At 38.2% G+C, this 72089-nt stretch overlaps 2 protein-coding genes across 3 annotated transcripts; both read left to right on the top strand.

Moving 5' to 3' along the window:
- Positions 1-18213: 18213 nt before the first annotated feature.
- Positions 18214-23034, top strand: LOC104243647 (bifunctional bis(5'-adenosyl)-triphosphatase/adenylylsulfatase FHIT). Its single transcript, XM_070150770.1, has 5 exons — positions 18214-18467; positions 18584-18694; positions 21852-21998; positions 22444-22542; positions 22638-23034. Exons 1-5 carry the CDS (start codon positions 18315-18317, stop codon positions 22749-22751), a joined length of 624 nt encoding a protein of 207 aa, XP_070006871.1. The 5' UTR covers positions 18214-18314; the 3' UTR covers positions 22752-23034.
- A 446-nt stretch (positions 23035-23480) lies between these two features.
- On the top strand, positions 23481-50871 carry LOC104248626 (uncharacterized). 2 transcript variants are annotated; one of them, XM_070152709.1, is made up of 20 exons: positions 23481-23834; positions 24018-24130; positions 24229-24304; positions 24381-24523; positions 25422-25508; positions 33205-33288; positions 34080-34287; positions 34740-34825; positions 35013-35244; positions 35340-35463; positions 35962-36098; positions 45830-45938; positions 46716-46758; positions 46918-47089; positions 48765-48835; positions 49001-49094; positions 49574-49783; positions 49860-50066; positions 50191-50589; positions 50684-50871. In XM_070152709.1, exons 1-20 carry the CDS (start codon positions 23664-23666, stop codon positions 50807-50809), a joined length of 2892 nt encoding a protein of 963 aa, XP_070008810.1. In that variant the 5' UTR covers positions 23481-23663; the 3' UTR covers positions 50810-50871. The 2 variants fall into 2 exon arrangements, with proteins under 2 accessions (XP_070008810.1, XP_070008811.1); XM_070152710.1 differs by lacking the exon at positions 23481-23834 and having other exon boundaries at positions 24056-24130; positions 24236-24304.
- The last annotated feature ends 21218 nt before the right edge of the window (positions 50872-72089 follow it).

Raw genomic sequence — 72089 nt, 5'->3', positions numbered from 1 at the left:
GTTTAATTAATGGTGATAATTAGTATTTAGGTTTAATTAGTGTTTTGATAGGTTAATTAGATTTTAGGATTTGATTTAGATTTTAATTTAATTTTGGAAAAAAGAAGAAGAAAAGAATTTTTGGAAAATTGATTTGAAATAAGGAAAAGGAAATGAAGAGATAGAAATTTGGGTTGCTGTAAGTTAATTTACCCAGGCCCAATGACTTCCCCTCCAAAACCCAGCCAACCCAACCCATATTCCACCCTGACCCGGTCTGTTCCCCCACTAAACAAAACGACCCCGTTTAGATAGCCTAATCAGATCTCAGTCGTCTATGTTATCTGATCTAACAAACGGGAACTGGGGGGGGGTTTAATATATAAGTGTCTGAAATGTGACCCCCCCATCAAACTCGTCTCCTTCACCCCTCAGAGACTTCAAACCCTAATAGCCAGTCGCCCTGAAATCTCACCACCATCCGGTGGCGGCGCCACCCCTGTTCACCACCAAATTAACACCCTAGGACCCCTTCCCTCCCCTAATTCCGAATACTAACTCCACTTCTCTCGAATCACTCTAGAATCCCTCGAGTTTTAGATCGAAGGGATGAACCCTAATTCCCAAATAGTTCCTGATTCGAGTTTGTTTGAAGATTTGGGCCTATTTTGATGTTATTCGTGTGTTCTTATTAAGAACACACGATTAATATCATAGTTGGCCGGAAAATACGAGAAGTTGAGGATTCAGACTCCTTTCCTCATTTGCTTGAGTCTTAGTAGGTATTTTCTTTTTTTCTTTTTCAGTTTAATCTAGCTTTCATTTTTCTTTTTCTATTTCTCTGCATCTGTTTCTTCTCCTAGATTTCTTTTTCATTTTTTTGTTTTCCAGAATTTTTATATTTGTTTTTTGCTCATGTATGATTAGTCCTACATTTGTTTTAGTATTATTAGCCTGTTAATTAACTGAGTTTACCAATTTAGTTAGTTCTAGTCAGTAAACTGTTTAGCTTAGATTTTAATGGCTGCCATGTTTGCATGCTTCTGGTACTCCAAACTTTAATTGGGCCAATTGTTTGTTTGGGTTTTAGGATCTCTGACCCATTTAGAAGCGAAGGGTATCTCGTTCACCTAGTTAACTCACTAGGTTTTGAAGGGTAATAAACAGGGGTATGGGGGTAATTTGGGGTAATTAGGTAGGGGAATCTATTTGTAACTTCTTGGGAAGCTTCTAGGAAGCTGGGGAGGGGACTGTCTTGCAAAACTGAAAATTGGACTAAGGGTAGTTAAGCTAAAATGAAAATTGGAGGAGGGTAGAAGGGCAAATCTAATTTCCCTAGTGCTGCCCTATTCCCTTGCCTATAAAGGCACATTTTCTTTTTATTCAAGAGGGGTGAAGAGATAAAAATTTAGAAAATCCAAAAATGGCTAAAAAAAATTCATAAAATCTATTGTTCCATTGGTCTTTGATCTCATTCTATAAATTTGTCTTTTTCTGAAGTTGTCAATGATTCACCTGGGGTAAAAGATGGCTTAGTTTGGTTTTTCAAATACTGATTTTGAGCTGAATTTGGTGTTTGGAGTCTTGTTTCAATTCGAGTTTGGGGAAGATAAAAATTCTGGAAATCAAACGGCTAAAAAAATATTATTCTATTGCTTTCTTCTACAATTTTGAAGATATTCAATCTATGAAGAACTCCTCTTTTACCTGGGTGAAAAAATAGTTTACAGAGTGAAGTTGGTTGAATTTTTAGAGGCTGCTTGATTGAGTCTTACTGCTAATTGTTGTTGTTGTATCTACTAGATTGGTTTGGTTTTAAAATCATTCTAAAGGTCATTTATTCCGATTTGTTGTAACAGGTACATTCTCGAATCCTTGCAATGAAAATGTAAATGTTGAATGAAAGATGGTGTTTCAATGTCGAATTTCAGCTCCCTTTCCAAAGTCTGATCTTAGAATTCTTGTTAGATGTCTGCAATTTTAATTGAATTTGGTGTTGTCATGTAGTAGCTTGTAACTATAAAGTTTGGACTTTCATTTTTTCAGTAGCTTTATGTATATTGGAATGAATTTTCAGCTTTGTAGTGAGGGTCTGATGGCATGATATAGTCGTGTTTGACAATAACTTCATGTCTAAATTGCTCTTAGGGATGCTAAAATGATATTGTTTGGTGCGATTTGGGAAGTGGTGCAGAAAGTAGGATGTTTAGATAATTGATTTAAGTATGAATGTTTGAAAGCAAGCATGATTATTTGATTAGAGTTTCGGTGACTACAAATTTATAGTGTTGCAATGGTTATCATTTGGATGTGTTTGACTTAAAACGGTTTGGCTGGAGGGTCATTCTAATTCTGTAGGGCATACTGTCAGTTTTAAGAGAGGTTCATGAATTTCTTCAACCTTTTGTCTTGTTTGTGAGATTTTAATCAATCATATGGCAACATTAGTTTTTGGTTTGCAAATACGAAAATCCCCCCTCTTTTGTTTGTATTCTCATTTCTATGCCTACATCAGTTTTGTTTGCTTCTTTGGTTAATGTTTTCCTCCTCGTTGTACTCTTCTAATCAGTAATGTTATCCTGTTATCATCACATTTTGAATTCTGTTTGCTTTTTGTTATTCTATGGGTTCGATATGCGACCCATTTGATATTCGACTTGAGCTTGCCTCATGAGAGTTGGGCTTTCCGCTTGGGCTTAAATGAAATTTGTTGCGGATCCTAGCACTCTGCGCCATGGTGATTCCATTGAGTCATTGGGCCTCGTTTCAAGCCAAGTTAAATTCTGGAAGTGGTATAGAATGGACCTCACTTAGTCTTAATTTTAGACTCCCTTTTAATTAAAACTATGTCTCCTTTGGTTTTTCTAATTAGCAGGTCCTTGTAGTTAATTGAGGTGTGCTATTTAAAACAAATAATTTATGGCCCTCCGAAATTTAGTTTGAATTCCCTTTTAAGAATTGGAATTAAGGTGCGCCGCGCCAAATAAAATCTCAAATGTGTGGCCTTCATTTAATTATTTCTTTTAAAATCCTTAGAATTCGTGGCGTGCCATTTAGCAAATTTTACCTGGCCCTCGCAAAGTTAAAAACGTGTAGTTGCTTTAGGCGCATTATTTTAATAATATTACCTTCCTAAACTCGGGTGCGCATTTCATGTGATCCAAATCCAAATCTTAACAACGTCAAATAGAATATGTCTCAGACTGCGGGTGCATTTCATATGGCGCGGTCAAAAGATGTGTTTTGGGTGACGTTGAAATCTTCCTTAAAAATGAATAAAAGCGGTTATAAAGTTAAAATGCACATAGGTTCAAAATGTTCTAAAATCAGATAATAGGCCAATAATAACAGTTGAGCGACCGTGCTAGAACCATGGAACTCGGGAATGCCTAACACCTTCTCCCGGGTTAACAAAATTCCATACCCGGATTTCTGATTCGCGGGCTGTAATACAGAGTCAATCTTTTCCTCGATTCGGGATTTGAACCGGTGTCTTGGGACACCATAAATTTCCCAAGTGGTGACTCTGAATCTTTTAATAATATAACCCCATTTCGATTGCCCTTTAATTGGAAAAACTCCTTTATACCCTTTCAGGGTGTAGGAAAAAGGAGGTGTGACAGCTCTGGCGACTCTGTTGGGGATCGAACCCAGAATCTCTGGTTCAGGGTTCAAGAATTCGAGCTTAGATGAATTGTTGTAGTTGGCATTATCCATTATCTGATTTTGGTACATGTTTGGGCCTAATGTGCTAATTATTGCTTTTACTGCTTTGATATTATGTGAACTGTATATAAACTGCTACGAAACCCCTCCTCTCTCTGAGTCTTCTAAATCATGGAGAAGTGTGCACTTCGTGTGACTTCTCTTCTATTAGAGTCGTATCCTAAATTTAGAACGAGGTTCGGACAAATCGCAAAGCCGGTGAAGCTTATGTATTTCCGGTACGCTGCCCCCCCCCGGCTCGAGCTGTCCGCTCGGGTAAGCCGAGTCTAGAACAACAAACCCAGGTTTTCAAACCTAGTATAATAAGACCTCATGTCGGATCCCTAGTAGGAACGTTTGTTTGCATCACGTGCATTTGACTTTGGAGACTCAACACAGGGGTTGGGTCTGTCTAGGACAGGTGTACTGAAAATGAAAAAAACCATCATGATGCATCTTACTTGCTACTTGTGCATTCATTTGCTTCGGATTTGCATGTTGACCGGCTTATAGGGGAAAAGTTGAGAGAAGGGAAGTCAATGTGAGGGCCGAGAGAGATAATTGCCTGTTTTTGAAAAATCGATGTCCAAAATATACTGAAACTCTGACGAAATTTTGAAGAAGAATTTTTTTTGTTTTAAAGAGAAATAGTTGGTTTTTTTCAAAATTGCCCGAACTACGCCAGTTTGATTCTCACCGGATGTGAGATACATAGGCAACCCTCATCGGGTCTAACTTCCTTTTTTGCAAAAATAGCCCAAAAAGAACAAAAATTTTTATGTTTATTGAAAATAAGTAAAGTGATGTCATTCTTGTCAAAAAATAGCCGAATGTCCCTCAAAAGGGCGCCGGAAGGCTGTTTTTGCAAGAACAACCACCTTTAGTCATTTTTAAATGTTTTGGCTGGTTAGCCGACACAGCCTTAAAATCTTCGTTTTCAAAGTGCTGAAAGGCCGTATTGGCAAAGCCGGATATTTTTGTGAAAATTTTGAAAAGAAATGGTCATTTTTCTTGAGTCATAATTTTCTTTTAATGAAAATCACCCTAATAAATGTGCAGGATGAGCACAACTCAAAATGAACCTTTCTCAGTCCGTAAAGAGGTCCCTTTGGAGCTACATATGTGGTGGCATGATTTGGGGGACGACAGCAGGAAAGTTGTGACAAAAGCGTTGGGTGGTCTTATCGGGCTCTTGAAGGTTAAGCCAAGAAAGGACGTGATTGAGGCCTTGATACCATTTTGTGACCCAGCACATAATGTATTCCACTTTGCTAATTTTGAGTTAACTCCTACACTGGAAGAGATAGCAGGCTACACCGGTTTCGATGGGAATCTTAGAAATCAATACCCGGTGGCACCTAGAACAGTAACCCCTCACAAATTTTTGGATTTCTTAAGCATCACTCGGGACATCCGAGATGGAAATTTGGCCAAAGGATTTTGTACCTTCTATTTTTTGTATCGACATTACGGGAATCCCCGTGGCTTCGAGACACCAGATACCGGTCTTACTCATGCGGGAAACCAAGATAAGTGGGAAGCTCAGAGAGGATTAGCTTTTATAATGGCGTTCTTGGGTATTTTGATCTGCCCCGGAAAAGATGGGAATATAGAGTTGGGGCTCGTGGGGATAGCTGACTTTATGATGAAAAGGGCAAATGGAACTATAGTGCCGATGATTTTGGCAGAAATTTACCGACCTCTGACCCTTTGTCGAGAAGGGGAAAAGTTCTTTGAAGGGTGCAATATGTTGTTACAATTATGGATGGAGGAACACCTTTGCCACCGTCCGGGATACTTGAATTGTGGTGTGACTGGCCTCGAGTGCATTGAAAAACATGAAAAACAGGTAGAAGGTTATGAGTTGTCGGATGGTACAGAAGCATGGCATGCCCACTTGAGATCCTTGACTGCAAACAAGATCGAATGGACGTTTTGTTGGCTCTCGATCAGTGAAGTAATTTATATGTCGGCTGAGGTATGTTTTCTGATATTGATGGGTCTTCGGAGTATCCAGCCTTATGCCCCACACCGAGTCAATTAGGCCGATACCAGACCATCCCACACGATGAGGATTTGAGTCGGCAGGTTATTGAGTTGGAACCAAAAGCTGTTTTTCCAGAAGAAAAAGTGCGTCGGATTTGGCATCAGTGCAGATTCTTAGAGCGTAGAACTCAAGTACGAGATCTATCCAAAGGCGAGGTGGAGCCTAGTTACACTGCATGGTATGGTAAAATATCCTGAGTTCATCAGGAGCCCGAAAGGCCTGCAAAGAGACCCCATGTCCAACAATTTACCGATGGAGCACAAGTGCAATGGGACTGGTTGACCAAAGAAAACGAGTACAGGGCTACCATAAGCAAGTTGGAAAGGCAAGCCAGTTTGAAAATGGTTTGCAAGCCGTCGCAGATGAGGGGGGAAAGAAAAAACTAACTCAAGAAAATGAAGCCCTCAAAGCTCAAAGATGAAAATAGCTGCTAGAAACCCGGAAAGAAGTCAAGCGGATGAAAGGCTTATAAGCAGTCTAAAAAAGAAAGCCCTTGAGTGTCAAGATGACCTAGAAAAGTTTGAGGCCAGTCTGGCGAAAGTTCGGGCTCAATTGGCGGAAAATGAAAAAGGTCAGACACAGTTTGTGCAACAATTGAAGAGAAAGTATGAAGGGATAATCACCAGCCTGAAAATAAAAGTAACTACTCATGAGAATGAGGCAGCCAAGCAGGCTAAAAATTTCAAAGCTGATAGGGAACACTGTTATGATTTGATGGCTCAGATGGAGGAAGAAATACAACAGTTGCAAAATCAACACCTCCACGATACTCAGGTGTTAGAAGCCCAGAATCAACAGGTCAAGCGTCTGCTTCAGGAAAATGGTAGAATCCGAGAGCGGGTCAGAGCCATTGCCGACTACATTGTTGTGAAATGCCAAGCATGTGAAGATATGACTCGCACCACTTTCTTCGGGGTAGTAATGACATTTGTCCGCCAGATAATAAGTGACTTGGAGAGGCTTCAAAGGGATCTTGCCTATAGGCCTGTGGTGAGACTGAATGATGTCCCGCGGGCCCCAGGAGCATTTGAGGCGTTGATGTATTCATGATTTTTACTCGAGTCTGTATTTTCTTTTTGTTGGAGTTTGTTAGTTTATTTTCGAGTCTGTGTTTTCATCTTGCTATTGGAGTCTGTTACTTTCCTTTTTGAGTCTAATGGTTTTTATGGTTAAAATTCAGTAGGATGAGTCGTTGTAATCAAAACACGTTATTTTTATGAAGAATTTGAAAATCCCAAAATATTTTATTATTTATTTTTATCCCCAAGAACTATGCTCGGTCTGATTCATGCGGGGTTATGATACCTAAGCAATTTCCATAGGATTCGACCATAACCAAAAGAAAAAAAAAGATAAAAGAAGAGAAAAAGAGAGGAAAGACAAAGAAAAAAAACAAGGAAATAAAAGAGAGAAAAACAAGAAACCATGGGGAGGAAATAATGGCAAAACAAGAGAGAGAAATGAGAGGATAAAAACAAAGAGAAATCAAGCATAGAAAGGCATGAGTGAAAAGAAAGGATAAGAAGTTGCAAATAGAAATAAGGAAAAGCCGGGATGACTCAAGCAACCGATCAAATGCATAATAGAAACGGTTAACTACTTAGGTGCATTCATTCCCCAAATGTGTGGTTGCCTATCTGTTAAGCTCTAATCACTAACAAGTTTGTTGTTGACAATTCAACATAGAAATGTGGTTGGCTTGTGGTTCCCGAAGTAGTAACTCCTCTCCGCAACATAAATTCAAAAGGCAATGGCGGACAACAACAAAATTGGGTTGGTTGATACCGGTGCCCGAAAGCAGTTGGTTGAAAGGGACAATGGTTTGGCTGATGAGGTAAGGATGTTAAGACATCACATGACGGACATGTATCATGCTTGGATGACTGTGAAGGCACTACCCCCGCCACCTCCTAGCTTCCTAAATGTTACCCTTATCCAAACACTGGACATAGTGCCAGATGATCCCCCATACTCTCCAGATCCACCCCTTTATCATGGCTTTCCCAACCACCCTAATAGCTCCATCACTCATCTTCCAATTACCTTTCCCAAAAATTGCCCTCCGGTCTTATCCACCATCCCCAACAATGAACACCCACTCAAAGCTCATGATGCCCAATATTACCCCTCAGAGGTTGCCCACAAGGTTCCCAACTCATACAAGCAGGGAACGCAGGATAAGCCTCATATTGAAAATGAAAAGTTCACAGGAAGAAAAGGGCCAGATGGGATGCCTAGGAGGCTGAAAGGCATAGAACAGTCCTTAAAGAACAAGCAAGGAATGGGAGACAAGGGTAGCATGTCTTACAAAGAATTGTCTATGTCCCCCGACGTTCATTTGCCTGCGGGGTTTAAAGTGCCAAAGTTTAACTTGTATGATGGGCGTGGAGATCTGATAGCCCATTTGAGGGATTATTGCAGTGAAATGAGAAGTGTTGGCGAGAAAGATGATTTGTTGATGGCGTATTTCAGTGAGAGCCTAATTCGGGCAGCTTTGGAATGGCATAATCGTCAAGATGTTGGTAAGTGGCATACATTGGGTGACATGGCTCAAGATTTTGTTCATTTCTTTCAATACAGATCAGGTGTTACCCCAAACCGCTCCTCCCTATCTAAAATGGAAAAGAAGCCAGAGGAAAGCTTTAGGGAGTTTGGGCTCAGATTGAGGGAGCAAGTTGCTCGAGTCAATACCCCGATTGGTGAAAAAGAAATGGTTGAGCTTTTCCTACAATCCCAGGGGCCCACCTACTTCAGTCATTTAATCTCGGCCTTGGGAAAGACTTTCAATGATGTGTTAAAAATAGGGGAGCTAGTAGAAGAGGGAATCAACTCAGGCAAAATCATGAGTTGTTCGAAAGACATTCAGAACATCCCAGCAAGCTTGGGTGGAAGAAAGAGAAACAGAAAAGATGATCCGATGGGCCTTCCTGCTCAACACTCCCAGCCTCGACATCGTCCCCGTGGATATCCTTGTGCACCAGATGACCCTCCCCAATGCTACTTCTCTCCACAGAACTCCCAAAGTCGTACATCACTCTCCCAGTACCCAGCTCAACAAAATGCCTATCCACCCCTACGAGCCTACGAAACCCTCCTAGATCAGATTTCCGGCCCAATCAAGCATTTAAGAATGAGATGTTGCGGAAGAAGAAAACCTTCACTCCATGGGGAGAGTCATATGCCAGTCTGTTCCAGAGGCTAAGGAAATTGGACATGTTGAAGCCAATCCAGATAAAAAATGTCAAACCCTCTTCCAAAGAAGTTTGATTTTTCTCAAAGGTGCGCATATTGCTCAGATGCCCCGGGGCATGAAATAAAGAAGTGTTGGAATCTGAATAACGCGATTCAGAAGCTTATTGATGCAGACGACATTATCGTGCAAAATCCAGATGCAGTAGACATTAGCCAAAGTCCGTCACCTGTGCATAATGAGACGCATATAGTGGGTATGTTTTATTTTGAAAAGGAATGTGAGAATTCTTCTGGGATCCTTGGAGGTCCACATGCTATGAAGCTTTCAGCGCTATCAGAGGTTGATCCTAAGAACGAGCAGGCAAAGGGAACCCAAAGGCAATCTGTTAAGAACAATGTGATGGAGACTTGTGAAAGTCCTAGTATTGTTGATGCAGAAGTCAGTGGCTAAGATATTGAGTTTGATGATTGGAAAGACACTCTTTTCTTGGTTAGCCAGGGAGGAGTTTTGGTGGTTTATTTTGTTGTCATTTCTGCTGTCCGGGTTATATCAGGGTTGTAATCCAGATATTGTCTTGTGACTCAAACCCTTCTATCCTTTTATTTTGCCTAGTTCATTTAGTCATAGTAGCCCGTTTAGTGTTGTCTAGGTTTGTAACCCCAGTTTAGTTTGTTTGTTTTGTTGTCCAAACCTTTTCACCATCTGTCTAATGCAACTTTTCTATTTTCTATGATTTCTAGTCATTTTCGTTTAGTTCTTTTTTTTTTATGGTTCTTTTCCTATTGACTCTAGTGACATGACGTGCACGCATAATTCTCAGCCTGGTTTTAAAGTCAGTTTAATCATGAAGCAATGAAACAATGTTGAAGATGTAGGGACATTTGAGGGAAATAAGTAAAGGAATTTTGAGATCACTTTAAGCCCGAATTGTGTGAAATTAGGGTAGATAGAACATAAAGAAACCCTATCGAAATGCATCATGCCGCATCGGATTGAAGCTAAAGGCAAGTTTGCCCAAATTAACATGAGCCGTTCGTGGTAATGAGAGTGAGAGTGTTGTCCAATGGTGCTTTGTACTTAACAGATATAGAAGGCAAATGTGTGGATATGGCTATCAATTCTGATGTAGTCAAAAGATATTATGTGTGATTTCTTTGGTTTGTTTAATTGTGCCGTTTGCATCTGGCATGCTTTGAAGATTGGAATGACGAAGACATTTTGTTTTGCTACCTAAACACTTTATCATTTGTTACACCCTTTGAGTCTTATTTACTTCCTTTCGTATCCCTCTTTTGGAATCAGTAGCAAAGATCAGAAACGCAAGCGCGAAAGATAAGTAAAGAAAAAGAGAGAAAAGAAAAGATGAAAATTGGGGGGAAAAAAAGAAGAAAAAAGAGGAAAAAGAAGAAAGAAAAAACAACAAAACAACAACAAAAAGAAAAAGGAAGAAAGAAAAGAAAAGAAAAGAAAAGAGAAGGAGAAAAGAAAAATCACAACAACAGAGCAATTCCTATGACATGAACTACGTTCGACCTGATTCTTTTTAAGGATACGTAGGCAGCCTCACGGTTCGGTCCCATTAAAATAAAAATTCAAAAGTCCCCAAGCAAGAAACTGGGGCAGAAGTTGTGGTTGTTGTAAGAAATCTGATTCTGAAAGTTGTAATTTTGAACCCATGTGAATTGTTTTGAGCCTTTGATATCCTTTATTTTTAACCGTATACAAAAGCCCACATTACGATCCAAAGAAAAACCTTTTGATCAGTCTTCGAGAGATGCCGAGTCAAGCAAGGAGAGATAATTCATATCAAGGGCAACACTCTGGTCCAAGCAGAAAAATAATGAAAATGAGAGAGTCTTATTGGTGAAAACCCTCACAGGCACTGTAAGACGATGGAAGCTGAGAGAAATCAAAAATGAGAGAGTCTTATTGGTGAAAACCCTCGCGGGCACCATAAGGTGGCGGTAAGTTGAGAGAAAGAACAAAATGAGAGAGGCTTGATGGTGAAAACCCTTTCGGCACTACAAGTCGAATAAAGATTGTGAATCAGATTGGATAATCGGAGCATTGAAGCCCAGTTTCACAGTTTAGGGGTATAACAGGAGTTGAACATCAGACTTGCTCAACAGAATAGGCCACAGGTGCATGTCATGGTCATTAGAGTTGGTATCCACATCTGATAGGTTTCTACTTTGTAGTTTTCTTGTTAAGAATCATCTCTTTCCTTTGTCCTTTACTCTGTTCCTTTTGTCTTGTTTACTTCCTCTTCCTAAGTCTGTTTGGTCAAAATAAGTGAGAAATGACTTCAAAATTTGCCACCAGCTTTCCAATTGCACAAAACGGGATCTGGCCAGCACATCAAAGTGGCATAAGTTAGGAAAGAACAACATGCGCACTGAGTTAGTAATAATCAACATGCTTTGGGATTCATGTGAGACACAAAGGTTTGGTAAATGTTAGTTCATGAGCAATGCAACAGATTGAGGGTATTGGGTTTGAACGGAGAAGAGGTATTTTATGTGATAAGGATGACAGAGAAAGTGGTTAGCAAGGTCTTCGAGTGGAAGTCAAAGTTATCATGGGAAGTGGAGGAGCAATCGCCCTCAAAGTCAGGGCCACAAACCAACCACCGTATTTTAAATTGACAAGATTTTTCTTTGATTGAAACAGGGGCAGAAAATTTCGTTTGTTTCGGAGAAACCCTCCGTAAGGAAAAACAAGCACCAGACAGGTTTGACCATAAATTTTCGGGTCCCTTCTGGAAAATGAGACCTAGTTTAAAATTCAAAACAATCATGAGTAGCATAATCTAGCATAAATGTACCCCAAAGAAATATAAGTTGGCTTCAAAGTTTGCATGTTTAAGATAGGATTCAATTAGGAGTTTTCAGGACCCTCTTGGATAATGAGATGTAGTTTTAAAACTTGCTTGGATAACAAGATTTAGCATAAGACATACCTTTAGAAGACATAATTTAGCTTTAAAATTGTCATTTAAATATGAGTTGTCAGGACCCTCCTGGATAACAGGATCTAGCTTTCAAATTCTTGATAATGTTTGGTAACATGATTCAGTTTAACACTCACAGATGTGCCCAACTACCAAACTGGGGCAGAAAATTTTCTTTGTTTTGTCTATTTTTGTTGAAATTAGGCACCCACTTGGAGAACAGGGAGAAGCAGTTCGAGTTTAGCAATCAGGCGCCCACCTGGATAGCAAGGGAATACAATTCAAGTTCAGCAATCAGGAGCCCACCTGGAGAGCACGGGAATACAATTCAAGTTCAGCAGTAAGGCGCCCACTTGGAGAGCACGAGAATACAATTCAAGTTTAGCAGTCAGGCGCCCACCTGGAGAGCACGGGAATACAATTCAAGTTCAACAATAAGGTGCCCACCTGGAGAGCATGGGAATACAGTTCAAGTTCAGCAGTCAGGCGCCCACCTGGAGAGCACGAGAATATAGTTCAAGTTCAGCAGTCAGGCGCCCACCTGGAGATCACGGGAATACGATTCAAGTTCAACAGTCAGGCGCCCACCTAGAGAGCACGGTAATACGGTTCAAGTTCAGCAGTCAGGCACCCACATGGAGAGCATGAGAATACGGTTCGAGTTCAGCAGTCAGGCGCCCACCTAGAGAGCACGGGAATACAGTTCAAGTTCAGCAGTCAGGCATCCACCTGGAGAAAGGGAAAGCATCTTAGAGTACAATTCGAGTTCAGCAATCAGGTGTCCACCTGGAGAAAAGGGAAAACATCTCAGATTACAATTCAAGTCGGCAACAAAGGGATTTCGCTGGGAGAATACAAGTTAACAAGATAACAAGAACCACAAGAGCAAGTTTGAAGATATAGATAGGATTTTTGTAATACATAGATCATAGTCTAGTCTAGCTTCTTTTTATTTTGACATGGTGTAATAAGGAGTTCAGTAAGCAGCAGCAGCAACAGTAGAATCACAGCTTCATGGTAGTCTCAGCTACCAAAACTTCCTAAACTACACTAACCTGATTCCTTTATAACCAAGGATATGTAGGCAACCTCGGAAGCAGGGTGCGGTCAAATTTTTCAAAAATGCTTCCCACGGAGTATTCAACAGGCAAAAATCGCTCGTATACGCTCACTTTATCTTTGCACGAAAACTCTTCATGTTTCCGAGCAAAGAGGGGCAGCTGTGAGCACATGATTTTGCCCTATATGAATTACTTCCACAAATTCAAAACAAAAATAATTTTTCCATTTTTGTAATTTTGTGGATTTTTGTGGCATTTTCTGTTATTGTTTGCATATTGTCTGTGCATGTTTGTCTTATTTAATTAATGAAAAATACACAAAAATATGTTGCATTTGCATTTAGGATTTAACTTTACATTTTTAGGAATTAATTAGTAATTAAATTGCTTTATGAAAGGAAAATCACAAAAAGAGTTTAATTTGCGTTTTTTAATTTTAATTTTGATTTCGAGTAGTTTTCTCTTAATTTGCTTGTTTAATTAATGGTGATAATTAGTATTTAGGTTTAATTAGTGTTTTTGATAGGTTAATTAGGTTTTAGGATTTGATTTAGATTTTAATTTAATTTTGGAAAAAAGAAGAAGAAAAGAATTTTTGGAAAATTGATTTGAAATAAGGAAAAGGAAATGAAGAAATAGCAATTTGGGCTGCTTTAAGTTAATTTACCTAGGCCCAATGATTCCCCTCCAAAACCCGGCCAACCCAACCCGTATTCCACCCTGACCCGGTCCGTTCCCCCACTAAACAAAACGACCCAGTTTAGATAGCCTAATCAGATCTCAACCGTCTATGTTATCTGATCTAACAAACGGGAACTGTGGGGGGGGGGGTTTAATATATAAGTGTCTGAAATGTGACCTCCCCTATCAAACTCGTCTCCTTCACCCCTCAGAGACTTAAAACCCTAATAGCTAGCCGCCCTGAAATCCCACCACCATCCGGTGACGGCGCCACCCCCGTTCACCACCAAATTAATACCCTAGGACCTCTTCCCTCCCCTCATCCGAATACCAACTCCACTTCCCTCGAATCACTCCAGAATCCCTCAAATTTTAGATCGAATGGATGAACCCTAATTCCCAAATAGTTCCTAATTCGAGTTTGTTTGAAGATTTGGGCCTATTTTGATGTTATTCGTGTGTTCTTATTAAAAACACACAATTAATATCATAGTTGGCCAGAAAATACGAGAAATTGAGGATTCAGACTCCTTTCCTTATTTGCTTGAGTTTCAGTAGGTATTTTCTTTTCTTCTTTTCGGTTTAATCTAGCTTTCATTTTTCTTTTTCTATTTCTCTGCATCTGTTTCTTCTCCTGGATTTCTTTTTTATTTTTTAGTTTTCCAGAATTTTTGTATTTGTTTTTTGTTCATGCATGATTAATCCTACATTTTTTTAGTATCATTAGCCTGTTAATTAACTGAGTTTACCAATTTAGTTAGTTCTAGTTAATAAACTGTTTAGCTTAGATTTTAATGGCGCCATGTTTGCATGCTTCTGGTACTCCAGACTTTAATTGGGCCAATTGTTTATTTGGGTTTTAGGATCTCTGACCCATTTAGAAGAGAAGGGTAGCCTGTTCACCTAGTTAACTCACTGGGTCTTGAAGGGTAATTAACAGGGGTATGGGGGTAATTAGGTAGGGGAATCTATTTGTAACTGCTTAGGAAGCTTCTAGGAAGATGGGGAGGGGACTGTCTTGCAAAACTGAAAATTGGACTAAGGGTAGTTAAGCTAAAATAAAAATTGGAGGAGGGTAGAAAACCAAATCTAATTTCCCTAGTGCTGCCTTATTCCCTTGCCTATAAAGGCACATTTTCTTGCTATTCAAGAGGGGTGAAGATATAAAAATTTAGAAAATCCAAAAACGGCTAAAAAAATTCATAAAATCTACTGTTCCATTGGTCTTTGATCTCATTCTGCAAATTTTTCTTTTTCTGAAGTTGTCTATGATTCACCTGGGGTAAAAAATGGCTTAGTTTGGTTTTTCAAATACCGATTTTGAGCTGAATTTGGTGTTTGAAGTCTTGTTTCAATTCGAGTTTGGGGAAGATAAAAATTCTAGAAATCAAACGGCTAAAAAAAATACTGTTCTATTGCTTTCTTCTACAATTTTGAAGATTTTCAATCTATGAAGAACTCCTCTTTTACCTGGGTGAAAAAATGGTTTACAAAGTGAAGTTGGTCGAATTTTTAGAGGCTACTTGATTGAGTCTTACTGCTAATTGTTGCTGTTGTATCTACTAGATTGGTTTGGTTTTAAAATCATTCTCAAGGTCATTTATTCCTCTTTGCTGTAACATGTACATTCTCGAATCCTTGCAATGGAAATATAAATGTTGAATTAAAGATAGTGTTTCAATGTCCAATTTTAGCTCACTTTCCAAAGTTTGATCTTAGAATTCTTGTTAGATGTCTGCAATTTTAATTGAATTTGGTGTTGTCATGTAGTAGCTTGTAACTATAAAGTTTGGACTTTTATTTTTTTAGTAGCTTTATATATATTGGAATGAATTTTCAGCTTTGTAGTGAGGGTCCGATGGCATGATATAACCGTGTTTGACAATAGCTTCATGTCTAAATTGCTCTTAAGGATGCTAAAATGATATTGTTTGGTGCGATTTGGGAAGTGGTGCAGAAAGTAGGATGTTTAGATAATTGATTTAAGTATGAATGTTTGAAAGCAAGCATGATTATTTGATTAGTGTTTCGGTGACTACAAATTTATAGTGTTGCAATGGTTATCATTTGGATGTGTTTGACTTAAAACGGTTTGGCTGGAGGGTCATTCTAATTCTATAAGGCATACTGTCAATTTTAAGAGGGGTTCATGAATTTCTTCAACCTTTTGTCTTGTTTGTGAGATTTTAATCAATCATATGGCAGCATTAGTTTTTGGTTTGCAAATACGAAATCCCCCCTCTTTTGTTTGCATTCTCATTTCCATGCCTACATCAGTTTTGTTTGCTTCTTTGGTTAATGTTTTCCTCCTCGTTGTACTCTTCTAATCAGTAATGTTATCCTGTTGTCATCACATTTTGAATTCGATTTGCTTTTTGTTATTCTATGGGTTCGATACACGACCCATTTGATATTTGACTTGAGCTTGCCTCATGAGAGCTGGGCTCTCCGATTGGGCTCAAATGAAATTTGTTGCGGAGCCCAGCACTCTGTGCCATGGTGATTCCATTGAGCCATTGGGCCTCGTTTCAGGCCAAGTCAATCTGGAATTGGTATAGAATGGACCTCACTTTAGTCTTAATTTTAGACTCCCTTTTAATTAAAACTATATCTCCTTTGTTTTTTCTAATTAGCAGGTCCTTGTAGTTAATTGAGGTGTGCCATTCCAAACAAATAATTTATGGCCCTCTGAACTTTAGTTTGAATTCCTTTTTAAGAATTGGAATTGAGGTGTGCCGCGCCAAATAAAATCTCAAATGCGTGGACTTCATTTAATTATTTCTTTTAAAATCCTTAGAATTTGAGGAGTGTCATTTAGCAAATTTTCCCTGGCCCTCGCAAAGTTAAAAACGCGTAGTTGCTTTAGGCGCGTTATTTTAATAATATTACCTTCCTAAACTCGGGTGCACATTTCATGTGACCCAAATCCAAATCTTAACAATGTCAAATAGAATATGTCTCAGACTGCGGGTGCATTTCATGTGATGCGGTCAAAAGATGTATTTTGGCTGACGTTGAAATCTTCCTTAAAAATGAATAAAAGCTGTTATAAAGTTAAAATGCACATAGGTTCAAAATGTTCTAAAATCAGATAATAGTCCAATAATAACAGTTGAGCGACCGTGCTAGAACCACGGAACTCGAGAATGCCTAACACCTTCTCCCGGGTTAACAGAATTCTTTACCCGGATTTCTAGTTCGCGGACTCTAATATAGAGTTAATCTTTTCCTCAATTTCGGGATTTGAACCGGTGACTTGGGACACCATAAATTTTCCAAGTGGCGACTCTGAATCTTTTAATAATATAACCTCGTTTCGATTGTCCTTTAATTGGAAAAACTCTCTTATACCCTTTCGGAGTATAGGAAAAAGGAGGTGTGACACTTATTAGAAAGATTCAGTTCCTCCCTAGCAAGCAGATATTGGAATGGTGTTACGCATGTATTTAGATATCTTCGGGAGAACTTTAGATATGTGATTGTTTTATTCTAAGGAATTCAAGTCATAAATTATTGGCTATGTCGATGCAGGTTATTGTCTGATCCACCTAAAGTCCGATCTCAAACATGCTATTTGTTCACATAAGGAGGTATAGCTATATCATCACGCTTAATGAAACAAGCAATAACTGCCACATCTTTACATGCTGAGATAATAGCCATTCATGAAGCTAGTCGGGAATGTGTTTGGTTGAGATCAATGACTCAACATATTCATGAAATGTGTGGTTTTCTTATAAAAAAGGTAATCCAACTATACTATATGAAGACAATGCTGCTTGCATACTGAAAAGAGGATACATCAAAGGAGACGGAACAAAGCCCACTTCACCAAAGTTCTTTTTCACGCATGATCTTCAACAAAATGTTGAAATTAATGATCAACAAATTCGTTCATGTTAAAATTTGGCTGATCTGTTCACTAAGACATTACCAACTTCAACATTTTAAAAGTTGAGACAGAATATAGAAATGCGCCATCTTTGAGAAATAAAGTGATATTTTCATGAGGGGGAGTAAGATACGCCTTGTACTCTTTTTCTCTTAGTCTAGGTTTTGCCCCACTAATTTTCCTGGTAAAGTTTTTAACGAGACAACAAATAAAGCGTATTACATATATGTGTACTCTTTTTCCTTCACTAAGATTTTTCCCACATGATTTTTTTTTAATAAGGTTTTCACGAGACATATTATCTATTTTGGACATCCAAGGGGAGTGTTGTAAAACCTATAGTAATTGTGGATGTCCACTACTCCCACTACTTTCACCCATGATGTAAATAACCTCCCACTACTCATCACTATTATGGTTGTAACTCTCACACCTCCATAACCCCTCTCCATGATGTTCCCCATAATTTCAATTGTTAATGTCATGTTTAAATCAATCCTTTTATAACCTTCTATATAATAGTATAAATAGAGGCATGAACTATGACATGGGACACACTTGAGCACTTGAACACTCGATGAAATAAAAAAATTATCTCTTCTTCTCTTATTCTATTTATATTCTTATTTTATTCTTATTTTATATTGTTACATTGAGCTACATTTCTTAATAAAGATTAAATAATTCCACATTTTATTGTTTTTCATCTTGTGAATCATATCACCCTGAGAAAAAAATAAGCCATTATTCTCGGGGGACGGTGCTACTGTACTACCTGCTCCAAATTCCAGAATACAAACCTAGACATGTTAAAGCTACTGTCTTTTGTTTCATCACATAACTTCACTCCATTGTCAAATTTCATTGGAGGCATTCAATTTCAGTCCGCCTTCACACCCACTAATCATTTCTTCCACTTAGCGCGAGTCTTTTCTTCAATCAGTCATTCCCAGTCCAAGGTATGTCAAATCCTACCTTCCTCTTTTCTTTCACTCATCAATTTTACTAGCTGTTTCCCCAGGCACATATCATTGTTGCACTCATATCCTTTTTTTTTTTTCAAATTTAAACCCAGATGGAGGCTGATTCTTACATGTTTGGGCCATACAAGATTGACAAAAAAGAAGTCTTCTACTCCACTGATTTGTCCTATGCCTTGGTCAACCTCCGTCCCCTTCTTCCTGGTAATTCTTATTTATGTCTTTACCTGAAAAATTGCATATGCTAGTAAAGATCATCTTCTCTCACTTTCTTTCTCCACTGAACTGAAATTAGATTTCTGGTATTTTTTAATTTGTAATCTAGGATCTTTTTTTCCCCCTAATTTTCTTTAATTAGTAATAAGCACCTGTTATTTTTGACTGAAACTTTAACCCTTGATAGAAGGAGTGATGCATCCAGGAGCTGTACTCAATACACATAACAATTAACACCATTCATTTGGATGGTTGGAAAATTGTAGAGCAAGCTTTGACAGTAAAAGACACGAGAGAAAGTATGCATACTTAGCGCGATAGCAGAAAACTGCAATTTTATAGGGTTTTGCTTATTCATCCTAGACACATGGAATGCTTCATAGTTCAAGCACCAAACTAACTGCTGGGCAACCTTTTGTTGCTTGAAGCAAATAACCAACATTATACTAGGTAAATGGACACTGTCATATATAAGTGCTTGATCCTATATTTATCTGCTACTCTAGACTAAGGTCTGGCTTGCAGCACTTCTACTGTGTTCATCTGGTAATTAGTCAGAACCAAACTTCTTAAAATGTGGAATCTATGGAAACTCTATCCTCATTCTGCATTCTTCATACAAGATTCTTCTCCAACAAAATTTATAAACAAACACGTTCAATGTAGTACTTCCCTTTTGTGTTACTTCCTTAAGTATCAGACTATCAGTTTCGGGTTCATACTTCTGTTATTGGTATATCCTTCTTACAGTCCCTTGTATTTTGTGATCATTATTCATATTTCTCATGTATCGTAAAAGAAAATCACTTTAGTATTGGTTTGGTTTTATGTCATCATTTTCCGATGTCGCATGAGTACCATCTATTGAGCACTCTTCTTTTGCCGTGCAGGTCATATCCTTTTCCAGACTGTAATTGAATGGTTGTTGGAGATTCATTAAATATTTTCTAATGAGAATATAGTCGCTTAATTGTGATGATACAGAGGAAGCTGAAATATGGTGCTTTATCTCCTCAATATACTTTTAGTATGATCCCTCTGTGCTTAAATGTGGTTTTAACTCCAGAAGTACATGTATTTATGACTTTGGTGTATATCTTCAAATAGAGTATACCTCGGAGGTCACGGGTTTGAGCTGTGGAAACAGCCTCTTGCAGAAATGCAGGGTAAGACTGCGTACAATAGACCCTTGTGGTTCGGCCCTTCCCTGGGCCCCGCGCATAGCGGGAGCTTAGTGCACCGGACTGCCCTTTTTTTAGAGTATACCTCGGATGATCAGTTTAGAAAGTCCAGTACTCTTTTAAATGGTAATGCTAATGCAATGCTACTTGCAATCACTCAATTAATCAACCAATTAGGCTCAATCAAATCCTCAGTGTCAATTCTGTTCTATTTGATTCATTTTTTAATGCTAAGTAATCTAACTTTTAAGGCAGATAAAAAGTTTAATTTTTTAAATAAAATTATTGGTTCTCTATTTTAAAAATAAATTTCTGTAGAGATTTTTAAATCTTACACTAATCCTTGCATGAAAATACAAGTCTCCTATCATAATAACAAGAGTCATGACAAATACCGATCCTAATGTAAGTGTAACAAGTTTGGATTCTCTAAAGATGTAACATAGCAGGGAGCCTGCTTGTCATCTTTTGTACTCCTGCTGGTAGCTTCTCAGTACTATTATATCAATAAAACTACCTTACCTTATAAAAAATAAAAATAAAAATCCAAGTGTTACCGCATCTAAGAATTTTTTGCTTCTTTTGTTTTGTTCTTTGTAAGTCTGCATTGAGTCCGAGAGATCTAGATCTTTTGAGACAGCTTTCCTTGATATGATTTGAGGTCTTCCTTGTTCTCTTTTATCACTTTCAATTATTATATCATTGTACATATGGACCATTGCATGTGAAAATAAACCATGTTAAGTAACCTCTTATTTTATTTTAGTGCTACTTATAGTATATCCTCTGTGTGTGGTTTTCTAATCTTGCCATATCCTGTATATTACCATCCATCTTAACATTTGCATGTCTTGTGGATATGTTAAGGTTTAAAGGACCAACATTCACTACATATAGCATTACTAGTTTCACAACCATTATATAGTATTTGACTTTCACTTTAGTGGGTATCTTCCAATCTTTAAGCACTACCCTGTCACCCCTCCATTTCAACTATCTTTTTTATTTTTATTTTTTATGCATTACATTTTCATCTATCATGCCATCCTCCTGGAAGACTGAGCCTAAATATTTGAATTGTCTGCACTTGTATACCATAGTCCCTTCTGATCTCACTTCACTTGCATTCTTCTTGTGGAGGCTAACCCTCGTAACATTCATAGTATCTTTACTTTCGTAGATCTAATTCTACCAATATAGCTAAGGTTTCTGTCATGGATATATGAACATATGCGATTTTATCCTCATGATTTGTGTTGAGCAATTGATTGCAATATCATTTTCATCTCTCATTGATCTTGCAACTATCCATCAAATTTGTTGGCAATTATCTTAATACACTTACCTTGGTTTGGGTCTTTACCCATCTTCTCTTTTAGTTGTGCTAGCTTATAGATCACATACTCACAGATGCAGAAAAAACATCCAATTAAAGTTAGCTATGATATGCAAAAGTCTGGAGACATAATAATAAATTTGAACTTTGTTAGTTTTTAAGGACAAGTGGCATCTGGCGATTATTAATTTATGTAATACAGAAGAGTTGATTCCCATGACTGGACCATGAAAGCTTGTAACCAGACAAGATAGTGTTATTGGCTGTGGTCTGAATGATTCCTCTCACAAACTCATCCTCCAATGCAGTTAATAAACTTTTTATTGACCGTCATTATGAGGTTTATAATTCTTGAAATATATATTAATAGACAGTTAACAAAGGTGTTATGTCTGTTGGGGATGATTCTTGTTCCAATCTTTTGTTATAACTGCAATATAAGTTTTCTCCCACCAATTAATAGGTTTAATTTTGTGCTTTATTGGCCTTTGGGCATGTCTCACACTACATCTATTAGTTTCTTGAAAGTCTGCTTGTATTCTTTTGTTTTTCTTTTCCTTGGGGTATTATGGATTATGGAGTGGCATTCAAAATCTGAAGTATCATATTTGGTCTACTTAACGAGATGTACATGTGCTTGTCTGCCCAAGACGCGAAGTAAAGCGCTTTGGTGATCTTTCTGCTGATGAAACTAGCGACTTGTGGCTTACAGCACAAAAAGTGGGCAAGCAACTTGAGTCCTACCACAAGGCATCCTCTCTTACATTTGCAATCCAAGTAAGAAGGCAGAGTTGTTATCATTAATGATATTATTGTAAAACCTGATATGCTCAGATTTTTGAAAAAGACAGCTACAACAACAACAACCCAGTATAATCCCACTTAGCGGGGTCTGGGGAGGGTAGTGTGTACGCAGACCTTACCCGTACCCTGGGGTAGAGAGGCTGTTTCCAAATAGACCCCCGGCATCCTTCCCTCCAAGAACTTCTCACCTTGCTCTTGGGGAGACTCGAACTCACAACATCTTGCTGGATGCAGAATTTGATATTTATAAGTATTCTTGGCATCATTGTACAATGTAAAAAGGATAGCCAGATTTTCTTTGTGATTGAGTTATGTATACTTTCACTTATGTTCTTGTTTTATTATTATTTGTTTCCTTTGGCTTATTTTACTGGTTGAGAAGCTGGTCCTAAGTTCTTTGCTTCTGTTAATATCTCAGGATGGACCCCAGGCGGGGCAGACAGTTCCTCATGTTCATATTCACATCATCCCGCGTAAAAGTGGTGACTTTGAAAAGAATGATGAAATTTATGATGCTGTAGGATTCAAATATCTGTTACTGATTACTAGTACTTAGTTGGCTGGATTCAAAATACAAATTGCCGGTACTAATCTTTTGCATTATTCATGCAGCTGGACGTGAAGGAGAAGGAGATGAAGCAATCGCTCGATTTGGACAAAGAAAGGAAAGACAGAAGCATTGAGGAGATGGCTGAAGAGGCAGATGAATACAGAAAACTTTTCTAGTGAAGAGGCATAATATATCATCTCATTATTGTCTTTAGAATCCAGCTGTTGCCTATTGATCACTAACTATTCCGTGGATGTAACATTCGGATATTATAAACTAGTATTATATGATTACATTCTGGTGTTAGCAGTAAGATATTCCCATCTGAGAAGGGAATTTTACTGATATAATTGAAGCTGTTGTTGTTTTTTCCTGTACTCAAATTTGTTTGCTATACCACTGATATATCAATGATAGCCACTGCAGAATTGGGGTTTAGGGTTACAAGCCCTTCAATTATCCTGAGGATTCCATGATCTCATATTTTTTTTGCTTTCCCGACCAGAATTAGAATGTTGAGATACCTTGATCCTTATACTTTCAATCGCGTTATTCTAATTGGAATAGAAGGAGTCCCCATTTTATTTTTGTAACAATGTTTGATGTATGTTTTTTTAAGATGCCATTTTACACTAGAGCCATTTTTACGCTCTTATATAACTTTTTTTCTTTTTAGTTTCAAATTTTATTTATTACACAAAAGCAATGTTCACGTTTAGTTTGGTAGAGAACAAGTACACTGTGTTTGGTGTCATTTGAAGTTTTTCTATTTATTTTTATTTATGTGGATTTCTTTTAGTAAAATATCTGGTTATGGCTCTATGAATAAGTAACAAATTAGTTATTTCCCCTCCGATAAAACTACTTACTACAATTGTAGATGTATTATTCGAAGAGATTTCTTCCTATCATGACAGTTCAATAATCAAGAGTTCACAATTTTGAACCATAATATTATCAAGAGTTCATAATATTATGAGTTAATGTTTTCATTTACTCATACGTAGGAAAGGGGGATAGATTGTAATTTTGGAATGTTCCAAGACTAATTAATTAAGAGATGTGGCACTCTATAATTGCTCAAAGAAATGGCGCGAAAAGAGAAGGCCCAAGCTCACACTTCGGGGTACTTGTACCAAATATTCCCAGTTGCCCGCAAAGTAAAAAATCCCACTGAGGAAGTTGACGACGATTCGCTCCTCTTCCTCTTACGGCCTCCGACGATAACGCCAAACAAAGAAATGCATTCGACTCTTAAGGTTTTTTTCTTTTCAATTTCTCATTTTTCATCTATTTTCCCCTTCATTAGTCTATCTTTAAAATTCTGTTTGAAGTTTCGTAGTTCTACCCACAAAAATGTGTTACTTTTTAGTTTTGTTATTAGTATTAGTGCGTTTCTACGTACGTGACTTGATGGAATTTCCATTTTCCAATGGGTGTAGAAATATTTTGGGTACACAGAGTTTCGACCTTATCAGAAGGAGATTATAGAGAAAATTTTAGATGGAAAGGACTGTTTGGTGGTAATGGCCACCGGTAGTGGCAAGTCATTGTGGTATACTTCAACCTTTTGTCAATATTTAAACATCCCACGAACACACACACACGCTTACACACATGGGCTGATCTTTTTGCTTGAATTGTTGGTTTAAGCTATCAGGTTCCCCCATTGATCTCCGAAAAGACTGCTTTAGTTATAAGTCCTCTCATTTCTTTGATGCAAGATCAGGTAAAAAATCTAGTGTCGTATGCTTTTTTCTCGTAGCATAAAAAAGATGTCGTGAAGATACTCTGTCCTGGCGTAGGTGATGGCATTGAAACAAAGGGGGATTGAAGCTGATTATCTTTCAAGTGCTCAGACTGATCGTGGGGTGCAGACAAATGCTGAGTTGGGTCACTATGACGTTCTGTATATGACTCCGGAAAAGGCTTGTGCGCTCCCTAACAGGTGTGTATTCTAGAAACACGTATGTCTAAGTGAAAAAAGCTCCATGAATACCTAAAGGAAGTACTTATTTACTTCCCTCTATGCATTTTCTGGACCATCTGGGAAGAAAGGAACAATGTTTGCTTTGAGGACAAGAGGAATCACATTGCTAGAATAAAAATATTTGTCTTCAAAATTTATTTTTTTGGTGTAAGAAACGTTTAGTTGAAAGTCTAGATCAATATATGGAGTTTTTGGATGTGCTAAGCAACTTGTAACTGAAAGTATGCTATTATAGGTGTTGTCCAATCTTGGTGTAATCTTATGTACCATCTTGGTACTTTTATCAATAAAACCTTTACCTTATAAAAAAAAGAAGAAGAAAAAGGAAGTACTTATTCACTCTTACAACTTCTGTAGCATTGCCGAATCCAGTGATTCAGCTAATATCTTGCTGAAGAAGTTCATCAAAACAAAACGGGTTTTCGATATAAAACACTTGCAAGATTTTTATATATATCTCAGAGATTATTTCTGCTCCTAGCATGAGTTCTCATATCAAGTTGCGGGCAAGAGGATTGTTGTGTATAACTGGTTAGGCTCCACTATTGTTGATGGATTCCTTCAATTTCACGTTCACCTGCTGCATGTATTCTCTCTTCAGTCTTTAGATGGCCCAATTTGGCTCATGTGAAAAACACTGGAACTTTCCGTAAACAGCTAGTCTAGGTTTTACACTGACTACTGTTGACTATTTTTGTTGTTGTTTTTGTTGTTTTCTGTCATTCACTTAGCGAGGTTTTTATCCTAGCAGTAATGATGATTTTCAAGTTAAGAATCTTAAGATGTTTTTTCCAATGGGTTTAGCTTATTTTACATATGAATGAGTTCCATCCTTACTTTTGGAACGTGCTAGCAGTTTCTGGTCAAGATTGTTGAAAGCTGGGATGTGTCTCTTGGCTGTTGATGAAGCACACTGCATTTCAGAATGGGGTCACGATTTCAGGTCAGATTGCACCACATTATCCTTGCATTTTGACATTTGAATTGTTCACGGATTCTTTGGTCCATCTGGCATGGTTATTAGCAAATGTATTATTTGAGTATCCTGCCCGTGTATGCTATGCTGCTTCAAGAAAAAAAGACCAAGTTTAGAGGTACTGATAGCAGTGGCTGAAGATCAATAAATTTCAAGATTATATTTTCCGAGTTGTGCAATTCTTCCGAGCTGAAAAATGTGAAACAGTGGTAGTTGAATCGCTTGGGATCCAGTTTTGCTTCTTGGTTACATGTTCATTTAAGTGTCTCCATATGGAGAAACACTCTAGAGTGTAATGATTTTATGAGAAGCAGGAGTAAGACATAATACTGGAAGTATGGTCCCCATTTCCCAAGAGGGATGAAGGTGAAGTGAGACTGCGATTGCAGTGCCTAAATGTTGACAGTTCAAATATTCACTCAGTTTGACTGGATAATTGAATGATAGATGAAGAATGAAGTTGTAATATGTAGAATTAAAATCTTATTACTTAAATTGCAGCAGCGTTGAACTGTTGATGGGGTGCTATGCGTTAGAAAGAGATACCTAATAAAGTGAAATCTTACTACTTGGTGAAACGGGAAATTACTACGATGGGTAAAGACTAGGAGGACTGGGCATAAAAAATATGAGACTCCAAAATAGAAGCTTACTAAAGAAGTGGCTATGGAGGTTTAATAAAGAGGATGATGCCTTATGGATATGTTTGATTAAAGAGAAATATGGAAAGCAAGGAGAATGGTGGACCCAAGCACCCGCAGGAACTTATAGGTTGGGCTGCTGGAAAAATATTATGGTCATGTGGCCTGATTTTGAGAAAATAGTGGGTTTTAAAATTGGAAATGACAGAAGAATTTCCTTTTTCTTTATCAGTAAATGTAACTTCTATATAAATTACCAGCGAAAGGAAATTTCCTTGTGAATAGGTGACAGAAGATTATCCTTCTTTCATGACGACTTGATCGGGCATACCCCCATGAAGGAGCAATTTCATCAGCTTTACAATCTGGTGAATAAATACAAATTTATCTCAGTGCAATGTAAAGGATACAATGTGAGGTTCAGAAGAAACTTGAACTACTTGGAGCTAGAAAGTAGCATTTTTATCTTAGGACTCTAGAAGAGTGCAAAGAGCTACTCTGATGCAGAAGATTCTTGTGTGGAAGGCACAAGGAAAGGGGATGTTTACTGTTTAAGACGTGCTTCCTATGTCTTACAAAAAGGGATGGACGGTACAATGCAGCAAGGGGGGAGAAGTTCTGGAAATCTGAAGCACCTCTGGAAGTGACTTGTCTCTTGGATGGTGTCTCATCAAGTGCACTTGTTCCAAGAGAACCTCCAGAAGAGAGGAGTCCAGCTGTGCAATCGATGCTACCTATGAGAAGAGCATGAAAGCATTAATCATGTAATTGCACTGCTGTAAAGCAAGCCAGTTATGGTCCTTTTTCCTAAGCACACCGGGGATGACTTGGACTATGCCTGGAACAACAACGGAACTGATAGATTGCTAAGGCTAAAGAGGTCAGAGTGAAGCTCGGGGAAGATAATATGGAACACCATCTCTGTATGCATTTGGGGGATGTGAGAAGGTACGGGAGAAAATATGATATATTGATATTGTTTGTGATGCAATACAAGAGGTGCTATTTATAGCTACTCTATACAAAGGGGATACTACTCCTATTCCAATGTGGGGACAATTACATAGCTATCTCTAACACTCCCCCTCAAGCCGGAGCATATAAATCATATGTACCGAGCTTGTTACATATATAATCAATGCGAGGACTAGTGAGGGACTTGGTGAAAATATCTGCAAGTTGATCATTCGATCTCACAAACTTCGTAGTAATATCTCCTGAGAGTATCTTTTCTCTGACGAAGTGACAATCAATCTCAATGTGTTTAGTTCTCTCATGAAACACCGGATTTGATGCAATATGAAGTGCAGCTTGATTATCGCACACAAGTTCCATCCGACTGATTTCACCAAATTTCAACTCCTTGAGCAATTGTTTGGTCCAGACTAGTTCACATGTTGCCATAGCCATTGCTCGGTATTCTGCTTCTGCACTAGACCGAGCAACTACATTCTGTTTCTTACTTTTCCAGGACACCAAATTTCCTCCTACTAAAACACAATATCCAGACGTAGAACGTCTATCAGAAGGTGATCCTGCCCAATCAGCATCCGAGTACCCAACGATCTGCTCATGACCTCGATCCTCAAACAGTAATCCTTTACCTGGAGCCGATTTTATATACCGGATAATGCGGACAACTGCATCCCAATGACTATCACAGGGAGAATTCATAAACTGACTTACAACACTCACAGGATAAGAAATGTCGGGCCTAGTCACTGTGAGATAATTTAATTTACCAACCAGCCGCCTATAGCTTGCAGGATCGCTAAGCGGCTCCCCGTCCAGGCAGAAGTTTAGAATTCGGATCCATCGGCGTGTCAACAGGTCTGCAACCTGTCATCCCTGTTTCCTCAAGAATGTCTAACACATATTTCCTTTGAAAAATAACAATACCTGAGCTAGATTGAGCAACCTCCATACCTAGAAAGTACTTCAATCTGCCTAGATCCTTAATTTGAAAGTGCTGGAAGAGATGCTGCTTCAGATTAGTAATACCATCCTGATCATTGCCCGTAATAACAATATCATCAACATAGACTACCAGATAAATACATAGACTTGAAGCAGAGTGGCAATAAAACACAGAGTGATCAGCTTCACTACGAGTCATGCCAAACTCCTGGATAACCGTGCTGAACTTACCAAACCAGGCTCGAGGAGACTGCTTTAGACCATAAAGTGACCGACGCAAGCGACATACAAGGCCACGAGACTCCCCTGAGCAATAAAACCAGGTGGTTGCTCCATATAAACCTCATCCTCAAGATCACCATGAAGAAAGACATTCTTAATGTCCAACTGATAGAGGGGCCAATGACGAACTGCAGCCATGGATAGAAAAAGGCGAACTGATGCCACTTTAGCCACTGGAGAGAAGGTATCACTGTAATCTAGCCCAAATATTTGAGTGTATCCTTTGGCAACAAGACGTGCCTTAAGTCGATCAATCTGGCCATCGGGACCAACTTTGACTGCATAAACCCAACGACAACCAACGGTAGATTTACCTGAAGGAAGAGGAACAAGCTCCCATGTACCACTTGTATGTAAAGCAGACATCTCGTCACTCATAGCCTGTCGCCATCCTGGATGAGACAATGCTTCACCTGTAGACTTAGGGATGGAAACCGAGGACAATGAAGATATAAAAGCATAATGGGGAGATGACAGACGATGATAACTCAAACCAACATAATGAGGATTAGGGTTTAGTGTGGTTCGTATACCTTTTCGAAGTGCAATCGGTGTACTAGGAGCAGGATCCGCAGTAGGAGCCGTGTCAGGTGCAGGACGAGAACCAGATGGGCCTGATGTAGCGCGCGACGACGATGATAAGTCAAGAGTGGTGTTCCTGTGGCTGGGGAACTAGGAGGGATAACACTGGACTCCTCAAAAGTTGGTATGGGCGAAACCTCTGTGGTTGAAGGTGGAGGAGGATTACTAAACTCCTCAAAAGTCGGTATAGGTAAGACCTCAGATATGTCATGGTGGTCAGCAGAAGTGACATCAGTTGTGAAGAAAGGTTTAGACTCGAAAAATGTGACGTCAGCTGACATAAGGTACCTATGAAGATCAGGTGAATAACAACGATATCCCTTCTGAACACGAGAATAACCAAGGAAGACACACTTGAGAGCACGAGGAGCTAACTTATCTTTCCCCGGGGCTAAGTTATGAACAAAACATGTGCTCCCAAAAACCCGAGGTGGAAGAGGGTATAAGGCTGACTGGGGAAACAATATTGAATGTGGAATCTGACCCTTGATGGGAGATGAAGGCATCCTATTAATCAAATAACAAGCTGTGAGAACTGCATCGCCCCAAAAACGCAGCGGAACACGAGACTCAATTAGAAGTGTGCGAGCAGTCTCAATAAGGTGCCTATTCTTTCTTTCTGCAACCCCATTTTGCTGAGGGGTATAAGGACAAGATGTCTGATGAATAATTCCATGAGAAGACATAAACTGCTGAAACTGAGAAGATACATATTCTAAGGCATTATCACTGCGAAAAATGCGGATAGAGACACCAAATTGGTTTTTGATTTCAGCACAAAAACTCTGGAATATAGAGAATAACTCAGAACGATCTTTCATTAAGAAAAGCCAAGTACATCTTGAGTAATCATCAATAAAGCTAACAAAATAACGAAATCCCAAGGTTGAACTGACTCTACTAGGACCCCATATATCAGAATGAACCAAGGAGAAAACAGACTCTGCATGACTCTCAACACTACGCGTAAAGGAAGCTCGGGTATGTTTCCCAAGCTGACACGACTCACAATCTAATCTAGACAAACTGGATAAACTAGGCACCATCTTTTGAAGTTTGGATAAACTCGGATGTCCTAAACGTCTGTGGATTAGATCTGGAGGATCTGTAACTAGACATGTTGTGGAAGGACTGAGCGAGTTAAGGTAGTAAAGACCTTCTGATTCACGACCTGTACCAATTGTCCGTCCCGTACTGCGGTCCTGCATAATAAAAGAATCATCAATAAAATATATACCACAATTGAGGGCACGAGTCAAACGACTAACAGATGCAAGACTAAAAGGACAACCAGGAACATAAAGAACGGAATCTAGGGTGATAGAAGACAATGGGTTGGCTTGTCCAACTCCTTGTGCCTTAGTTTGACATCCATTGGCTAAAGTAACAGTAGGAAGAGACTGTGAATATACAATATTCGACAAAAGTGATTTATTACCAGAGATATGATCAGAAGCGCCTGAGTCCATGACCCATGGTCCAAGAGTACTAGACTGGGAAACACAAGCAAAAGAATTACCAGCAATAGGAGTGTCAGTCTGGGCAACTGAGGCTACTTGTGGAGATGTTTGCTTACTTGCTCGATACTGAAGGAGCTCATTATATTCTTCTTTAGATACAGAAAAGCCCTGGTTACCTGTAGTCTCGCTCTGAGCAACGTAGGCATTTTTGGGTGGACGGCCATTTAAGGAATAACACATTTCGCGAGTGTGTCCAAGTTTGTGACAATAAGAACACTTGGGTCTAGATCTCCCAAAACGACCGTCTCCTCGTCTATTCTCCATAACTTGAGATGCCCGAACATCCACTGTATGGGATGCAAGAACAGAGGAATCAAGTATCTGTGATGAAATCACTGGGTGACTTGGTGCTGCAGCAAGGCGAAGTAATCGAGAGAATAATTCATCAACTGTAGGGACAGTCGGACTCGCCAAAATCTGGTCTCGTACTGAATCAAGATCATGAGGAAGTCCAGCGAGTGTAAGAACTAGAAACATTTTCTGTCGCTGCTCTTGTTGTTTTGACACACTAGCAGAAACTGACATCAATGTCTCAAATTCCTCCATGACTGCCTGTACCTGACCCAAGTAAGTAGACATATCTAATTCTTGCTTCTTTAAGTTTGTCATCCGTGATATCACATCATAGAAGCGAGATATATCATTAGTGTATAACGTACGAGCCTTTGCCCAAACCAAATAACATGTCTGGAATGGCCGAAACAAAGGCATCAACTTAGAATCAATAGAACGCCACAAGATGCTACATAATTGAGCATCAATTTTTGCCCAAAGCGCTATCGCCTTTTCATCTCCTTCGCTAGACTGTTTAATCAGATGATCTTGCACACCTTGACCTTTACACCACAACTCGACAGATGAAGCCCAAGCTAAGTAGTTTGAACCTCCCATTAAAGGTTCCGAGGTAATCATAACATTAGAGTTTCCAGAACTCATGCTTTTAGACCCAAAAACATCAATTCCCAAAGACATCTTGTAAATTATTACCAAATAAGAGAAATAATCAACTGTAATCCACTGAAAATAGAGTAAGGAACACTGAACCAGAATAGTAAACTACTGTAGCAGTTGGAAAGTTACTGTTGCAGCCGGAAAATATTCAAAGTGGTCGGAATGAAATAAAAACAGTAGGGGTAGGATCGGAATTACCAGAAGACCCAACTGTTCTGAAGGAACTTTTTCAAAAAATGGTCGGAAGTCAACCTTTTGAAATTACTATTCACGCCGGAAAAATAAAAAAGTGGTCGGAATTTGGTGTAACCTGGATGGGTAGGCTCGGAATTGCAAGGGAAACAATCTGTCCTGAAGAGTCGTCGCCAAAAAATGGCCGGAAGGTGGCCCACGCAACTTTGGAACTTCGCCGGAAAATTTTCTTTGGACAGCTACAGTACTGCCGGAGATTTTCACTGGGATTTGGTCGTCGGACAGTGACTACTCTTGTGGTAGTGTTGGATTTTGTGCACAACACTGACCGAGACAAAGCAGACGCAAAACAACTTTGAAAGTCGCCGGAAAAAAAGGGTTCCGGTGACTGATTTTACTTCCCGGAATCGCTGGAATGCACAGCGATAAATCTCTCACGATAACTCTGATACCATGTGAGAAGGCACGGGAGAAAATATGATATATTGATATTGTCTGTGATGCAATACAAGAGGTGCTATTTATAGCTACTCTATACAAAGGGGATACTACTCCTATTCCAATGTGGGACAATTACATAGCTATCTCTAACAGGGGATAATGTGGAAAAAGATAAACCAGAGGTATCCTGAAGGAAGTGCTTACTCCATGCTTAAGATCAGGACTAATTGTAGAGGATTGGATCTCCTTTGTTGAGAACTATATTTTGGTGTAGATTCTCTTTTTTTGGTATATGGCTTGTATACGGGGTTAGTCCCCAATTGTTAATAAAATTATTTACCTTATCAAAAAAAGATCTGGACTAATTGTATATTTTTGTTGTACTTTTGGTGTGTATAGGAATATGTACAGGAGGCTGAATACTGATAGATTTTATTGGTTCCTTTCACTGTTAGAAGGAATTTCACTTTGTTTTTTTGCATCTTCGTGCTGTTGATTATTGAAATTTCTCTTTACTGTTTGAAAAAAATACCTAACAGTGTGAAAGGCAAGTGATCAATATTTGGCAGTCTTCATCAAACAATGTTATGTGGCAGTAAATGATGAACCATTTTAGACCCAAATACCCACATGATGAATATCGCGAAAATGCAAATGTTAAGACGGATACGTGGTTGTGTAAGATAGGAAAACTTGAAAAGGTACAAGCAGCACACATGGTGGTTAAGGTTATAACTTTGCACTAATCAGTGGACCTCAATTCTTTGAAGTGCATTCTTTACAAATGTATGAACTATTCTATAAGTGGATTGAGAATTGAATGTACCTTCATCGTTATTTCTTGTAGCTCTAGCTTGAAAGTTTCTTCTGATGAATATTGAATTCTACAAGCATGAAGAAAGATGTTAGTAATAGTGTATTTATAGCATCATTCCATCGAGATATTTTTTTTTCTTCCTTGTGGAGTCTACTTCTGCCTTTTATTTTATGGTTCTTCATTATTTCTTGCTCTTTCAATTCAATATTGCTTGGACATTTTAGTTCTCTCTTGTAGTATTAACCTGTTTCTGCCTTGTAAATGATAGTATTTCTTTCTCCTTATCCTATTGTCTCATGGAACTTCCTTTTCTCCTGCAGGGTAGAGTATAAACAGTTAGACAAGCTGCGTAATGTTCTTTTGAATGTTCCATTTGTTGGCTTAACAGCAACTGCTACAGAAAAGTATATACTTTTTCAAGTTCTGTAATTTGTTTTTTTACTTTTGCTTTCCCAACTTCTGCAGTTTCTTCTTTTCTTTTAATTCTTCGGGGCCATATTCTGCTTCAGAAACCTGGTGGACAGGATCTAACTGGATATAGTTTCTTTCTCTACACTCTTATTCCATCTCATAATTTTGTTTCCTTGCTGCTTATTAGTATCTGGACCACTCAGTAAACTTTCTACCAAACACTGTTTAATATTTTAATTTCTACTTTTGGTTGGGATTCCAGTGTTAGATGTCATAAACAACTGCATTTTAGAGGGACATTTATTAGGGTGAGTTGGTCGTTTCCCAGTGATAAAAGGAAAATTGATATTCAGGCTCAACTGTTAGTTAGCTTTGTTCTGAGATATCAGCCTTAATTATATCCTTTACCACGGTACTCTTGTTTCTAACAGTCAATTGAATTATGTTAACTTTTGCTGTCTCTTGACTAATTGTTCTAATTTTACAAGCATGCTTGTGTGTTATGCAGCTTCTGTTGTAAGTTAAGCTGGATCAGGTTTATGCTATCTATGTTTTTTTGTTAAACTCTTTGCCTTCTAATCCTTGTCAAGAATTTATTCACGTCTCTCATAGCATGAGGTGCTTAAGTCTTGATATTACTGGGTAATAATAAAATTGAATGTGCACCATAGCTTTGTTAGACTTGTATATATAATCTGACAGTTTGATTGTCTTAGTTTTTCTTCTCTTTATTTAGATCTTAGAAGCTTTGGACGAATAATTTTATTCTTTTCTTACTTTTCAGAGTTCGGAGTGACATTATGAACTCCTTGCAGATGAAAGACCCTCATGTTGCTATTGGCTCATTTGATCGCAAAAATCTTTTCTATGGAGTCAAATCTTTTAGTCGTAGTTCTCAATTTGTTGATCAGCTGGTGGAGGAGATCTCTAAATATGTGGATAACGCAAATTCAACAATAATATATTGTACAACTGTCAAAGACACTGAAGAGGTCGCATCTCACCTCTGTCATGTCCACTAGAACGTTACCAGTAGATCTGATTTGATACACCTATTAATGAGTAGAAAGTATTGCAAATATTAGTCCCTTGTGCCTTTTATTTCAATGTCTCCCTTCTCCTAGGTTTTGTGGTTAGATGCATGAAGTTTGGCTTGCTTGGAACTTACAGTTTGTTTCAGTTGAGAAAATGCTGAACTTAATTTCTCCTCCTGTCTAGTAGTTTCCCTTTTTCCTTATTCTGTCTCTCCACATGCTAGTCTGCTAGGTTCTGATAGAGTTCATGATTTCAACAGACTCTTGGTCCTTGTAGCGTAATAGTATCAAGTCAAATGGATGCGTTGCCATTCTCATGATATCGTAACAGTGCATCATGCTTTACTAGTGATTCAATGTCACTGGACCTAGTGACTTGACTTGTGATACCATTATCATGGTTTTTGTAGATCTTCAAATCACTTCATGAGGCAGGAATCAAAGCTGGAATCTACCATGGGCAAATGGCTAATAAAGCACGTGAGGAGTCTCATAGGTTTCATCCTTCTTCATTTAACTCTTCTGCTTTTGAAGCTAGCTCGGGCAATTAATTGGCCTTTCTAAGTCTGTTACAGAAACCAATTTATCTACCTTTCTTTTGCTATGCTTATTAGTTGTTCTTGTGTCATTAGTGTTTGCTTATGGCCTCATGAATGAAGTATAGGATACATTTCTTATTGCAGGTCATTTATCAGAGATGAATTCTATGTCATGGTTGCAACTGTTGCTTTTGGCATGGGTATAGATAAACCAAACATAAGGTATGTGATACACTACGGCTGCCCAAAGAGTCTGGAGTCTTACTACCAGGAAAGTGGACGATGCGGCAGAGATGGTATTCCTTCAGTTTGCTGGCTTTACTACACAAGAAGTGACTTCACAAAAGCTGATTTCTACTCTGCAGAAGCTCGTTCAGTATGTTGCTCTTCATCCTGGTTCCATAATGGACCATATATTGCATTTCTCTCTTTAGGTCTGTTGAACATCCTGGTATTGTGACTTCTTGCCAGGCAGCTCAAAGAAAAGCTATTATGGAAGCATTTTCTGCTGCACAACATTATTGCATGCTGTCAACTTGTAGACGAAAATATTTGTTGGATTACTTTGCTGATGAGTATGACCATGATGATTGTGGTATGATCTCTATCAAAATCTCTCTTTTCCTGGGAATATCTTGGTATTTTTTTCAAGATGTTTATATCTGACTTGATTTTGTGCCATTATTGTTGGTTACCAACACAAAATCAAGAATAGTTATCTGGTACTGACATAGAAGGATGTCTTGTTTACGTAATTGGGATCTTACAAAAGAGTTTTAACGTTTGTGTCAACTTAGAGCACAAAGCAGCTAGGACATGGATTTTGTTTTTCTGAATTCACATTTTAGAGGTCAGAGCATTGTTGCATAAAATTAGTGTCTGATTCTACAACATTGACTAATCTCCGACACACTTTAGAGAAGAAAAAGAACTGAATGGGACAAAATATTTTTGTTTTAAAATGTTCTGATGGGTCTTATGGTATGGGCCTCTTCAAATAGACTGGTTGATAACATTTCTGGGTTTCTATACTTGGGATGAGGTACTAGCAATTACTTAAAGAGAGTGAAATGAATCTGTATGCTGTTTCCAGGAAACTGTGATATTTGCACTAGCTCAATGAAGGAAAAGGACTTGTCCCGAGAAGCATTTCTTCTTATGGCCTGTATTCAGTCATGTGGAGGCCGTTGGGGCTTGAATCTGCCCATAGGCATTCTTCGTGGATCTCGAGTAAGCTCTCGTTGAAATCTTACATGGAAGAATATGTTTTAATTATTGTTTAACACTAACTGAATTCTTGAATACTTTTTCTCCCCAATGGTGAGACCTGTGAAAATGCACGGGAGAATATTATTGATTGATATTCTATGTTACAATGAGCCCTATTTATATGTATACATAACACACAATCTACTCCTATTACATGAGGGACTAGGACTAATTACATATAGTCACATAACTTTTCTAACACTCCCCCTCAAGCTGGTGCTTATAAATCATATGTACCGAGCTTGTTACATATGTAGTTAATACGAGGACCAGTGAGGGACTTGGTGAAAATATCTGCAAGCTGATCATTCGACTTCACAAACTTTGTAGCAATTATCTCCCGAGAGTATCTTTTCCCTAACAAAGTGGCAATCAATCTCAATGTGTTTAGTTCTCATGGAACATTGGATTTGACGCAATATGAAGAGCAGCTTGATTATCACACACAAGTCCCATCTGACTAATCTCACCAAATTTCAACTCGTTGAGCAACTGTTTGATCCAAATAGCTCACATGTCGCCATAGCCATTGCTCGATAGTCTGCTTTTGCACTAGATTGAGCAACCATAGTCTGTTTCTTGCTCTTTCAAGACACCAAATTTCCTCATACTAAGACACAATATCCAGACATAGAACGTCTATCAGAAGGTGATCCTGCCCAATCAACATCTGAGTATCCAACGATCTGCTCATGGCCTCGATCCTCAAACAATAAACCTTTACCTAGAGTTGATTTTATATACCGAAGAATGCGGACAACTGTATCCTAATGACTATCACAGGGAGAATCCATAAACTGACTCACAACACTCACAAGAAAGGAAATGTCAGGTCTAGTCACTGTAAGGTAATTTAATTTACCAACCAACCGCCTATATCTTGCAGGATCGCTAAGAGGCCCCCCTGTCCTGGCAGAAGTTTAGAATTCGGATCCATCGGAGTGTCAACAGGTCTACAACCTGTCATTCCTGTCTCCTCAAGAATATCTAAGGCATATTTCCGTAGTGAGATCACAATACCTGAGCTAGACTGAGCGACCTCAATACCCAAAAAATACTTTAATATGCCCAGATCCTTAGTCTGAAAGTGCTGAAAGAGATGTTGCTTCAACTTACTAATACCATCCTGATCATTGCCGGTAATAACAATATCGTCAACATAAACGACTAGATAAATATAGAGATTTGAAGGAGAATGCCGATAAAACATAGAGTGATCAGCTATACTACGAGTCATGAAACTCCGGAATAACTACGCTGAACTTACCAAACTAGGCTCGAGGAGATTGCTTTAGTCCATAGAGGGACCGGTGCAACTGACATACAAGGCAACTAGACTCCTCCTGAGCAACAAAACCAGGTGGTTGCTCCATGTAAACCTCATCCTCAAGGTCATCGTGAAGAAAAGCATTCTTAATGTCCAACTGATAGAGGCCAATGGCGAACAACAACCATGGATAGAAAAAGGCGGACTGATGCTATTTTAGCCACGGGAGAGAAAGTATCATTGTAATCGAGTCCAAATATCTGAGTATACCTTTTGGCAACAAGACGAGCCTTAAGTCGATCAACCTGGCCATCTGGACCAACTTTGAATGCGTACACCCTCGATTTACTCGAAGGAAGAGGAACAAGCTCCCAAGTACCACTCGTATGTAAAACAGACATCTCGTCAATCATAGCCGGTTGCCACCCGGGATGAGACAATGCTTCACCTGTAGACTTAGGGATGCAGTTCTTACATCTTGCTATCTTATTAATCGTATGCCATCTTCAGCTATCCAGAATCAAGTTCCATTCCCTGTCCTGTTTCCCCACTTACCTTTGTTCTCTCTTCCACCCCGTGTCTTTGGGAGTACGTGTTTTGTTCATAACTTTACTCCAGGAAAAGATAAGTTAGCTCCTCGTGCTTTTAAGTGCTGGGTTACTCGAGATCGCAACAGGGATATCGATGCTATTCTCCTGACCTACAGCGGTATCTTATGTTTGCTGATGTTACCTTCTAGTGGCCTTGTATGTCGGTTGCGCCGGTCCCTCTATGTCTAAAGGTAAGGAAGGAAGTGGACTTGCTTGACCTATTGCAGTTGCCATGGTTTGAGACCCATTGGCCATTGTGACTGTTGGAAGAGATTGAGAATATGAAATACTAGTGAAAAGAGATTTGTTACCAAAAATATGATCACATGCACCTGAATCAATGACCCAAGACCCAGAGGTTGAAGATTGCGAGACACAAGTCATACTACTATCTGTTTGAACAACAAAGGCTATTCCTTAAGATGTCTGTTTACATGCTTTGTACTGAAGGAACTCAATATAATTCGGTAAAGAAACCATCTGCATTGGATTTAATGCATTGGATAGATTGTGAGTTAAAGGCTTCTGATACGAATGCCATTATAATATTGTGCCGGAAAAAGTAGAAATTTTCTGGGGATCACTGTTCACGCCGGAAAATCACTGTAGCTCGCCTAAAAATTCCAAAGTTGTCGGAATCTGTCGGAAATAGTACCAATGGACTCGGAATTTATGTGCGACTAGGCTGTCCTCAAAAAGCTTGGCCAATGCATCTGGATTGGATTCAATGCATTGGATCCAATGGATTGTGAGTCTAAGGCTTCTGATACGAATGCCATTATAATGCTGTGCTGGAAAATATTGTCACGACCCAAATCGAAGGGCCGCGACGGACACCCGGTGCCTTACTCAATCGAGTACCAACGTAGCATATATTTCTTATCATACTATCATGGGTAAATGAGCCAGAAAACCCGTCATGAGATAAAAAGAATAAAACATAAGGGAATACTCAACATATGACGACCCAACATGATATACAAACTTATACATGTGACATACGGGCCTATAAGGCCGACATGACCATTTGTAAACTCAAAACATAGGCCGACAAGGCCATACAAGTATCCATACACCTGACATCTGTCTACAAGCCCCTAAGAGTACATAAAATCATAAAGGTCGGGACAGGGCCCCGCCATACCAATCAATACATATCCAAAGCATACTGACCAAATAAGCAACTCCGGAGCAAGTGGAGTGCACCAACACCTTCCGCTGAGCTGATAGCCTACTTGGAGGACTGTCAACCTATCAACCGGGACCTGCGGGCATGAAACGCAGCGTCCCCAGACAAAAGGGACGTCAGTACGAATAAAGTACCGAGTATGTAAGGCAAGAAAACATAAACAAGAACAGTAATGTAAAGAGAGATAAAGGAGATACAACCTGTGACATCTGGGTGCCTCTGGGGGCTACTGACATGAAATGCATAATACATATATATACATAAACCTTTAAAAACATACGCCTCTGTGGGCATCATCATCATCATCATATCGTACCCGGCCTCAAAGAGGACTCGGTAAAAACGTACCCGACCATCATAAGGCTCGGTAGAATCGTACCCGGCCACGTGAAGCTCGGTAAACCCAACTGATCAGTGGTTGCACAATAGGTGCCGTACCCGGCGACAATAGCGCGACTCAGTAGAGTAAAATAGATACATATATATAATGCATGCTAGACTCATGGAATCACGTTCTAAACCTTTGGGAGTGACGTAAGGTCGTTGCACCTCTGATTAACATTATGGACATCATACCATCAATATGAACTTCTATAGGATTCAAGGATCATACATACTTGCTTAGAATAACTTTATATGGAAAGAAGATTCAATACTCTGGACAAGCTGGAAATTAATGGAGAGCAAATAATTGACTCAGAGATCATTAAAAAAGAGATCGTAGAGTTTTACAAGACATTATATGCTGAAATTGAGATATGGAGACCGGATTTCACATATATGGGCTGCCCAAAAATTTCAGAAGAAGAGGATGTGTGGCTCCAGAGGCCTTTTCAAGAACAAGAAGTCTTGGAAAGCATCAAATTATGTGCTACTGACAAAGCTCCAGGCCCAGATGGTTACTCTATGGGATTCTTTCACACATGCTGGGATGTGGTGAAAGATGACATTATGAAGACTATGGAGAATTTCCACACTCAAGAATTTTTTGAGAAAAGCTTCAATGCTACATGCTCTGATTCCAAATAAAAAGGGTGCCAAGGAGCTGAGAGACTTCAGGTCAATTAGCTTGATTGGGAGTGTGTACAAGATCATCTCTAAAATGTTAACTGAAAGACTAAAGAAAATGATGGATAAACTGGTGGATAAACATCAAATGGCATTCATAAAAGGACGACAGATTATGGACGCTGCATTGATAGCTAGTGAAATTGTGGACACAAGACTGAGAGCTCAGATGCCGGGAGTTCTTTGTAAGCTGGATATTGAAAAAACATTTGATCATGTCAATTGGAAATTCCTTATCAAAATTCTAAAAGAGATGGGCTTTGGCAGGAAGTGGCTAAGTTGGATTCATTTCTGCATTAGCACAGTTAAATTTTCAGTCCTCATCAATGGATCTCCAGAAGGCTTTTTCCCATCTCAGATCTCAGAGGGGGCTCAGGCAAGGAGATCCCCTATCCCCCTTCCTGTTTATTTTAGTAATGGAGGGCCTCAATAGCATGTTAAAGAATGCCAAGTCAAATGGATGGGTGAGGGGATTCAGAGTTTCAAATAACAATTGCAACATGGAAATTTCCCACATTTTATATGCAGATGATTCTTTGATATTATGTGATGCAAACATTGACCAACTAAGGCACATTAGATTAATTCTAACAGTCTTCGAGGCAATATCAGGCTTACATGTCAATTGGAGGAAGAGTATGTTATATCCAGTTAATGAAATGGATTAACTACAAAGGCTGACAGGCACACTGGGGTGTGAAATTGGAACCCTACCAACAACTTACCTGGGGCTAGCTTTAGGGGCAAAGAACAAATCTCAAGAAATATGGCAGGGGGTGATTGAAAGAAGTGAAAAGAGGCTAGCAAAATGGAAGAGTCAATACCTTTCTTTTGGGGGAAGAGTGGTCCTGGTAAACAGTGTGTTAGACTCCATCCCTACTTATGTAATGTCCTTGTTTCCTATTCCAGCTAAAGTGGAAAAGAGACTTGACACTCTAAGAAGAAAATTCATTTGGCAAGGTAACAAGGAGAACAAAACTTATCACCTGGTAAATTGGAAGACTCTCATCTCCAGCAAGAAAGTGGGTGGCATGGGTATCAAAGATTTGAGGAAGCATAACAAAAGTCTACTTTCAAAATGGCTTTGGGGATATAACTATGAGCAAGAAGCATTACGGAGGCAGGTGATCAACTACAAGTATGGCCAGTTATCCCATTGGTGCACCAAAAATATGAAAGCTACTTTTGGAGTTAGTAACTGGAGAGCTATCAGATCTCTTTGGCCCAATTTCACCACCCACTGTGGCTTCAATATTGGTGATGGCAGTAGAATTTCTTTCTGGCATGACAATTGGCTTGGCCACGGTCCTCTCAAAGATTTATTTCCTGACTTACACAACTTACTATCCAGTTTTGAAGCAACAATTGGGGAGATGTGGGGTCAGCAGGGGTGGAACTTCAATCCCAGAAGGTCTCTAAATGACTGGGAAATTGACAGAGTAGCTGAGCTATTGAGGCATCTGGAGTTATTTCAGGGCACAACAAATACAACAGACTCTTTAATATGGAAGGGAACTAGCAAGAAGACATTCACAATCAAATCAGCTTACACCTTACTATCGGGAAACAATCAGGGAGACAGCAATTGGCCTTGGAAACAAATTTGGAAAACCAAGGCTCCTTTCAAAGTGGTATGCTTTTCATGGTTAGTTGCTAAGCAGGCCTGTCTAACTCATGAGAACCTAATGAAAAGAGGATTTCAACTGAGCTCCAGATGCTATCTGTGCTCTACAGATTCAGAAAGCAATAGCCATTTGTTTCTGCACTGTAAAGTTACTTCTCAGTTGTGGCAACTTTTTCTCAGCATGATTGGACTTAGGTGGACTATGCCAAAAACCACAATAGATTTACTGAGATGCTGGAATAATCAGGAGGGCGTGTAAGGCAAAAAACCTGCTGGAATTTGATCCCAATGTGCATATGGTGGATAGTTTGGAAGGAAAGGAATGCCAGGTGTTTTGAAGACAGATTCAGTCCTATTCAGAAGTTAAAGATGAACTGTATCTTGTTGTTTCATTTTTGGTGTAAAGAAAATTATGTGAATGATGAAGAATCGATTTTAGACATCATAGAATCCTTGTAAGAAGAACAAGGATAGGTTTTTGCTTCTTTTGGAATCTGTAAATGGTTACCAGCACAACCTTTGTGCTGGGTTTCTTTTTTTTTATAATACATAACTGTTACCTTTGTCAAATTTTTTTTTTTTATAAGGAAAGAACAACATGGGCAACCTTAGTTGCTAGGAGTAGATCCGTTATGAAATAGCGTATTCATTTTACTTTAGATCATGCCAAAAGAATGAAGGAAGTGCCTTAACATACCTTTGAAATCTTCTATCCCATCTTCAAGCAAGCTCAATATGATCTTCTTACGTCTATAATGAGTAAACCGACTTCATCATCATCATATAAGCGTTGTAACTCTCATATTTGGAAACCAATATTCTACAAAAAAATGGACAGCACCTCCCCTATTTGTATACATCCCATATGTTACCAAAATTCACCAAACAGCCCAAACAACAACAATATAATTCACAATAAGCTCTCCGATTTGTTCAACAACCATTTTGAGCGGCAAGCTCGATTTACGATTAACAAAATATGGTTTGAATCCAATTCCTTTTCCATGAATCTGCCTACAACATATATAACATCATACTTATGCTTACCATATTATTTTCAACCCAAAACATCATAAACATAATCTTCAAATATAGTCCACACACCTAGCACCTTAACCTTTATCGTTGACATCTTATTTTTAATGTTATCTTCTTCAATCCACTGAATTAGCACATAGATAAGCTTAACAACAACCACAACATAATAAAACTATTTATAACCATTTCCAACCACAACAAACCATATATATAGCCTCAATACAGCCCACAAAAAGATAACGATTCCTTATGCCATGTCAATTACTATCCTGTAGATTTTCACTCAAACAACTCAACCAACACATGATTGACCTTAAGAACAACCAAGAACATGATTTACTTAGGCAGTAGATAAAACTTGAAATACCCATCTGGTGTACTCACTACAACCCTCAATCACACCACAACACTATAAGAGTTGTATTCTCTTCTTGAATCAACTTTTGTGTTCATGTTGGTGAGTAAACACTTGTATTTCGCCTTGAAACTCTAATATACATGAAAGAGGTACTGATTCTTAGCTTAATCATAGAGAACAACACGAAATCTGAGGTTACTTACCTTTGAAGAACCCTCCAAAACAACCACAAGATGAAGAACTACGATCTAGCAAGCACCACGGGATTTCTAAGGGCGTTGGATTCATGTTTTTATCGTAGGTTTTCACCTTAGAATCATGGAGGAACCCTTGGAGAGCATTTAGGAGGGTTTAGGAACTGTTATGGATGAGAAAAATGAGTTAAAATGACATATAAATGACTTAAATACAAGCTGAAGTTTAAACCGACTTTGTGGGTCCCATGGGAGCTGCTTGCGCAGTCTCGCGAAAATATGAATATCTCTCTAGTATGATGTCGTATCGACGAGCGATTTAATGCGTTAGAAACTAGACTCGTAGATATTCAATTTGATATGTAGATCATCCCTTGATTCCAAGTATATTGGGAGAAACATGCAGCTACATTTGACCTAAATTTCAGCACATTATGAATGCAACTTGTGATGACCTTTGCCAACTTTTGTTCCACAACTCGCTTGACTTAAAATCATAACACACGACTATCATACGAATAAAATAACTCATAACTTAACCTCCTCATCATGTTAATCACCCTAGTCTCACCCCAAAAGTATATGTTATAACCTTCCAAACTTGTCGACTTTCGACAAAACTTATTTTTTTCAATTCGTTTAGCGTCTAAGCTTTCCAACCCTTTTGGTACTTGTTATTCATGATCTTAAAGATTTGTAACCTCCAAGATAACATGATGAACTTACGTTATGTACTTTCAAAAATGATCTCATTTCCGAGCTTACATCAGTTGGCTTACGACGTACTCTCACGTACAAAAACATGGGATGTAACAAATATGATGGTTGGATTTTGATTTAAACTTGAATAAAAAAAGACTCGGAATAACCTCCTAAGTAATCTGTCCCAAAGAAGTTTCGTCGGAAAAATCACTGTAGCCGCCGGAAAGTCAATGTGGTCGCTGGAAAATCTCAAAGTGATCGGAACAAAAAGAATAAGGTATGGGTAGACTCGGAATAACTAGGCGATCTGACTGTCCAACTGAAACTTTTTTTAAATCTGGCCGGAACAGGCTTACGTGCCGGCGCGTGGGTCAGATCTCGCAGGAAAATTTCTTCCTTTTCTGGCACGTGAGGGCGCATGGACGTGTGTTTTCCGGTGGGGTTGACTGGGGTTTGGTCGCCGGAGCCTAAGGAGTCTTGTGGTGGTGTTGGTTTTTGCACAACACCAATAGAAAGTGATTTTCTTGCGGACAACCTTTTAAGTCGCCGGAAAATTGCATGGCGACAAGGTCTTTCTTCCCGGAAGTTGCTGGAATGATTCACAACGATAAGTTTCACACTAAAGCTCTGATACCATGTGAGAATGCACGGGAGAAAATATTATTGATTGATATTCTATGTTACAATGAGCCCTATTTATATGTATACATAATACATAACCTACTTCTATTACATAAGGGACTAAGACTAATTACATATAGTCACATAACAATTCTAACAAGACCTTTTTTTGAGTGAAGAAGAAATGGGTGAATCATGAATCTTCTATTTGGTTATGGTATCAACAAAGTTTGTAATCGTATCAGCATTTCTGAAGTTAAGATTAAAAAGCATTTGGAAGATACAAAATAATGATTCTTGTTTACATGGTTTCTTGGTGTTGTCCCATCTTGTTTTCTTGTTATTATTGTGGTACCCATGCTTTCCTAAGCCAAGGGTCTATTGGAAACAACCTCTCTACCTCCACAAGGTAGGGTTTAGGTCTGCGTACACACTACCCTCCCCAGACCCCACTATGTGGGGTTATACCGGGTATGTTGTTGTAGGAGAATTAATTGAGAGCCCACTAGTAGAGATTCTAGCTTGCATCCTTGAGGTGCAATGTTCGATACACACTCTGCTATCTCCCACCTGCCAAACAAATTAAACAAAAGTGATTCTCTAAGGCAACAAAATTAAAAGGGGTCCATCTATTTGAGACGGTTAAAATATAATGTAGGTCAGACAAAACGGGATGCAATATCATATTCTTTATGTGGAGATGTACTTCCAAGTTTTTGAAGCTTCTATTCAAATAATACAAACTCACAGAAAAAGTTATTTTCTTTTAGTTTAAATATTTCCAATTGATATCTGTTATGGGCTAAATTAACATGAGTTAGACCTTTTGTTTTAAGGTGTGTAAAAAAGCTTGGTACCCCTTTATTAAGGATCAGGTGCTGAACTTCAGATGTAAGGGTGTCAACATCGTTCATTTTGTCAATAGAAATCCTTATTGCTTATAGTTGAATGTTTAAAAAGTTGTCTGTAGAATTACTGATTCATCTTTAGTTGAGCGCCAAAGACACCAAGCTCCTTGTACTAACCCTTTCTGAATGACAGACCAAGAAAATTGTTGACGCTCAGTTTGATAAGCTTCCATTTCATGGTCTTGGGAAGGAGCTATCTGCAAATTGGTGGAAGGGACTGGCTTACCAATTGATTTCACGTGGTATGTATGAGCAATTGTTATCAGTCATGCTTTTAAATGCAGTTGATATACCTCAGAGTCTCTTTCCCCCGGATCTCTGAACTGTCATAAGAAAGAAGATAAAGCATCTTGAATCAACAAAATCTATAGCATTTACCTGATCCATGGGATAATAGTGTCAGAAAAAGAGAAATTGGCAAGCTCCTAGGTTTGGTCTAGTGGTAAGAGTGCAACTCGTGATGAGTGGGTTAGGCACATGTCACGAGTGCGAAACCTGCTGCAGACAAGAGTCTGATTTTTTCAGTGGAGAATTGTAACGGCGGACCCATTATCTGCCGAGTCCAAACCATGCGCCAATTGCTCCTCAGAGATTTCTTGGTTATCAAGGAAAAAAAGAAGAGAGATTTGCAAGAAAGCAAGAGACATGATTTACACCTGAATCTTTTTATGGGTGTTCTTTTTGATAACCTACAAATACCTTGAGGGCCGGTGGAGCACGGTTTCGAACTCAGTGGATAATATGCCCATCTACCCTTCTTTACTTAAATACCATGCTTTTGTCTGTGATAGACCGAATCCTTGACGTGCCCCTAACCCACACATCACAAGCTGCGTCTCTTACCACTAGACTTCAGTGTATCTATACTGGATGGAGGGTCATAGGTTTCAGCGTATATACTCTTTCGAACAGTTGCTCCTTTTCCTTGTGAGATAGTGCTAAGTATTAAGTGTAAGGCCTTTTTCTTTCATCAACTTTGAATTGCCAGGGATTTTAACAAAAATTGTACCTTGTCGCAGATTATTTGGTAGAAACCTTCAAAGATATGTACAAAACTGTGAGGTAGATACTTCCCTTATATGTCTGTTGACTTCTACTAGGACTTATTTAACATTTTCATATTATACTTCCGTCAACTGTGGATCCTCTCTTTAAATCCTTTTAGACATCTTGCTGTGTATCTACAAATGAATGACAGAATATTAAAAATTCATGCATCAGTGTCAGTGAAAAGGGTTTGCAGTTTCTAAGATCAAGTAACCCTGATCATCAACCTCCACTGTTTTTGCCGGAGACTCCTGAAATGGATCTTCATGAGAAAAATAGAGATACACCCAATGAAGTGAGTGAAATCAATGGTTTGGCTTCAAAGGAATTTGAAGGAGTTTCACAAGTATGTGCTCTTTCTTTTTTCCTTTTCCTTCGGTCACCAATTGTGTGATTCATATAATCCTAATTGTTGCATCATCACTATTCTTTTCTTCGTATTAGTGTCTTCCAAGTCCTGAAAGGAATTATGTACTGGTTTTTCTATCCAATACGGAATCAGGGGCAGAACCTCCTTGATGCAAGAGGGTTAGGGTTCACCCAAACATGCTTTGCCAAAATGTGTCTCTATATAGGTGTAAATTACATTCTATTATGTTTTGTAGCATAAATTGAACCTGTCAATAGTCAATACATTAAGGAGCGTCAGCTCCACTAATTAAGGTGATTCATTCTCTAGGAGAGATAGGAGTGAGTCACTCCATTCCCCATTTGTCCTTTCAGGCCATTTTAGAAATAGATGATGGATATAACTGACCTAGAGGCACCTGCATTTTGCAATAGGATTTGGAGACACAGTAAATGGGGAGGACTCCTCTTGACTTTACCTCATTTAATGTAAGTATGTTTGGATTAAACGCTTTTAACAATAGGGATGGTGAGCTTTTGTAATACTATAGTTACTAAAGGCGTGGCTGTTTTTACTCTATCTAAAGACATGGTAGTTTAATGAGTAATCCAACAGAAATATTATTCTTATTCTTTTGAGCATGTTTTTGTTTATGAATAAGTAATTAAACAAAGATCTTAATCTCGTTCTTTTAAGACTGTATTTTATGTATAATAAGTTTGGTGCTCACAAACAATAAAAGTTTATAAGTTCATTAAATTTGTTGGAGTTTAATAAACTATTAGAATTATAAGAGTATAATTAATTTTTAGATTTTGATAAATGATTAGATAAATTAAACAGTTTTTTTTGGTTTAAGTAGAATTCATTACGAATCAATGAAATGTTAAATCTGTTCAAAGTAAAATTGGTTTAAATTAAACAGATAAATTGTTAAAGTAGTAAAACTTTTGTTAAAGTTAACAGAACTGTTGAATTATTTTTGTATTAAATTAAGTTTGACCTCTCAAAGAGCACCCAACACCAATAAATCAGAGTGTATGCATTCATTGAAGAGACAATTGACAACTCGATTTTAAAATAAACAGTTTTTATTTTGTAATTCGTGTTTCTTTTTTAAATTTAGAAAAATGTTGACACAAAATGAGGTTGTTTTGTCCAATCATTTAAGAAAAAAGCGTGGCCTTAGGAGTTGCAGGCAGATCTGCCTTTCAAGTCCGACATCGCCTCCATTGCCGGTAACAATTGCAGTTCTGTTTAGCACTTGGCTGAGCCTGCTTACTTAAAATCCTACATTTGCCAACTTTATGCAGCAAAGAACTTAATTAACCCCTCCAGATCTTAGTTCTCTGTCTCAGAGTTCTTTTGCTTATGCAAAATGGCAGAACTCAAGTATCAAACATCCTCAGCTGGCCGTAGCTGCTGGGGTGTTCTAATATGCTTCATGTACATCTTAGCTACTTACCGAACTTCATAATGCTTGAAACTCCTTACAAATCAGAATTGAACTCGAACTTGAAACAATGTAATCCACATAAAAGTGCATATCCATAATTTCACAGGCTATCCAAAATTTTGGCTCAGACAATTCAACTTCCATAACTTGACATCCGTATGGTTAAATCGAGTGGTGCCCTCACTAATATATCTCTTTTCCTTGTGAATTGTTCAGGCTGAAACTCAATTGTACAAAATGCTTATAGAAGAGAGAATTAAGCTTGCCAGAGCTACTGGAACTGCTCCGTAAGTACATAATATTGTACACAGCTCATTCTTGTGGAATTTTGCCTTGACAAGTACCCACATGATATTTGAATTACAAAGGCTGCTACATGCATGTTATGAAAGTATTTGTCTTTGATAGATAAGAGTGAGATACAAATTTATTTGTCCAGTTGTCACTTCCAGGTATGCAGTCTGTGGAGACCAAACATTGAAAAGGATAAGCTTGACCAGGCCTTCTACAAAAGCAAGACTAGCTAATATAGATGGTGTAAACCAGGTATACTTAGTAGTTGAATACTGGTATCTAAATACTTGTAACTGTTGCATTACTGGTTGACGTATACCAGAAACTCCAAGGAATTATGCATTCAGTATAATGGGAAGTGTTCCAAAATGTGTGAGATAACCCTGGTAATTAAGGGCCTTGTTTAACTTTGCGATGTTCGTATTACGTCATTTGTCAAACTCTGTGTAAGCTCCTTTCTATATTTTCGTGCTCAGATGCCTACTTTTTGTGTTTGTTCTCTTTCCCTGTTGCACCATATCAGGAGGTTGATCCATGATTCACCTTTCTGCTTTATTTTTTGGTGCCATATTTATTGCTGGAACCACTCATCCTGCAAGGGATTATCTTATGTTAGACTCTACTTTGATTCCTGAATGTTATGACTGATTTTGCATCTGTTTCTTTTGGTGCACGCTATTGTTATCTGACTGTTTGGCATTGCTGGAGTTAATTTCTCAATTCTGTTGCAGCATTTCATAAAACTGTATGGGGATAATTTTCTTCAAAGCATTAAGCGTCTATCAGAAGCTTGCAATCTTTCTTTGGATGGGGATTCAAGCAGTCAAACCTCTGTTCCCAGTAAGATTGTCACGGTTCCAAGCAATAAAAAATTAACACCAGCAAAATTTGAAGCATGGAAGATGTGGCATGAGGATGGTCTTACGTTCAAAGAAATTGCTGTGAGTCATTATTAGGATTCATTGAATGCAACTCCGGCTTGTCTGTTACAATTCTTACATATTCTTTTCCATGTAGAATTTTCCTGGTAGAGCAGCAGCAATAAAGGAACAAACTGTGCTAGAGTATATACTCGAAGCTGCACGAGAGGGATGCAAAATGAATTGGACCAGGTTTTGTGAGGAGACTGGGTTGACAAGAGAGACATTCTTGAGTATCCAGAATGCTGTCTCAAAAGTTGGTAAAGAAAAATTGAAGCCCATCAAAACTGAGTTACCAGAAGAGGTGAGGTCTACGTTGAAATCACTCATATTATATATTGTTCGTAATTGTAGTGCATTCTTTATAGATATGTGGGGTTGCATGCCAACCATATTGTAGAAGCTAAATAATTGTTCTTGACAAGCAGGTAAGTTATGGTCAGATAAAGGCATACTTGACGATGCAAGAGGCAGGAGTATCAGCTGAAGTATTTTCATCCAATTATGAGCGAAGTTGCAATGGAGATGAATGCTTGAATGAAATACCAGATATACTACAGAGCGTTCCATCTGACGTGCAGGGAGATGATGGCGTAGTTGAAGCACCTGTTGTCACTGGTACAAAGGGTGCTTCTCCTGGGAAGACTGAAGGAGCAGAATCTCATCTCCTGACTGAGACGAACAGGAAAGAAGCTGCATCCAGTGAAGGTGATTTGCTCATTCCTACAAAACGCCAAAGGATCGAAGCAGCAGAAGTCAAAAGTTTTAGGACTCTGGATGCCACAGAAGAATCCATATTGAGCTGGCTCAAGAACTTTGATGATGGGGTAAGTACTGGTCCTTTGTAGTGACATTGAAATCTTAAGTTTCACATTCCTTGTTGATGGAAGGACAATGTTGGATAACAAGATAAATATGCAGGTCACCCTTTCTGATCTTTTGGAGCACTTCAACGGGGCCACTGAAAAATCTTTATTCGATCTGCTTAGTTACCTTGAAGGTGAGTTTTTGATTTATAGGAAGAACAACCTATACCAGCTTATGTAATCAATCTTGGGGGAAGAATTGCTGTAATTGGTGAACTTAGTTAATGGCTTCTTTTAAATCTATTTCTACTCTGTTATTTGCCCCCCATTTCTCCAAATAGTAAGGATCCTCAGAAGAGCTTGAATTTTGTTAAACTGGGAGCAAAGCGTCACTGGAATGGTTCGTTCCTAGATCACCAACAAAAATTGGCGAGAAGCTAGCAGCAACCAACTTCTGTGTAAAAGTTGTTGGATGATGGAATTCAATAGCATGATAGCACAGCCAGCCTCCCCAACCGATAATAACAAAACACATACAAGCATAAAGCAAAACATATGCGAAATTGACTAGTTATCTAATGCGAACGTGTGACTACTACATCAATATCTCCACCATTTTACTGGTGATTCGAACTTCATCTTTGCAGTAAATCTTTAACTCTTTGGTTCTATTGAGTTAATCTGGGAATTACAAATACTGAATCATCTTCCTATAAGGCTGCGGTATTGATTGGGGTTTGAAACTTCCACCTCAGTTGTGGAGCAGGGAGCAAACCAAATGAACTAGCCCTTAACCCCATGGTTCTTGTTTTTCGTTAATACAAGCTAAGGCTAAATGTTCGGCTACTTACAAAATAAAGAATAATTCATTTAGGCTTAATAGGAGTAATCGGGATAAAAATCATCAAAGGTATGTCAATTTAGGCCATGGTTCAATAAGGAATATCTACTTTCATTTTCCAACTCTAAAATCTACTACGAATTTCACCTCAAAGTATATTCAAGACTAGTTCTAGATGTTCAAATAAGCAGGAGAACCAATCAATATAAGCTTACTATAATGCACTTAGAGTCAACAAATACTGTGATTTTAATTTCAATCACCAATAAGCAAGTATGAGTTTAGAAAGGTACTTGTACAACTTATGAATGGTACTTAATCAAACATGTCTTTCCTAAGTCTATTTTTTTTTCCTTCATATTTGACCAACTTTTAGCTAGCGCATTTGCTAAAAGAAAACAACTAAAAGTTTTAAGAGGAGCTCGATTCAAAATATTATGATCATGGCAAGTAGTTGAATAGGAAATATAAGGAAGCAAATTAGAAGTTATGCTATGAATTAAAGCAACCAAAATTTTTTTAAATATTTTTTCCAAAAAAATAAAATAAATCTAAAACATTCAAAGACACAACAACAACACACATTTATAACAATATATTTTCTACTTCACACTGAAATTCTATCATGTGCCATGATGACACACAATTTACAACAAAAGGAGGTATTGGAGCTCTTCTGAGCTTGTGAACTTCACTCCTAATTTCGAGACATTCTTTTTCTTCGTTTATTGGGTTTATTTTTTTTTTTGGAGCTCATTTGGCTAAGGACAACACAAAATATTTCTTTGTTTGCATATCGTGCTTGCCTTTTTCTTTTTTTGGCCTCATCTCAAGTGGTAAAATAACTGTACCGAATGATCCCTAGTTTCATTTTGCATTCTTCAATAGAATCCTTCTGTGCATTTTCTTGAAAATTCCTAATAATAAAATTCAAAAAATTATATTGATTAAAAGAATTGAAGAGTGATGGTCAAATGGATATTCATTAATTACATTTACGTTTATGATATCTTCATTCTCATTTACTTCTATATCAGCCAATTTTTGCAGATAAGAAAAGTGGGTTATAAACGCATCCCATGTGAACAAGCTCTAATGTTATCCATCTCGAATGGATATGTTCGTTTAGGGTTGCACCATGACACAAGAAGGGGGACATAAATCGTGTCTCACTAGATTTTCATAAATCATACCCAGAACAGACACAAATAGCTAGTAAAGTGCGGAATATAAGAACATTATAATTTTTACGTGGAAAACCTTCTTGGTCAAGAGAGTAAAAATCACGACCTACCATCGTAGGATTTTCCATCAAACTTCACTAACTGCAAAGAGCTATTTTAGATTATAACTCTATAACTAAGGAGACTAATTCTAGTACCCTACCCCGACAATCAACCTAATTGCATCGATCCAAACTAACTCTAGTCTAGAAAGAGAAACAAAATTTTTAATATTTTTGTGCTAAACTATGATTATGCTTCACAAAAGCAAATATTTTAAAATTTTACGAACAACATACTCAACCTAACAACTAAAGAACTGGCAGCTTCGTCCTCTGGAATATATTTTTTAGTTGAGCAGCTTGAATCCTTTGAGAGCACCTTCTTGCCCTAGTTGCTATTGCCAACAATGAATCCTTGATTTGTGTGAATATCATTAGTCGTAGGCGGAAACTATAGGCCTCTTTATGAAGGTATGAGGGCGGCCGAAATCCTTCTCCAATTAATGCTCCAAAACCTAGAATATTTCGATTAAGGAAATACTCTCCTACCTTAATTTGGTTTCCTTATTTATTTCCACCTCCTTAACCTTTTCTTTCCATGCAAGTTATTTCTTATTTATAAAAATCCTTTTAGTATATGGATTCCTCCAATCAAGATCTTTTCTTGTTATGCACGAAGTGATTTTTTTTCGGAATCCAACTTATACACATTCAATCTTCATGCGTCTGATTAGCATTTGACGTCATCCTGCTATGAACCTGATTCTCTTGTTATTTTCATATTACATATGCTCACCAATTTAATAGTATAGTATCCTGTCTATGAAACCTGGTTCTTTTTAATATAGTTGATCATATTTTATTAATCATCAAAACATATTCATATTCGGACATGCTCAGCTCAATAAAATTCTCCCTTTTGAAGAAGAGCTTAAGAACCAGTTTCTATATCAGTACTCTTCTTCTGATTTGTCCATATTTGCACAGGTGTAAGAGACTAGCCTTTCATTCATTGCAACCCTATAAATGGATAGGCATAAGATATTTAAAAATTCCTACAAACAAATAGACTTTGATCAACACAACACAACACATCATGCACATCCTTAACTTTTTCCTTTTGACATTATAAAAAAATAAAGCATTAGTAGGGTCAAAAGTAAATATTAGTAATATCAACTCATAGCCTCAAGGGCTACATTAACATGTGCACAATCTCAAAAGCTCGAATATTTAATCCAATGAAAAATTATCCAACTTGAAAGAGACAACTATAACGCAAAACATAAATTTATCTTCATGAAAAGTTGTACCACATTAAGCCCAAATGGCCCAAATCAAAATACGATTGAGCAAGCTCATCAAACCGCACAAAAAATAAATAAAAGTAACAATCCAGAACCTGATCATAGAAGAGATATAGTTAGGAACTAACAGGACTAGACTGCGACAACTAAGAGGATCAAGGACCAGAATCTTTGCTGGAAGAGGTTTTCCATGAGTAAGCCTTAGAAGCTTGTCAAAGCAAGGAACATCCTGCTCTTGCTTCATCTCTTCTTTAAGCCTCATGTTCTCTTCCTTCAAGAAGCAATTTCAGCATCTATCTTCTTTTTCTCTTCATTTGCAACTGCAAATTCTTCCAACAAATTTGTGACTCTAATTTTGCTCTTTGTGCCTGGTAATCTTGCAATGTCACATTCCCTCTAGGTTTTCTCATCAAACATGTCCTTATTTATCCATTTCTTTGATCCTCTCAGTGGCACCTTAAAGTGCTCAAATACACTAGTCAACATAAACCCATATAGTAGAGCATGTGAGCCTTTCTCTTAAGCAGCCGCCCGTGCATGTGCTTGATCATTAGCTAGAGCAAGTTGATCAGATTATTTTGATCTAGAGGCTCATGAATGCCAAATCCAAGTGGGTGGCCTCATGCTTCCTTTATAATCGAGGCATAAGACATTTGTTTATAAACTCAAATAGGAGCTTGTGAATCAATTTTATCTCCCCTTTTTCCAACCTTGCTTGAGCTCTGCTTCTCCCTTCCCTTGGTGTACTTAGAGGTTAAATACATATCATCCTTATTCTCTCCCAAATTAGGCCACTCACATCGCACATGGGTATCAAACCCATTAACTCGCACTCTCAAAATCTATCCTAGCAACTCAGCATCAAGAACTAGGTTCATTCCCCATGCCATAGTGCTTACTGTGCCATTCTCAAAAAGTATAAAGTTCTTGTAAGATGAAGCGTTGCTTCACTATACATCATAGGGAGTGGGCACATGAATGGATGTTTTTAGATTTTGTGCTTAAGCTTTTCTAGAAACTCCTTCATGCCAAATATCTCAGAGGTGGCTGGGTCCATCACTCTACCCTTCAACATCTTCAAACCACTAAATCAATATTCTTTGCCCACAACAACAATCTTTTTCTTAGTTTTCTTTTGCGTTTGGAACTGGATATCTTTCTGCAGACTCATCTGCTTTTTTTTTTTTGGGATTTCTCTGCTTCTTAGGTGTGGCTGAAGATGATCCGGCCTTCTCCTTTGCTTCCTTCTGAAGAGGAACCTCCTCCTCTTCCTCCTCTTCTTTCTTATCTTCCTCACTCACTAAGTCAACTTCCTCTGCATCAGACTCATCCCTTAATCAAAACTCTTGTTTTCTTTTTTCTTTTTCTTATTTTTTCCAAGTCTTTCTCAAGAGAAGCCTTGCTCTCCCCCTGGGTGTTTAGTGTTCTAGCCTTGAAAGTCACACACTTCCCTTTCTTGACTGCCTTCTTTGTAACATGTTTAACCCTCTTAGGTTTCTCACTTTCTTACCCATAATTTTCTGGTTCAACTAAGATATTTTCTCAGTCAAAACTACATCATCACTGTCACCCTCTCATGTATTCACTTTATGATCTCCTTCTCCTTCTCCAATTATCCGAAAATTATATCCCTAACGATGAGGATACTTCCTTTTTAGAGGCCAAATAACCAGGTTCTTGCAATCCTTCAGCCACCTTTCTAGAATTATCTCCCACAACACTTTCTTTTCCAACCTCTACGCCCTCACAAGCAACAGAAGAACTCGGTTGTTAGCCTAGAACTTCCGTTGTTTCTACATCACCACTAACATTCTCTCTTCCTAGTTCTTTATAAAGGCCACTCATGTTCTACAAATCAATACCAACAATATTAGTATTACCACTTTCCTTTTCACTTTTTTTTCCTTCACCTTCTCACCTTTACTTCTTTCCATTGAATTTCAAACTACCTTACCACTTTACTTGTATGTTCAGATTCTTCAACTTGCTTTTTGTTGAAGTCATTGACAATTTTCGTGATACCTTTTCGGGTTTATTGAGTGGGGTTTTGGTCAGCATCGATTTGAGTTGGTGAGACAAAATAGGTGTTGGTTACAAACTCCAAATAAAAAGATATGGGAAGATTTAGTGAGGTCGACATTTTTGGAACTTTAGGTCTTTCTAGGAGAATTTTGGAGTTTGGGAATTCTTTGCTTTTCCTTCTGTTTTGGAAATTTTAGAGAGAGATTAAGAGATAGTTGTCACGATCCAAATCTTAACATGTCATGATGAAACCTATCACAGTACTAGGCAAGCTGACCATCATAAAATAACTATGCATTTTAGTTTAAAAGCACGAAATATTAGGTTTAACAGTGAAAATATCATAAATAAGCGATAAACACAATTGCGACTCAACTACAAAATCTCCCAAAATCTGGGTGTCCCCGAGTACATGATGTACTAAGTATCAACACAGTCAAAACTTCTAATACAACTTTCTGGACAGATAGAACAGTGATAAATAACCTGAAAAGAAGGAGAGTCGAGGTCTGCGGAGGCCATAGCAGCTACCTCAATAGTCTCTAAGCAGGTAATGCTCCAAGTCGAGCAACCATCAGGTTTAGATGTACTTAGATCTGCACACAAAGTGTAGAGTGTAGTATGAGTACAACCGACCCAATGTACTCAATAAGTAATAAGACTAACCTTGGGCTGAAGAAGTGATGAGCTCAGAAAAGTACAGTCCAAATCTAGATAATAATAGTACAGATATAATAGGGAAATGACATTAATAACTCAGAGAAATCGCATAATCAGTACACAGTACAGAAATGTAGACATGCATTCAACTTCAACAGTTTAAGCTCAACACTGATAAAGTTTGCCAAGTATAACTAATATGGGGAATGTTACATCTCTATGTCTACATAACAAATATGCATGTCAATGCAATGCATCACAAAGATACTCCCATATACTCACGCTCTCAGAGTACTCAATTTGACTGTCTCAACTCTTTCTCATCATGCTCAATCACTCAGCACTGTACGATACCTGCGCTTGCTGCTGGTATGTCAAACTTCAGAGGAGCGAATCCTGCCCAAGCGCTAATATATCAACCAATACGGCCTGCTACAGCGTGCATCCCGATCCCATCATGAATCAATAAAACTTGTTTCGGCGTGCAGCCCGATCCCATCATGAATCAGTAAAAACCTATTGCGGCATGCAACCCGATCCCATAAATATCACTCACAATCTGACCCTCAGACCCCAACTCAGTCATCAATCTCTCCAGTCCCTCAAGCTCACAAATCTCATGCCAAATCAACCCAAATAATGATAACATGATGTAATAATAAATGATAACAGAGAATGAGATATGATATGCAAATGATGGATGTGACTGAGTATAAAATTATTGTTTAAGCAAATAATTCAATAGCAAAAATGACCTCAATGAGTCCCAACCGAATAAGCATATAGCCTAAACATGATTTTTAACATGGATTGCAGCTCAATTACTCTAACACATAGGGATTACATGAATAACAATAAGGTTTGATAACTACACGGTACCACGAAATCAAACGGGTCACAATTTCTACGGTGCACGCCCGTCATCTAGCATGTGCGTCGCCTAACACCAACCACCTAACATGTATTTTAGGGATTCATACCTTCAGTATCAAGTTTAGAAGTCTTGCTTACCTCAACCGCGCAAATCCCTACTCCAACAAGCCCTTGCCTCGCGAATCGGCCTCCGAATGAATCGAATCTAGCCATGAACAACTTAATACAAGCTATAGAAATCAATTTCATACGATAAAGCTAAGTTCTTTAACCAAAGTTAAAAGTCAACCTCGGGACAACGCCTCAGAACCAGATAAAATTTACAAATTCTGAATACCCATTCAATAACGAGTCCAACCATACCAAAATCATCCAATTCCGACCGCAAATTGGCCTTCAAACCCCAAATCTCACTCTCCAATCCCTAGTCCAAAATCTTCCAAATCTTACCTCAAAAACACATAATCTAGGTGAAAAAATTCAACGGGTATTCAATATTAATGAATAATAATGATCAAAAGTCACTTACCTCTTGAAATCTAGTGAAACCCCTCTAAAAAATTTCCTCTAGCCGGTTTGCAGAGTCCAAAGATGATAGAATCATAAAAAACCCTCAATTTTATCTTCTGTCCAGGAATCTCGCTTCTACGGTTGATTAGTCGTTTCTGTGGAACTGCTTCTATGGTCAAAGTTCTGCATCTGCGAAACTCACTTAAGACCCGAACCAATCGCACTTGCGGTCCCCTCCTCACACCCGTGAGACTGCTTTTGCGGTCTCACCCTCGCTCCTGCGCTTCCGCACATGCGGAATCTTTCCGCTTTTGCGGCTCCACCCCTTCCTGCCCATTTTTACTTCTGCGGACCTTCTTGCGCAGAAGCGCATCCACTTCTGCGGAGTCTTACTTCCTAGTTCTCGCATCTGTGCCTATATGGTTGCCTTTGCAACTCCGCACCTGTAGCCAAAACCTCACAAGTGCGGTTACACCAGAACTGCTGCCAACAAAAATTGCATAAGTCCAACTCTTGATCCAATTTCAACCCAAATCAGTCCCGAAGCTCCCAGGACCCCATCCAAACATACCAACGCATCCTAAAATATCATACAAACTTAGTCGAGGCTTCAAACCACATCTAATAACATGAAAAACACGAATCACACCTAAATTCAAGCCTATTGAAACTAATGGATTTTCAACTTCTACAATCGATGTTGAAGCTTATCAAACCAGCTTTGATTGACCTCAAATTTTGTACACAAGTCATAAATGATACGACAGACCTATGCCAATTTCAAAACCAAAATCCAAGCCCCGTAACAACAAAGTCATCTCTCGGTCAAACTTCTCAACTCTCCAAATCTTGATTTTCCAAATTTTGCTAATCCAAGCCAAAACCATCTATGGACATCGAAATCAATATCCAGATACACTCCTAAGTCCAAAATTACCCCACGAAACTATCAAAACCATCACAACTTCATTTCGGAGTCGTTTACACATAAGTCAATATCCGGTCAACTCTTCCAACTTAGGCTTTCAACCTTGGGACTAAATGTCACAATTCATTCTGAAATATCCTCGGAACCAAAACAACTGCCCCAGCAAGTCACGCAATAATAAACAAACACAAAATAAGTAATAAATAGGGAAACATGGCTATAATACTCAAAACAACCGGTAAGGTTGTTACAATAATAGGATGTGATTAAGAGTGAAGAGTTACATAAGGGACATGATTTGACAGTTCAATACCTAATCAACCAAGGAATTAACTCCTAATCCAATTCTAAGTGGGAAAGAGTGGCACCAATGTTCAAATTATAAATGAGGCAGTTTCTAATTGGCTCTAGTTGAGCAACAAAAACGTGTTCAGTGCAGTTCAAGGAACCCAATCTCTTTAATTACACAAGAGGTTATAATTATAGGATATGATCAAGTGACTAAAAACTTGGTATTCATGATGTGGCAATTTAATAAACTCATTACAATTATCAATTGCAAAGGAGGTACATACGTGGGTGTCAAACAATCATGTTCTTTCCTCATTGTGGCCAAATGTTCTTTTGAGATCAAGGATATTTTTATCAGATTAAACATCTAATCTTTCATCAGCATGCCACGCATGCATACATGTTATAGTATTAGACATATATGTTAACACTTAGACTCACTGAATACTTTATTTAAACATTAGCCAATCATTGAGGGAATAAAAAGTATTCTTAGTTTATTTTGATCAAACCAAGCTCCAAACGGTTTTTTTTCAAGATGATCCCTACTTAAATCTTTGGTAAAGATATCAACAGTCTGCTCCTTGCAAAACTCCATAGAGATGTGTCCCTCTTCTACATTATCTCTCAAAATGTGATGTCTAACATTAATATACTTTGTTCTCGTGTGATGAACTAGGCTCTTTTCCATATTCATTGAACTTGAGTTATCAAAAAATATAGGAACCCATTCTATTACAACACTATAATCTTTTAACTGATGTTTGATCTATAACAATTGAGCACAACATGAAACAACAACCACATACTCAGCTTTTACAATTAACAATGTTACTTAATTTTGTTTCTTGACCATTATATCAAACACGAACCTAGGAAGTGATCCATCCCCGATGTGCTCTTCCTATCCACCAAATAACCCACATAATCAATACCATTGTCAATTGTAAAAGTTCAATATGTAGTTGCTGCTTTATGTTGTGCCTAATTATTATAGATTAAACACTAGTTAGAAGATTATGGTGTTGTAATAGAAGGGGTTCCTATATTTTGTGACAATACAAGTGTAATGAATATGACAATGATCCTGTATCTACATACCTAATAAAGTCAAACGTATCACCCGAAGAATTCAAAAGAACCAGGTCTTAAGTACCTTTCAGATATCTCAAGCCTTTTCACAGCTTTCAAATGTGGCTCCTAGGCATTTGATTAAAATCGTGCACAAAGCCCAACACTATACATAATATTTGATCTACTTGCAGTTATATAGAGAAAATACCCCCATCATATCCCTCCACTTCTTTTCATCAAGAAGAAGACCATGTTTATCCATATTCAGCGTGGTTGCAGTTACAATATGAGTATCATTTCTTTGCAATATAAATATCAAAACTTTTATTTTTGTTATGTATTATAGTCTCCTTTTTGCTTAACTTGCAGTCCAAGGAAGAAGTTCAACACTCCCATCATGCTCATCTCAAATTAACTTCCCATAAGTTTCTCAAACTCATTCCATAAGGATTCATTAGTAGCACCAATGATGATATCATCAACATATATTTTGACAATTAGCCAATTCTTGTCATTCTTCAACAAAAGTAATATGTTGTCAATTTTTCCGTGTGAGAACTCATTCTCCAGTAAATGTTTTGATAGTCTTTTATACCATGCTCTTGGAGCTTGATTTAATCCATACAGTGACTTTTCCAGTTTATGCACGTACTCAAAAAACTCATGACTCTCAAAGCCTGGAGGTTGACACACAAACACCTCCTTCAAATACCCATTGAGGAAAGCACTCGTTACATCCTTTTGATACAGTTTGAAGCCCATGTAGGATGCAAAGGCAATGAGCATTTGAATAGCCTCTTTTCAAGAAACTGGAGTAAATGTCTTATCATAGTCGACATCTTCTTCTTGATTGTACCCTTGTACTACCCGTCTAACCTTGTTCCTTGTGATTGTATCTTGGTTATCTTTGTTTCTGAAAACCCACCTGGTTCCTATGATTGTTCTATCCTTTGGTCAAAGTTTCAAGCACCACACTTTATTTCTAACTGATAAAGTTTTTCTTTCATAACCACGATCCAATCAATTTCTTGAAGAGCCTTCTTTATATTTTTAAGGTCAATCATGGTAGGCTAAGAAGGTAATCATGTTTCTAAACTTGGATCTTTTCGCCATTCCATAATCAACATGTGTGAGAATATTTGTGAGTGGATAAGAACTTTGATTCTTCCATGCTTTTACTTGTAATCTTTGAATGTCAATGTTTCCTTCATGATCTGCAAAGGGACCAAGTTCATTATCACCACCATCATCAACCTGATCAGTTCCCCCTGTCAGTTATACATCATGCCCAGCTTCATGAGGTTCAGGTTTTTGTGTTTTTCAGCATCAACTTCTGAAAGTTCTTGGTTTGATTGATCACTATATACCTGTGTGTGTCCAAATTCTCCATCATCTGAAGCCTGTGTACCTTTCTTATCTAAGTGATTAGCTTTAAAAAAAATCACATGCACACTTTCTTTAGCACACATGATTATTTTCTTAAAAACTTTATAAACTTACTATTTGGAGAATAACCAAGAAAGATACCCTCGTCACTTTTAGCATTAAAGTTTCCTAAAACATCTTTGCCGTTAATGTATACAAGACACTTGCTACCAAATGCTCTTAGATGATTTTATTAGGTTTTCAGCCCTTAAACAATTTATGTTTTTTTTTCAATTATTGGCCTAATCATGCACATATTAATAATGTAACATGTAGTATTCACAGCTTCAGTCAAAATATTTTAGGGAGACCACAAGCAATCAACATGGTTCTTGCCTTATCGTCTAATGTTCTATTCTTCCTTTCAACAACACTATTTTGCTATAGGGTCTTAGGCGCAGAAAAATTACAATCAATGCCATGTCTCACATAGTATTCAAGAAAACTAGCATTTTCAAATTCAGTACCATGATCATATCTAATGCTAGCTTGTCACGATCCAATACCCACCAATGACCGTGATAGAACCTAATAAGTGGCTAGGCAAACCAACAGTCCTAATCTCTAAATAAACCATTAGCATGGATATAATTAGTCTAAACAAGATCAATATTATAGATAAGTCTGGATCTAATAAAGAAGTAAAAACAACACAACAACCCCAGAACTAGTGCCATTGAGTACATAAGCTTCTAAGAGTAGCAAAATACAAGGTCAAAAATAAGTACAGTACTGTCTGAATCAAATAATTATAAATAGATGTGAAGAAGGTGACTTCAAAGGCCTGTAGTCAAACAAGAAGCACTACCTTGAGTCTCCAACATCAGTAACTATGCACCTTACTATGCTCCATTAGTACCCTAATGCTTGGATCTGCACAATATTTGCAAAAATATAGTATGAGTATAAACAACAACAACAAACTCAGTATGATCCCAACAGGTAGGGTCTGGGGAGGGTAGTCTGTACGTAGACCTTACCCTTACCTAATGCAGGTAGAGAGACTGTTTCCAATAGACCCTCAGCTCAGGAAGGGCAAGAAGAAGAAGAGGAAAGCAAGGAAGGAAGAAAGAAGGAAGATAAAAGAAAAAGGGAGAGATAAAGGATAACTAGTACCAAATAATAGCAACGGAAAATACAATACCTAAGGCGAACAAAACCACATAACGTAATAAAAATCTAAGAATATGAAGGGACATGCATGTTACTAAGACTATCGGTGAACAACTAAAAACTACCCACTAACCTTCTACCTTAATCCTCAATCTCCACACCCTCCTATAAAGGGTCATGTCCTCAGTGAGCTGAAGCAGCGCCATGTCTTGTCTAATCACCTCTCCTTAGTACTTCTTAGGCCTACCTCGACCTCTTCTCAAACTCATCATGGCCAGCCTATCACACCTCCTGACATGAGCATCAATGCATCTTCTCTTAACATGTCCAAACCATCTCAGCCTCGACTCTCGTATCTTGTCCTCCATGGAGGCTACTCCCAATTTGTCTTGGATAGCTTCATTCTTAATCCTATCTCTCCTAGTACACCCACACATCCATCTCAACATTCTCATCTCTACTACTTACCCAATATACTCAGTAAGTATCAAGTCTAACCTCGAAGAAGTAGTGACGAGTCTATGACCAACATGATACTTACTTCCATAATTAGATATTATTCAATAAGTGTAAATATAGAGAAGGGACAGTTCAACAACAATGAATATTAGTAATATAAATCACAGTTCAAAGAAAATATTAAGCATGCTCCTCAAATACAGTAATCAAAGCATAATTCTTACTCCGATTTCACATAAGTTAAATAATATACAAAAAATAACATGTAAAAAGACGCTTCTATGTGAGTGCATGATAGACGTGCATGCTCAAACTCAATCTTTCCACAGAATTAGTACCAATCCACGTACACACTCAACACTGTACAAATGTCTAACATAAATACCCCTAATAGACACAACTCACACATTTGATACTCACAGGGTCCAAAGTAACATATGTGATCACCTGACTCCTGAGGGACGAATCCGTATCCAATTGTCGGTATCATAATATCTCAATAATCAATATCATCAATCCGCTCATATGTATCAATATGCCAAAGTAGCTCACAGTATCATAATTACATTAACCCTCACAAAATATACCATTGAGCCATAACTCCGCTCAAATAACTAAATCCATATGCAGAGATGTATGCGTATGCATGTGAGATAATATAGGTATGATGAACAAGTATATAAGAAATAAATATGTGGATGTATGTGCTCATGAGAGTAAGGTATGACTATAGCTAAATCACATAGCTTAAAATATCAAGAATGAGTCGTCATGTTCAAATAAGGAATCATAAACCTAGGGATGATCTCTAGCATGAATAAGAAAAACCCACATAGTCATACAATGAATAAAGCATGTATTAGAAGAATACATAACTAACAAGGTATAAAGAAATCTAAAACTACCCCAAACATGGTATAACCTTGGTCTGTGTATATACGCTCGTCACCTTATATATACATCACTCCCAACTCAAGTAACACATATCAATCAAGTCCATTTTAAGGTGAATTTCCTCTTAACAAGGTTAGCCAAGAGATTTACCTCTTCCTAGTATCGCCTCAAACTTCCTCAATCGCTTTTCCATTAGAAATCTTCTCCAACCAGCTCAAAACTAACCAAACAATACTTAACAGGTCAAATAGAGTTATAGAATCCAGTTCCAAATAATAAAGCTTTTATTTTTAATTAATTCTAAAAAAGTTGACAAAAGTCAAGTCAAACTCACATGATCAAAATCTGAGTATAGGACTAGATTCCATTGAATCATAATCCCTCGAGTCTAAATATGTGGTTAGTTTCCAAATTCGAGCCCAAATTGGTATTCAAAACCTCAAAATACACTATCTTAAGCTCTAGACAAAAACCCAAATTTCACTTTGAAATTTTATAGTTTAGGTGTCGAAATCCATGTAGAATCAAGATATATGATCAAAACTAAGTAGAAATTACTCACCCGCAAGATTGTATTGAGAACCCTTTTTAAAATCTCATTCTCTCGTTCTCCAAAACTAAAAAATGAGCTAAAAGTCGAACTTAAAGCCAATACGACATGCATTCCTGCAGGTGCAACACTTAATGCATGGGTGTGACCTCATACCTACGAGTCTCTGATTTGCAGGTACAAACCTGCCTAAGCTAGCCTCAATTCGCATGTGCAAACTCGCCTAGCCTAGCCTGCCTTCGATGGCATGCACCACTCACAACAAGTGCGCCCTTCATTGGCATGCACCACTCACAATAGGTGCGCCCTTCACAGGTGCTCACCTGTCATTGTAGGTGCGTCCTTCGCAGGCATGTACCATTCGCTGCAGGTACGATGCGTCAGACACCAGATATTCCAAACAACCTCAATATGATTCGAAACCACATCAAAACTCACCGGAGCCTATCATCCTAACAAGTTCATATGCCATATTCAAACTTATCTAAAAGCTCAAAACACTAAGAAAAACATCAAAACTAATAATGCCGCATCAAACCAAAAACATTAAACTTTCTTAAGTTCAAAATTCCAACTTTTGACTTGAAGCTCCGAATGAACCCTGGGACACCTAAGACTCGAACCAAACATGTGTACGAGTGCAAAATTATCATAAGAACCTACTGAAACCCTTAAAATACCAATCCAAAGTTATTAACTCAAAAGTCAAACTTTGGTCAACTCTTCCAACTTCAAACCTCAAAGTAAAACTAAGTGTTCCAACACACTCCCGAACCCCTCGGGACCCAAACCACCCATCCTCACAAGTCTTAAATTACCAAAACAACCTACGGAAAATATCAAATAGGGTAATAGGATTCTATAACTCAAAATGAATGGGCGGGGCGTTATATTCTCCATCTCTTAAACAAGCATTCCTCCTCAAATGAGTTTAGAATCATACTTGGATAGATGAAAAGGTGTATATATCTACTCCATATATCTGACTTGGTCTCTCAAGTAGCCTCCTCACTCGGCTGACCTTACCTCAACTTTCGAACCTGCCTATCCGAAATAGTTACCGGCTCTTCTTCATAGACCAAATCATCTAACTGCAGTGTACTGAAGTCCAAGACATCTGGCTTATCTTCATTATACCTATGATGGCTAAAAACATAAAATACCAGATGAAATCCCAAAAGACTAGAAGGCAAAGCAAGCCTATAAGAAACCTCACCAACTATCGCCAACACCTTAAATTAGCCAATAAACGTCGAACTCAACTTGCTCTTCCTCCCAAACCTAATCACACCTTTGTTAGGTGAAACTTTCAAAAGTACCTTCTCACATTCCATAATTGCCAACTTGTAAACCTTCTTCTCTGCATAATTCTTCTACCTCCTCTGAGCTATCTGAATCCATTCTTGAATAAACTTCACCTTTTTCAAATCATCACGAACCAAATTTGTATCCAACAACCTAGCCTGACCAGGCTCAAACAAATAATAGGAGAATGACAGTGCCTCCCTGCAAAGCCTCGTACAATGCCATCTGAATACTAGACTGATAACTGTTATAGTAAGCAAACTTTGATAATGGCAGGATCTGATCCCAATAGCCTCCAAAGTCAATCATACAATCCCGCAACATGTCCTCCAGAATCTAAATAGTCTACTCGGACTGACCATCCATCCGTGGGTGAAATGTTATGCTAAGCTTCACCCATGTACACAACGCTCATTGAAGAACTCTCCAAAAGTGAGATGCAAACTGAGTGCCACGGTTTGAAAAGATAGAAACAGGCATACCCTGCAAACAAACTATCTCCTTGATGTAAATCTGGGCTAACCTCTTGATGTATAAGTAGTTAACATCGCTATAAAGTGAGCGGACTTAGTCACCCTATCCATAATGAACCAAATAACATCAACCTTCCTCAAAGTATGTGGTAAACCTACCATAAAGTCCATAGTGATACACTCCCATTTCTACTGTAGTATAACTATATTCTAAATTAAATAACCCGATTTATGATGTTCATACTTAATTTATTGAAAATTCAAACATCGTGAAACATGTCCAAAAATCCTTCTTCATCCTCTGTCAGCAATAATACTACGTCAAGTCATAATACATCTTTGTAGAACATGGATGAATAGAATACCATAAACTGTGAGCCTCCTTTTAATGACCCGACAAGTCGTTTTATGTATTTGTGACCGTTCCCCTATTTTGATGCTTCTCGTATGTTTGTTTGTTGTTTTGTGACTTGATGGGATAGGTCGTTTGGTTTTAGGAAGATTTAAGAGGGATTTAAGACACTTAGTCTCATTTTGGAAGCTTAAGTTGTAAAAGCTGACAAAGATTTACCTTTTGAGTAACACTCTCGGAATGGTAATTTGACGATTCCAATAAGTTTACATGGTGATTTGGGACTTGTGCGTATGTTCGGATTTGGATTCATAGGTTCTTAGGAGATTTTAGCTCTTTTTGCAGTATCTAAATTTAGTAGTATCGTATCATTTCCAAAGAAAGAGAGTATGCTAAAATAGATTTTCTTCTAGGGATAAAGTAGTTGGTGCTGGCGCCTGCAGTAGCACAACTGGAGTCGCCCCCCATTTTGGAGCAAGCAGGTTCTGAATGACCCCCTCTTACTTTGTTCGAGCTGAATTATATCCACCATCTCACGGTTAAAAAAAGGTTAACTATCTCAAAAAAATCCATATTGTCTATCCAAAAAACATGTCAATTATAGCCAACTCCCCCTCTCATGTCTCTTTCCCTATCAAAAACCAGCCCTTGCTAGCCGGGGGCTCAGTCTTTCAAGATTCAATCTTTCCCCTTTTGGTTCTGTAACTTGAAGGTTTGGAGAGTTCATAAGGTAAACTGAGAGTTGCCTTTGATGTTATCGGTGTCTGATCGGTGCTATGAGACTTTGGATAGGTTCATTTAGTACATTGGAATTTGAGTTCAAAGTTTTGTTGTGATATAAAATGTCCAAGTATGATTCAGGCACGTTTGGAAAAGTTGGAATATTTGAAACTTAAGAGAAGGATTTTGAAACTTTTATATTCTTGGAATATAGACTTGTTGACATGATTGGAAGGGTTCGGAGGGAGGATGGGGGGGGGGGGGAGGGGGAGCTCAGATGTATCTTGGAGTATTTCTGACCAATTTCCCTTTAATTTGTAAAGGATGGTTTCTAGTGTGAAACAACACTTCACGATCGCAGAGCTAAGTCTAGCGATCGCGGAGAAGGGAGACTGGTGGGTATGCTTTATCTCATCGCGTTCACAACCAGGGCTTCACATTTGCATAGTGTATAGGGCAGGAGGATTGCATTCGCATGCATGTGTCCGTGTTCACAATGTCGCGGATTCAGGTGAGAAGATTGTCTTAGCACTCGCATGGATGTTTCCCATGTTCATGTAGAGGTGTGGCCTGGCTAGGGAATGTTAGACTTTACGTTCACGAAAAGGAGTTCGTATTTACGGGGTAGCAAAACTTTTGTGCTTCATGATCGCAAATCTTTGGACCTCGATCACGAAGGGTATGCTTGCGTAGTCCACTTAACAGATTTATTTTGGGATTTTTCCAATTCTCTCATATTTTGAACTCTAGACTTCGAGAGGTGGAGATTTTTAAGAACTATTTTACTACAACATTGGAGGTAAATAATTTTCACTTGGATTTAATTTTATATCTTGACTCCCCATAGATTTCTACACCTAAAACATGGATTTTTAAAGTGAAATTTAGGATTCTTCCTACAACTTAAGAAGGTGTATTTTGGGGATGTGATGGTTGATTTGGACTTGATTATGGAACATAATCACATATTTGGACTCATAGGGTTATGAATAGTCAAGATGTACCCCTTGACTCGAGTTTGACCATATGGGCCGTGTTGACTTTGGTTGACTTACTAATGTCTCATTCTAGTTACATTTTCAAATTAGGAGTTTGGGTGATAGAAACATACCTCTTGGGAAGAAGAAATAGGTATCTCTCTTGATAATCTTCAAGGTTTAAGCAATAATTGAAGAGAATTGTTTGATGAAGAACACTTTCTCCCTCTAGAACCCTCTTTCTCACTCTAAAGATATCAGAAAATAGGCTCAAAATGGTCTAAGGTGGGTGTTTTAACGGAATAGGGTCGGGTTTAAAAATTAGAAAATAGGAGCCCCGACATAGATCTGCTATCGCACATGCGACCGCATAATGCTTCTGCGGTCCGCAAATGGGCCGCATAATTGGCCCTCAGGAACTGACATTTTTTGCTTCAGTCTGCGACCAGTCTGTGGTCCACAGACCTGTTCTGCGGTCGTATATGGCGCCGCGGATCCTTTATATGAAATATCTCAAGGAATGATGTGCGATCATAGTGCGGCCCCCGAAATGGTTTTACGGTTGCATAAAGGGCTGAAAAAATAACATCAAAAATAGCCAAAAATATTGCTTCACTTTGCGGCCATTATGCGTCCTGCAGAGTGATTCTGTGACCCACTATAATGCCTTTTATGCAAAATATTTTTCTTTAACTTTTTAGCGTACCGTTCACCCCAAAAAGCCCGAGCCACTATTTTTAACCCATAAGCCTATCTCGGCACTACAAATTTTTGGGTTTTTAGGAAAGCTTTTACGGGGCCATACATTAAACCTCGGAGGCACCTGGTGTAGGTATTGATACCTTTCAATGATCCAACCCATAATGTGTTTCATTTCTCCAAGTTTGAGCTAACTCCTACATTGGAAGAGATAGCAGGTTACATTGGGTTTGGAGGGATCTGCGGAATCAGAAGCTCATTTTACCAAGAGTCGTCACCTCACACCAGTTCTTAGATCTTTTTAACATTAGCAAACAAGTTAAAAATACAGATTTAACAAGGGATATTGCTCGTTTTATTTCCTATACACCAGATTTGGGCATCGAAACAGTTTTGATGTGCACAAAGCAGAGCATAGTAACAAAAGAAGCAAAAAAGTATGGGAGCTTCACAAATGCTTTGCCTTTATGGTGACATTTTTGGGAATAATAATCTTCCCAGACAAGGAACAAAAGATTGACACCCCTCTAGCCAAAGTTATGCAAGTTTTTAACACAAAAGCCCATCATACCCTTGCACTAATCATCCTTTCAGATATTTATCAAGCATTGACCCTGTGCAAAGCTAAGCCAAATGTCTTTGAAGGATGCAATATTCACTTATAGATGTGGTTGGTTGAGCATCTCCGTCACCATCCCAGGTACATGAGCCATGGTTCAAATAAGAATGATTACATTAAAAAAGATGAAGAAAGGGTCAATGACTACAATGCTTCTGTAGGGGTGAGAGCCTGGATGGCTCGTTTAAGATCTTATGATCGCAAATCAGATTGAGTGGACCTTGGGATGTCTCCCAATGAGAGAGGTTATACATATATGTCTGCCCTCAAAAGCTATCCATTATTGATGGGTCTCTAAAGTGTCCAACCATATGCCGCACATAGAGTCGTACGCTAGCTGGGTGGATATCAAGTATTGTCGGATAATGAAGATCTCAACATTCATGTAATTGAGCTACATCTAGAGGCCACACTCCCTAAAACTCTAACTCAACAAATTTGGGACAAATGCTGCTATTTGACATCAGATACATAAGTGCAAGATCCAACAAAAAGTTAGTGGATCCGGGGTACGTTACATGGTACGGTAAAAGATCTTGTGTTAATGATGGCTGAGAGACTCACAAAGAGGTCGCACGTCCATAATTTCAATGACAGGATGCAAGAGCAATGGACCTGGGGAGAGAAGAAAAAGATTATCGGGCCAATATTACGACATTACAAGAAAAGGTGAGAGCCCTCAGTTTTGAAAAAGACTTGCAAGCCCAAGATGCTGAGGGAGAAAGAAAAAGGTTGATCTGTGAGAATGATACCCTTAAAGACCAGCTCCAACAAATCAATAGCACACCTGAGTACCAACCCGAAGCTGGAAAGACCAAAAGACCATCGCAAATCCGTGGGAGAAAGTGATATATTATGATTCTATTTTGCAAAAAATAGAGAAAGAATTGGACAAAGCCTATGAAAGGATAATACAGCTAGGAGAAGATACAGAAAACCATTTAAGGTTGGCTCGCCATGCTAAAAAAACCATGATGAGAAAAATCTTTGGCTTAAGAAAAGAATTAAGTGCCCTTGAAGAAGCCATGAGTTGCCAGTCAAAGAATTTGAGGTAGAGAGAGCACTGTTACTGCTTGCTTAATCGTTTTGGAAAGTGATGTGGTAAACTTTCAAAACCACAAAGAAGTGGCCTTACAAGTGGTTCAAGCCCAGGAACAACAGATCTGGAGAATGTTCCAAGATTAAAGGGACACTAAGAGAAGAATCCGAAAAATAGCTGAATATATTTCACAAAAGCATTCTGACTATGAGAAATGAGCAAGACCATGTTCTTTGCTACAACAATGAGCTTCGTGTGACATGTCTATCGATTTGTAGGTTCTTCACAAGTAGATAGGAAATAGTTTAGAGCAATGAATGAAGAGACAACCAAAAGAATTGGTTGGCGAGATCAGAGTTGTTAGAGTCTCTTTGTTTTTTTAGTCTAGAGTGGTTTGTCTTGTATTAGACTTTATCTTTATCGAGTCTATTTTTGTATTTCCTTTATTATATTTTTTCTTTGAGTCGTGTAATTAAAAACCCAAAAAGAAATTGTGTAATAGAATACTGAAAACCAAAAAAGATCCTTTTTTTGGTTTTAATATGTCTATTCCTGAACTACATAATGATCTGATTCATGCTGTATCATAATATATAAACTACCCCTAAAGGGTGCAATTGAAATCTTGCTAAAAAACTCAAGATAGTTTAAAAGAAACGAACAAAAACCAAAGAGTAAAAAAGAAAAAAAAAGAGAGATTTGAAAGGAATAAAAGAATAGAAAGACGTAAACGAGAGGTGGAATAATTGAAAAAGCTAGGATGACACATGCAACCTTTAAGAAACATGCTAAAAGCATTTAAATGCTAGGTGCATTGCATAACTACGTGTGATTTTATATCTGCTAAATTCTCCAAACTATCATGCATATTGTGTGTGGAAAAATAGGCAAGGTTTACGTGGGTGGTTGGTTTTTGTTATCCTGACATCACATCCTTATTTCACCCAATCAAAGGGAAGTGTCTCGATGATTACTCAATGCAATCTCCCCATCATCAGCCCTGAGGACAGTCCAGCTCCGATCATTTCTCTAGAATTTGATATTGTTGAGGAAAATAGGATTCTTAAAATAAGAATGATGAAAATATAGGAAGTTTGGTCTAATGGAAGAGAGCCTCCTAGCTCTATCCCCATATTTTTGTGCCTGACCCGTTCTTCCCCTATTG

The sequence above is a fragment of the Nicotiana sylvestris genome, chromosome 7 (genome assembly GCF_000393655.2).
Source record: "Nicotiana sylvestris chromosome 7, ASM39365v2, whole genome shotgun sequence".
Lineage (NCBI taxonomy): Eukaryota > Viridiplantae > Streptophyta > Magnoliopsida > Solanales > Solanaceae > Nicotiana > Nicotiana sylvestris.
Note: the sequence above shows the minus strand (reverse complement) of the source record. Positions and strands in the feature narration are given on the sequence as shown.

Excerpts from the sequence above, each read along its gene's own strand:
- LOC104243647 (XM_070150770.1), top strand. The coding sequence starts at position 18,315 with ATGTTAAAGCTACTGTCTTTTGTTTCATCACATAACTTCACTCCATTG. Across the intron at positions 18,468-18,583 it reads TCAGTCATTCCCAGTCCAAG|ATGGAGGCTGATTCTTACAT; the intron begins GTATGTCAAATC and ends ATTTAAACCCAG. Across the intron at positions 22,543-22,637 it reads ATGATGAAATTTATGATGCT|CTGGACGTGAAGGAGAAGGA; the intron begins GTAGGATTCAAA and ends TTATTCATGCAG.
- LOC104248626 (XM_070152709.1), top strand. The coding sequence starts at position 23,664 with ATGGCGCGAAAAGAGAAGGCCCAAGCTCACACTTCGGGGTACTTGTAC. Across the intron at positions 34,826-35,012 it reads GCACGTGAGGAGTCTCATAG|GTCATTTATCAGAGATGAAT; the intron begins GTTTCATCCTTC and ends TTCTTATTGCAG. Across the intron at positions 35,245-35,339 it reads ACTCTGCAGAAGCTCGTTCA|GCAGCTCAAAGAAAAGCTAT; the intron begins GTATGTTGCTCT and ends ACTTCTTGCCAG.